At 41.5% G+C, this 70,926-nt stretch overlaps 6 protein-coding genes and 1 long non-coding RNA gene across 8 annotated transcripts; 2 read left to right on the top strand and 5 right to left on the bottom strand.

The window, feature by feature from the left end:
* The first annotated feature begins 6,795 nt into the window (after window positions 1-6,795).
* On the top strand, window positions 6,796-7,838 carry LOC102719835. Its single transcript, XM_040521143.1, has one exon. It carries the CDS (start codon window positions 6,943-6,945, stop codon window positions 7,447-7,449), a length of 507 nt encoding a protein of 168 aa, XP_040377077.1. The 5' UTR covers window positions 6,796-6,942; the 3' UTR covers window positions 7,450-7,838.
* Window positions 7,839-12,532: 4,694 nt separating this feature from the next.
* Window positions 12,533-13,763, bottom strand: LOC121053521. The gene is made up of 3 exons (XM_040520631.1): window positions 13,698-13,763; window positions 13,148-13,213; window positions 12,533-12,634 (listed from the first exon to the last, which is right to left on the bottom strand). Exons 1-3 carry the CDS (start codon window positions 13,761-13,763, stop codon window positions 12,533-12,535), a joined length of 234 nt encoding a protein of 77 aa, XP_040376565.1.
* A 10,689-nt stretch (window positions 13,764-24,452) lies between these two features.
* LOC102719556 (auxin response factor 8) lies at window positions 24,453-27,116 on the bottom strand. The gene is made up of 3 exons (XM_040520289.1): window positions 25,918-27,116; window positions 24,864-25,819; window positions 24,453-24,719 (listed from the first exon to the last, which is right to left on the bottom strand). Exons 1-3 carry the CDS (start codon window positions 26,977-26,979, stop codon window positions 24,650-24,652), a joined length of 2,088 nt encoding a protein of 695 aa, XP_040376223.1. The 5' UTR covers window positions 26,980-27,116; the 3' UTR covers window positions 24,453-24,649.
* Window positions 27,117-41,732: 14,616 nt separating this feature from the next.
* On the bottom strand, window positions 41,733-48,413 carry LOC102719079 (UDP-xylose transporter 1-like). Of its 2 annotated transcripts, none has more exons than XM_015834117.2 (8): window positions 48,095-48,413; window positions 44,052-44,204; window positions 43,681-43,865; window positions 43,543-43,610; window positions 43,181-43,313; window positions 42,862-43,023; window positions 42,501-42,773; window positions 41,733-42,244 (listed from the first exon to the last, which is right to left on the bottom strand). In XM_015834117.2, exons 1-8 carry the CDS (start codon window positions 48,165-48,167, stop codon window positions 42,155-42,157), a joined length of 1,137 nt encoding a protein of 378 aa, XP_015689603.2. In that variant the 5' UTR covers window positions 48,168-48,413; the 3' UTR covers window positions 41,733-42,154. The 2 variants fall into 2 exon arrangements, with proteins under 2 accessions (XP_015689603.2, XP_006647547.1); XM_006647484.3 differs by lacking the exon at window positions 48,095-48,413 and adding an exon at window positions 45,182-45,352 and having other exon boundaries at window positions 41,735-42,244.
* An 86-nt stretch (window positions 48,414-48,499) lies between these two features.
* On the top strand, window positions 48,500-51,450 carry LOC107303483. The gene is made up of 4 exons (XR_001549478.2): window positions 48,500-48,638; window positions 49,801-50,206; window positions 50,713-50,939; window positions 51,016-51,450. It is a non-coding gene; the product is annotated as an uncharacterized LOC107303483 (long non-coding RNA).
* LOC102718801 (probable cytokinin riboside 5'-monophosphate phosphoribohydrolase LOGL2) lies at window positions 48,996-53,033 on the bottom strand. The gene is made up of 7 exons (XM_006647483.3): window positions 52,714-53,033; window positions 52,020-52,117; window positions 51,804-51,834; window positions 50,726-50,825; window positions 50,272-50,342; window positions 50,036-50,179; window positions 48,996-49,442 (listed from the first exon to the last, which is right to left on the bottom strand). The coding sequence occupies exons 1-7, from the start codon at window positions 52,855-52,857 to the stop codon at window positions 49,296-49,298; spliced, it is 735 nt and encodes a 244-aa protein (XP_006647546.1). The 5' UTR covers window positions 52,858-53,033; the 3' UTR covers window positions 48,996-49,295.
* A 4,225-nt stretch (window positions 53,034-57,258) lies between these two features.
* LOC102718519 (protein CNGC15b) lies at window positions 57,259-60,220 on the bottom strand. The gene is made up of 7 exons (XM_040521116.1): window positions 60,159-60,220; window positions 59,348-59,888; window positions 59,047-59,259; window positions 58,674-58,963; window positions 58,459-58,570; window positions 58,105-58,341; window positions 57,259-58,009 (listed from the first exon to the last, which is right to left on the bottom strand). Exons 1-7 carry the CDS (start codon window positions 60,185-60,187, stop codon window positions 57,398-57,400), a joined length of 2,034 nt encoding a protein of 677 aa, XP_040377050.1. The 5' UTR covers window positions 60,188-60,220; the 3' UTR covers window positions 57,259-57,397.
* Between the last annotated feature and the right edge of the window lie 10,706 nt (window positions 60,221-70,926).

Raw genomic sequence — 70,926 nt, 5'->3', positions numbered from 1 at the left:
AAGGTAGGAAACACGTGTGGCATTTAAATTGCAGTAACTAAATTTGCAGTGATTTAAATAGAAAGGCACTCAAATAGTATCTCTAAAAAATTCACTAAAGGAATTTAAAGTGAGATTGATTAAAACAACGTGAAATGATTAGAAAACATATTAAAAAAACATCCATCCTCTCACAAGAGCATATCTTTTTGGAAAAAAAGGGGACGGTGACCACTACGCTAAGGTAGTATTTGTGATTAAACAATTACATATATTATACATATATGTATCAAACCGTGGTTCAATCGAAAAATTCCCGGGTGCGAGGGGCAAATTGCAAAATTAACACCGCGCCGTCATCGCCCGTCCCTGACTCCCTCCCCGCCGTCTGCCCGATCACCTTTTCGTCCTCTAGGAGGGCTGCAGGAGATTAGATTTGTAAATTTTAGAAAAAAATATAGTTTTATAAATTATTTATTAAATAAAATTAAAAATTAAAAAAATCAGCACTCCACCATGCTGCCTTGCTTGGGCTGGCCGCATGCGTGGGCCTCCTCTGCCTTCACGCGCTCTGGGAGGCTGCGGCCGCGCCGACCTGCCTCCTGCTCGCAGGCCACCCTCCATGCGCTGATAGGCCGCACCTCCTAGGCCGGGTGCCCTCAGCCGCCCTGCCGCTTCCCGCTCGTGCATGCGCGCGCCTGTGCCTCTGCAGTCTGCACAGGCCGAGCAGCTCCCTCCGATTGGGCCGGCGTCCATGCTCTGCATCGTGCCCGCCTGCTCCCCCAGCCACCTGGGCCTTCTGTCCTCTGCAGCCCGCGCGCGTTCCTCCCTTCCATAACCGGGCCGCCCGCGTGCCTGGCCACTTCATCGGCCCAGCCGTGCTCCTGCCCCTCCAGCCTGTGGGCTGTGGACCTCCCAGGCTCCCAGCGTTTGCCGGACCAAAACAGAGACAAGGATTCAGTTGTTTTTTTATTATTAATTTTATTTTTAAAAATATTTACAAAAATATACTTCCATCACAAAAAATTGCAAAAGTAACCTCACCATGCCCAATTGGTGGACACGATGTATAAAACTTCTTCTGGTTAGACGTGATAGATGACGGGTGGTGTGCGGGAGACAACCGTTGGGATGGGGGATTTTTTTTAGGCAGCCCCTTTAAAGCCCTATGGTAGGGCGTTTTATCGGTAGAAATGGTTCATATGCAAAAATACAATACGGTAATTTCGCAAGCAGACTCCATAAAGCTCTCTGGTAGAATGTTTTTATCAGTAATAAGGGGGCTGGCTGCAAAAAGATGGTACGGTAATTTTGCAAGCGTCTCCGATTGCCCATAAAACACCCTTACAAAGGACGGCAAGGAGGCCACATGCAAAATTCTTCTTTGCCTCTAACGGTCGTCTCCTCTGTACCACTTATCGTCTGCCACGTCATCTATCGAGCGCAACCATAGGATATTTTATACATCAAACCCACCAGTAGGGCGCGATGAGATTAGTTTGTAAATTTTAAAATAAAAATATATTTTTTAAATAGTTTTAAAAATAAAATCAATAATAAAAAAACTCGATTCAGTTACCCTCTCAGCCTCCCACTTCCTTCTCTCCCAGTCTTTCTTCTTCTTTTTTTCTCCCTTACCCTTCGCGAATGTGAGACTCACATACCTTCGCGAATGTGAGACTCACATACCTGCATGTGAAAGTCCTCCTCCTTACTATTACCTCTGTTCCATAATGTAGGATGTTTAAATTTTTTGGTTGTAATGTTTAATTATTCGTCTTATTTAAAAATTTAGTACAAATATAAAACATAAAAAAATCGTGCTTAAAGTTCTTTTTGATAATAAAATAAGTCACAAGCAAAACAAATGATATTTCTATAATTTTTTAAATAATAAAATGGTCAAACATTAAAAAAAATTATAAAACTGAGGGAGTATGTCCGTTCATTTGCGTGATGTTGAATCCAATCTCACCAACCAGCATCCGATTACTTCGGACCTCAAATTTCTTCTCTAGTTTGGTCCAGATCCACCAATGATAAAGGTTGACCTTCAACCCAGCACACAAATGAACACCAGAACAATATAAGTAAATCAATTCAACACACATAATAGCTAATTTTCCATTACAAATAATATAATCTAAGATTAAGAAATTAAAATTTTAATTTATAAGTATAAGAAAAAAAAAGATAGGGTGCCATATTTTCACGGCTCTGTGCACGGGTCCCAAACTCCCAATGGAAATTTCGAGTAATCGAGACACCGCCATGTACACGCACGCGCCCGTGTCGGCGTTCATCCTTTCCAGCGCAAACTGCACGAGCAGATAGATGGATACCCTGACTCGCCTGGCTAACCCGTGCCAATGCCAGCCACCAATTCGTCCCTGGATCGCCGCAAAACTGGATGCCAGCTCCAGCTCCTCGCTTTATTCTGCATGCATGCCTGCATGGCTGCCGGCGCAAGGCCAGATCGATACGTACGGGTACGTAGATTGAGAAAATCTTCGAAAGAAGTGGACACTTTAAATGTTTACCGAATGTTAGAAGAGGTTTTAGACATGAATGAAAAAACAAATTTTACGACTAGTCTGGAAACTGCGAGACGAATCTTTTGAGCCTAATTAATCTGTCATTAGCACATATTGGTTACTGTAGCACTTATGGCTAATTATAGACTAATTAGGCTCAAAAGATTCGTCTCAAAATTTCTTACATAACTGTACAATTAGTTTTTTAGTTCACCTATATTTAATACTTTATTTAAGTATCCAAAAATTTAATATAGTATTTTTGGAAAAAAAATTTGGAACTAACCAAAGGCCGTAGCTATCCGGCCGAGCTAATCCGCCTGCACCCCGCCGCGGATACACCCGCGAGGCGAGCCCACGTGGCCGCTCCGGCGGAGCCACTCCGGCGGCGAGACGTACGCCGACGCCCGCGTGGCGACTGGGTCTACTACGACGGTGCACGCTACCCCGCTCCCGAAAGCGAATGGCGAGCGGTGCAGTGCAGGCTGCAGCGACGAAGTTGCGGCCACCCGCGAGGTAGGCACGCCCAGCAGGCGCAGATAACGATCGATCCGTTCGATCGACAATGCACTGATAGACACAGACGGATGAACGGATGGACGATGCCCTACACGCCCCATCACCGACCCGGCGACGCGTGACCTTTGCCCCGCACACAATATTGACAACCTTAATTATATAATGTGATTATCTTATCCTGGGTAATTAATCAGATGGATAAACTTGGTTTATCGAGTCTCTCGGAATACTGGTGCAGTTGCTCTCTCTTCCTATTGGTGTTCATAAAAAAATGCATACGCCTAGTAGAGTACTACCGCTCGTCTGATCTATGGGCACATATCTCGCATGCGTCAATTCTGACTGAATATAATACCACTACATCCATATGGTTATAGATTTTTTTTTTTTTGAAAAAGGCCGTAGCCTAGCTTTTATAAAGCCAGAAACAGTTCGACCGGGATAGAGAAAGAGCAACAAGCTCAGAGACTATAGTCTAATGTTGCAGGACATTCTAAGACCACGAAACTCGCCATCACCGAAAGAGCAAAAACAGAACTAAGAAAGCCAAAAAAAGACACGAAGGGAACTGGAACTATAACAATTTTTTCATCCTATTCCTGATCTTGATCCCGCATACGTCGGACTTTACTCTGGATAGCGACGATCCATCTCTCCAGAAGATCAGCCTCTTCCACCTTCAATAGCTTTTTCCACTGTAACAAGAGACAAATAACCCGGAGTGGGATAAGTAGCAGTGAGTGAATAAACAAATCTCTAAAAATCATATCGTTTCTAACAGCCCATAACTGCCAACAACATGCAGCAAGGATGCAGAAACGAACTCTAGCATATTTACCTCTACAATTCCAAACAAAACAATTATCAAAATCTTCAAAGTTTTTTGGAATCGATCTCCAACCCAAAGCATCTCGACAGACACACCAAAGAAAGATAGCATTAGGGCAAGAAAAGAAAATATGAGTCGCATCCTCCCTCTCATTACACAGTTGACATAATTCTGAACCAACCCAACCCATTTTTTTCAGTTGAACAGCCGATTGGATCTTATTATGCCAAGCCAACCAAATGAAGTGTTTCAACTTCAAAGGTATGGGGACCCCCACAAATTTTGCATTTGAAGATCAACAACCCCTCTAAAAGTGATTAATCTATACATAGAGTTAGTAGTAAAAATACCCTTCCCATTAACAGCCCAAACTAAGGTATTCACTGAGTTCTTTCGAAACAAAGGCTGATGATCAGCCTAAATCTCACATAGATCAAGCCAATGACTGGCATCCTCGTTAGAAAAAGCTCTCCTGAAAGTCAAAGAATCAATGCATCTCTCATCCACTTGTTTAACAGTGATATCTTGTTGATTACAGATATCATAAAGGTAAGGAAAAATGTTTTCAAAGACACCTGTCCTACCCAAACATTATCCCAGAAAAAAATGTGATTACCATCTCCAATCGACCAGCTCATTCCTTTCTACACCCAACTCTTGCTTTTTTGCAAACCTTGCCAAAAAAAAGAGCCAGAAGGGTGAGAAGGTTTATACTAAAAGAAACCATTATTTCTCATGTATTTATTCCTAAAAACTCTGAGGCATAAACTCATACTATTAGATTCTAGTTTGAAAATCCATTTAGACAACAAAGCTATATTCATAGCTCTTGTATCAGTAAAGCCAAGACCTCCAAAATCCTTAGGAAAAGCTATATTACCCCATTTCACCATGTGATACCTCTTATTGTTTCCTATCCCTTCCAAATAAAACTTGCTTCTAATAGAATCCAGCTTAAGGTGAATAGCTTCAGGTAAGAAATACAACCCCATAGTATAAGATGGAATAGAGGAAAGGCAAGCATTTAAGAGGACAGCTCTCCCACTGTAGTACAGAGACCCAGCCTGCCAGGAATTTAAATGTTTTTCTAGCTTCTGGACAATGAAAGAGAAATCAGAAACTCTAAGTCTATCAGGACTCATAGGTAGGCCCAGGTATTTTAAGGGGAAAGATCTTGATTTGCAATTAAGCATGTTAGCTATTCTCTCTTCCTCTAACTCTGAGATACCAACAGAAAAAACCTCACTCTTATGGTAATTGATTTTCATGCCAGAAATCTCTTCAAAACAGTAAAGTAAAAACCTCCAGGAACTAAATCCACACAAGGAATAAAGATAATTGTGTCATCTGCATATTGAAGGTGAGTAAGACCTCCAGAAACTAAGTTAGGCACTAAACCAGAAAGGACCCCATTACTTCTAGCCAGCTCAAACATCCTGGCCAAAGCATCTCCCACTAGATTAAAAAGAAGAGGGGAAAGAGGGTCACCCTGCCTTAAACCTCTAGAAGTTTTAAAAAACTCAGACCTAATCCCATTAATGTTAATACAAACTTTGCCTCCAGTAACACACGCGCTAATCCACTTAATCCAAGCTGGGGGAAAATTTTTTCTTTCTAAGACTTCAAATAAAAAATCCCAGCTAACTCTATCGTACGCTTTCTCAAAATCTATCTTAAAAATAACCCCTGACATGTTTTTGGCTCTCAGTTCGTGGAGAACTTCACGGAGCACAATACCCTCTCCAGAATAAATCTCCTAGGAATAAAAGCAGTTTATGTATGAGAAATAATGTCAGCAGCTACTATAGACAATCTATTAGTAATCACTTTACTAATAATCTTAAAACAATCATTAAGCACACAAATAGGTCTGCAGTGTTTCATATGTTGCCATTGTCACATTTAGGAATCAAAGTAATAACTCCATAGTTTAATCTTTTTAAATCAAGCTCATTATGAAAAAGAAGAATCAACATCTCAAATAAGTCTTGTTTCACATGATCCCAAAAAATTTATAAAACTGAATAGAAAAACCATCTGGACCAGGGGCAGTATTGTTTTTGGCTTGTGACATCACTTTATCTAACTCTGCCATATCAAAGTGCTGACTAATAGACTCTCTAAGAGGGTTAGTAAGGATAGAATCACTCCAGAAATCATTTAACAAATGAATACTAGAGGCATTTTTAGCTCTAAAAAGGTTTTTATAATAACCCACTATATGCTCCTCCAACTCTTTAACTGATTATGAAAAATTCTCTCACCATCAATCAAAGAGTGAATCATAGTTTTCCTTTTCCTCCCATTAGCTATTTTATGAAAATAGGCAGTGTTCCTATCTCCTTTCAGCAACCAATTCTCTCCACTTCTCTTGTGCCAATAAAGCTCTTCCATCTCAAACCATATGGTTACAGATGATTGAAGAACCCAAGAAGATAGCTAGTTTTAATACGGAGTATACCACACGCGGTGAGCTGAGGTTTGTAGTTTGCCTGAAATGAAAAACTCTCCGTAACTGCTGGCCTGCGATGAAAAACAGCTACTACTATGTCAGTGCGCCGGGTACGGATAAGCCTCTATTTCCATCATCGATTAATCGTTGATGGACTCACTTATCCAAAACAAAAGGACACCGGGCCCACCACATTACCAGCAGCCAATAGCAGGGCTCCACCACGCGTTGCCTACAAAGCCCAGACGTACCCAGTACCCACAGCCTCAAAACCGTCCGGGTACGGAGGTCACGTACGTGACACGTCAGAACCCTCGCGGGACCCGTTCTGCCCCATGGGCCCCACCTGGCAGCGACACATATGTGGATATCGTCCACGTAGCAAATACACAGTGGACTAGACGTAAAATAGTCATTACATAGACGGCCTTATCCGCTCGTACCGCTTTCCGCTCTCGTCCCTCCGGCTCCTATAAAATCCCAACGAATCCACCGCCTCGCAGCCCCTTCTACTCTCCTCTTCTTTGCCTTCTGCACGGTCTCCCGCCACGACGCGATCTCTGCATCGATCTGCGCCTTCGTCTTCGTCCCGTTCTTCGCAGGAGGCGCGCGCATTCACGGCGGGAGCAATGGCGAGGAGCGCGCGGTCGGCGGCGACGGAGCGAGCATACAACCGGTTCGCGCCGCCGGCGTCGCGCGGTGGCGCCGGCGGCAACGGTGTCGATGAGTTCGACGAGTCGGACATATGGGGATCGTTCGAGCCGGCCGCCGACGTGGTCGAGCCCAGGGCGGCCGGCTCGCCCCGGGGACGTCACGTGCCGACCGCACGGCCCGGGCGTAAGCCGGCGCCGAAGAAGAAGCCCGCTGCGCACGGGTCCCTGCCGGTGAACATACCCGACTGGTCCAAGATCCTGGGCGACGAGTACAGGGGCCCCCACGCCGGCGGCGACTGGGAGTTGGACGACGACGAGGACATCGACGCGGCAGCGACGACGGCCACGTCCGTGGTGCCGCCGCACGAGCTGGCGTGGCGCCGCCGCGCCGCGTCCCTGTCGGTGCACGACGACGGGATGGGGATCGGCCGGACGCTCAAGGTCCGCGACGCGGTCTGGAAGAAGACCGGGTTCCAGGCCTGACTTGGAGCGGCACGTCGGCACCCTCCTCGAGCTAGCTGTTTTGTTTGAAGATTAGTAGATTAATTAATTAACTCTCGAGCGCTAGGTAAGGTAGTTGGTGTTCTTTTTTTAGCAGCACTTACTGCTTGCTCAAGTGCTTCGTGCTTGCCCTTCTCTCTTTTTTTCTGGGAGCTATTTTTTTCTTCTCAATTTCCACGGCAAATTCAGGAGATCAAGGTTCAGAAGAGGTAGTAGTTAATCGGCAGTATGAGCTGCTTGTTGTTGATTCATCGTGACATGTATTTTCTCGGGAGAACGCAGAAGTGATTACAATTAACTAATTTTGATGATATGCATGGCATTTTAATCTGTGTGTAGTATTATATTTTTTAACTTGGAGAAATTAAAGTCAGTCGTTACTGCTCGTTGTACGTCGGTAAAGCGATTTGTCACGGAGCGGGTTAATGGATGAATTCTCCATTCAAGCTGCTGAGTGCTTGTGCTTATCTGGATCAGCAGTTCAGAGCGCATATAATTGGTGGCCATGCAGTTTTTTTTCCCCTTTTGTGCCAACTGCAACATCTGGGGTCCAATTAATTCTACAGCGAAGGCATATGCCATAGTTTGTCGCTGGCATATGCGCCAACTGGTTTGGCTGAAACAACGTCCTAAAATAGTGTGATGGAACAGGAGTAGCAGGAGAGGTTGCAGGGCAACCACAACTGCGAAAGTCGCACCAAATGGTAAGAACGGAAAAGAAGATTAAGTAATCGCAAAATTTTAGTAAACAAATAAGATGAGAATATTAAGCGTACTATGGTTCAAGGCTACAAGCAATGCCGCGTCATTGCCCATTCACCAGTGGACCTTGTAATCCTTGTTATGGAGTACTTTCTTAGCCAAGATGACTCCATGGGTTGGAGTATCCAATCCATCTTGATATTACTGCTCCCTCCATATTCTTATATGACACCACTGTCTTACATTCGTCTTATTTAAAATTTATATCTAAATATGTAAAATTAAAAAACATACTTAAAGTTTCTATAATAATAAATAATATTATAACAAAATAACTAATAATTATATATTTTTTAAATAAGATGAATGATCAAATATAAATCTAAAAGTCAACAACAACATCATATAAAAAAATATAAAGTGAGCACTCGATGAACTGAAGGCTCCAATCCGCTTGGCCATATGGGTAATGCCACGTACCCGACTACCCACACATTGGAAAACTGAAAAACACTGGTTGGAGTAATACCTTAGTCTAAATAAACTTTATTTTTAGTTTATCGTTTATCCCATAATTTTTTATTTTTAATCATTATTGTACAAAGTTTGATAAATTAGAAAACAAATATATGAGGATTTAAAAAGTAAGGGGCAAATACATTGGGGTTTGACAAAATAAAAGATCTTTTAGTTTTTTTAGAGGTAGACTGAATATGAAGTTCTTTTTGGTAGCGAGGGAGTATCATGTATGGCCTGATGGAGCACAGCGAAAAGATAGAAAAAGGACAGGAAAAACACACTTTCTCCGGAATCCCGGCGAAGTTAACTATTTCATGTCTGCGTGTATGCAGCATCTGCACCAGCCGATTTGATATACAGCTAATGTTGTTATTGCAGCACTGCAGCAGTACACTGCACGGAATCCACGAGGTCGCTCGCCATTCACCAATCATTGGTGACCAATGATAGGTCGCTCACAATTCACCAATGATAGAACACCATAGGATTTTACTGGAGGACCACAAAGCCATGCGACGTGTACAATACACGCGAGACAATCCTATCGACACAGTCACCGGTGTAATTAAGCAAATGCTGCGTCATTCTCCATCTATCATCGGGCCGGCCTTGTGTTCATCCCGTCAAATGTCATTGTCATGGAGGACTGATTGGGTTGTGCCTTTTTTTTAATATAAAATGATTGTTTAATTTCCAGCACAAAATCTCAAATGAAAGCACAAGGCCAACATCCACAAGCTCAGTTAAGCCCTTTTCTTTCACTTTTTCTTTTGAGAGGAAACTGAGTTTTGTCTTTGATACTGTAGCGATGAAGATTTTGTCATGGTGTATGTGATAGCATGTGAGTTTGGTTTGGTCACTTCCTCAATTTTGTTGATGTTGATCAATGAGATGTCTTGGGTCTGCTTGTGGCTTCATAGATCAACATCGACAGCGAGCAACCATGGAGCATAGAGGAAAAGGTAATTGGCTTGAAATATGACGGAGTGGCTTAGCGCATTCACAGTCAAGGCCAAGAGTGGTATAAGATTGTCACCTAGATTAGAGATACGTACGGGTCTAAAATCTGTTTTTTCAACAATCCACGGTGGTCTCATGAGCGGTTTTAATTTTTCATTTCAACCTCTAATATTTTCTATTTTAGTCTCTGTATTATTGTAATTTATATGAAAATATAAAACTTTACACCAAACACCCATATTCTAGAAAATAATATAAAATTCATCGTCCCCTCCTCTCTCTCTCCCTCAACCCACAGTGCCCATTACTACTCTTCCTCCACCCACCACCGGCCTCCCCAGCTCGCCCGGTCCTCTCCTCTCCTCCTCAACGGGCGTTGCTCCTCTCCTCCATTACAAGACGTAGCCAAAACATTGCCCACATCTTCTCCACTAACCACATCCTCATCTACTCCTTCCCAGCCACCATCTTCTTACATTAGATCTAGGCCATCGGGTACTGATGATGATGGAGAACAGTGACGGATTTAGGAGAAGGATGGTCCGACCCAAATCTTTTTATAAACACAATAAATCTAACGATGTTAATATATACAATTCAAGTATAGATAATAGAATAGACAAAAAGTATATGATGATATATTATAAAGCATCTTAAAACATACAACATTAGTAATTAAGTAAAATTTTGACTCAAAGGAACTTATATAGCTATAAAATGTTTATAGAAGATTACGACACTACTTTTTCCTCTTTATCAGGTCTACGTCTTCTAATGGCCATGAAATTATTCATTATATCTTCTCCATCCACTCTAAAGAAACCATGTCGCTCAATGAATATGACTAGACAATCATATAAAAGGTCATCACCCATCTTATTTCCTAACTTATTCTTGATAAAATTCATAGCAAAAAATGTTCTTTTAGCACTTGTCATCAACCGATAGAATCAATACCAATTTAAGAAGCATCTAGACCAATCATAAACGATATGTCTTTTTGTTTGACGAAGCTTGACTAAGAGATCAACAAGATTATTTATGCCATTGAAACCATTGTCTTTTCTTATGTAATCAAAATAATTCTCAAGTTGCATATCAAGTCTTAATAATTCAAACCATGAAATACCATTAGGGTATAAATCAAAGTCGATGTTACTTGTGTGCATCAAAAGAAAAAAAATGAGTCAACGCTTAGCAGGATTCAAGGATGTCCTATAGTATATAGATCACATTGACAATTATATATTTATACATACCTTATGTCCATCAAAAGATGCAAATGAGTCAGCTGGATTCATGGCTGCCATATCGGAAAGCAACTCCATATTAACATCGTCAAAGTGATTGTCAAGCTCTTGGCTAATATGATCAATGAAACCAATATATACTTCTCTTCTAAAGTGTATTTGTTTAACTTCGAGCAAACCTTGGCAATCTTCCATAAGGAGCGTAAACACAATCCATTTTAGCAATTTCAACACCATGTTTATTGTAGAACAAAGTAACCATTTGAAGGAATGCAACCCACCCACCATACCTCAACTCTTGAATTCTACTCCTTGTCAAACGAATGAGTGTCACTGTATTAAGAATATCTTGCTCTCTTCTTTGTAAACACTAAGACAAATTATTTGTGTATCCAAGAATGAGAAGCATCAAGTGTGCACTGAAAATAAAATCAAATGACTAAGAAACGCCAACAATAGCATATATTTTTGGTCATTCAGTCCTTTGTGAAGTATCTCATCCAAGGTTTATAAGTACATCACGGATTGAAGGATACATAACAAATAATATTGACAATGGTTTATGTAGTGACACACCCATCGCGTCTCATCGGGCCTAGATAACCTAATCTCTTAATTTTGTCCGCTACCAGTTTCTAGTACACCATATTAAATTGCTTTGACAACATCTTAAAGTCTAGCATTTCGAAACATGGCATGTCGCTTACTAGAAACCCCAACAATATTTAGCAAAAAACCACACACAATCATCATTCCCCTTGGCAACACGAACAAGAACAAGTTTTCAACATCAGGACAACTGTAACTCTATAAGAAACACTCCTGGGAAAAATTCTGAAATGTGGGGTTAACTATTTAGTATCGAAGTCTAATCGATAGTATTCCCTCCGTTTCATATTAGAGTTTTACTCCCATCCTTCCTTTTGTACCGCGAGGTACCAGTACCTTGAGATACTAATATCCCTACTCGTGCTATCCGTCCACGATCAAGCTGGTACCTCGACGTACCATGTAATCGTCTACATGACCGTTGGATCTATCATCACCAACAGTTGGGATTTTAGTATCAACTTAATTGTGTGGTGGATAGCACGAGTGAGTATTTTAGTACCTCAAGGTATTAATACCTCACGGTACAAAAGAAAGAATGAGAGTAATATTTTTCATATTATAAGACTTTTTGGCTTTGCCTAGATTTATATGTGTGAATTTAGATAAATACAAAACATATACATTAATATAATATATATATATATAGATAAACCCAGAAAGTCTTATAATATGGAACAGCGAGAATACTAAGGGCTTGTTTAGATCCATTTGAAGTAGCAAATGGCAAATGACAAAAGTTTTGGCATTACATTTTTGCAACTTGGTATTTAGAGGCAGACAAAAGTTACCATTTTTTAGGTAAAAGTGAGAGGTGGTCCGCATTCCTATGCGCTTTTTGACGAAATTTGCTACTCTAGACTACCAAATGCCAAATGCAAAGTTGATATTTTTTTACCCTAGTGTTTAGATCCATTTTATCAAAAAGTGCTCCAAAATGATAAAACTTTTATCATTTTAAAGGATCTAAATATGGCCTAAATTGCATTGCACTCCTAAATCCAGTTGATCCCATCAGGGCAGCTTCAGTCGAGCTCCTTCAGAAACCCCCTGATGGTCTCCTCAAGCTCTTTGCGGTCCATTTTCTTAGACGAGCTCGCTGTGGTCGCCTTTTCCGTTTCAGAGTTCTGCAGGTAGCAAAAGCAGATAGCTGCTTAATCAGTTCCGAAATGAAATTTATGCTACACGACGTTGGACAGACTCTGCTTGTGCACATTGTAATGCTACAGAAAAAAGTGACAAATCAATATTTCCCGTTCACACTGAACCAGAATGGCTTTTGTTTTGGCTGAAGAAAGGAGCGACCATAAGAACGCCGCGTTCGGCACCTCCGATTATATATCAGATTCCCTTGATTTTTATTCGCACGTTTCTCGAACGGTTAAGCAACATGTTTTTTTAAAAAAATATTAAAAAGTTACTTTAAAAATCATATTAATCTCTTTTATATTTTTAAACTAAAAATTAATTAATCATGTACTAATTTATTATTATTTTTTCACACAGGTTAACTTAACCCCTTACCGAATGCGGCCGAAATACAGCTATATCATATATGCACGAGAAATACATAATTTTTACTCGTTTTGTCATAAAATAAGTTCATCTTTTTAATTCAAATTTTAAAACATATATAGTACCTTTGATCGCCTCTGCCTTTTCTTTGGTTCATTCTTTGGCTCCAGCTTTTCTATGAGCTGCCGGCTCTGCTTGGTGCACAGGGAGAAGGAAAAGAGTCAACGATTGATGCAAAAGTGCAGCAATGTCCATACTTACATCTCTAAGGTGGTGTTTAGATTGAGAAAATTTTTAGGTGAAGTGTCATGTCAAATGTTTGACCGGATGTCGAAAGGGGTTTTCGGACACGAATGAAAAAACGAATTTCACGGCTAGCCTAGAAACCGCGAGACGAATCTTTTGAGCCTAATTAATCCATCATTAACACATGTTGGTACTGTAGCATTTATGACTAATCATGAACTAATTAGGCTCAAAAGATTCGTCTCAAGATTTCTTACATAACTGTGCAATTAGTTTTGTGGTTCATCTATGTTTAATGCTTTATTTAGATGTCCAAAAATTCTTTGTGATGTTTTTAGAAAAAAATTTTAAACAAGGCCTAAGTATCTACTGCAGTCCAGCATCGCACATCGCAATTCGGCGATTGCCAGAGAAAAAACGGTAGCTTACCTGTTTAACAATCGCCATGTAGTCTTGACGGCACTTGGCTTGCCTCATCTCGACCTCGTCCGACATTAGAAATGGTGAGCTAATCTTACGATTCAACCTCTATTTCTGCTGCAAATTTGTAGGGTAAGTGGGGGTAACTACTATTCCTGCTCACAAGCGAAATAGCTATCCTTTGGGCCTTCTATAAAAGATTGTCGCTGCATCATTTCTTAACGAAACAGATAACGGACAGGCACAAACTTTTCTCAATTCTTAATGGCGATAATGCAATACTTAATTATTACACTTGATGAATTAGGTCGTCGTTGCACCTTCGGTCAGGGAAGGCAGGCACAGTTTCCTTGCAGCCGCAAGAACACGTCGCCGCATGAATTAAGTTTCGTCCATTATTCCAGATGTCCACCGCCCGTAGGACGAGTAAATCACTGCTCTTTTTTGCCAAGCTTTGTTTTGCTTTTGCGATTTGCCGGAGGAATGGCGGATTGGTCGGTTACAAAAGGAAGCATGTGGCAGCAAGATATGCCGGAGAAATTCAGACTTTTGACGGGTTTTCTCTCATCTTTTGTAAAGCTCATAATAGAAGCATGACCAGTGAGTTTATGCTTTGCAACTAAGAGATGACATGACAGAGGCTAGAGTTTATATTCTCATTATCAGGGAGAAAAACAGCTCGTACTAGTAGGGGACCGTTATTTAACGAACTCTCAGTTTATGGCAATGAGACTCATTTGAAGCTGTTTCAATCACAACCGTACACCTCCAAGTCATAATGCATGCGAAATTTCTGATGCGCAAATATTCGCGACGCAAAAATCACTACAAACATCCATTTCCTCTCTAAGGTTATACACGATGATACGCTTGTTTTTTTTGTTTCTTCCATTAATGTTTTTTTCCTTTCTAGAATTTTCAATCAGCAAAACTTTCTACTTGTAGACTTAATTTCAATCTAACTCTATAAAATTTTCTACTCATGGGCTCAAGTTATCACCTCAAACTTACAAAACATTTTTCCAAAATTTTGAAGCTGTCATCTAAAACCTAGGAGCTTCTATATTCAAAGCCATTTTGCCAGCTAGGAGGTAGGAGGCGCAGCTGGCTCATTGGCATGTTGCCAAAGAGAAGAAATAATGGAAGGATTGAATATTAGTAGGCTCATCACCGCGTCGAGACCCAAGAAAGGCAAAACATTAATCAATCAAAGACTTTAGTGCAAGCGGTTTTAATGGTACACTGCTCACTACTTGGCATGCTAGTAAATGTTTTCCAATTAGACTCTCGTTTAGCCATGTATTTGCTAGCAAATTATTGGCAGTAAGGATAAGGGCGCCCTGTCTTTCTGCTTCTATTTATACTTATAAGATAAAATTTAAATTTTTAATATTAAACTTGAAGTTGATTTTGAGGTTTTTTACCGAAGTTTTTTTTCAATCTTGTTTTTTTATATCACTAAGAATAAATATATAAAAAATAGTCATAAATTATTTTTTGTTTGTAAATATATCGTTTGGCAATTAAGATGAGTTGTTACAAGAGGCTGCACTATGGTGTCATCATGCAAGATTATAAATGTGAAAGCAACCACATAACACATAGAAGCAAAGGTAGTTGTTACTAAAGAGAGTGTGGCGTATATCTAATATCAACATTAGGTTAAAATATTGAAGGGGACGCTGATAGCGTGGTAACACTCTTTTTTTTACATATTTCTATTAAAGACAGTTCTTATTAATGGCCGAGAACCATTTACTGGAAAGCGTTTTTACCAGTAAGTGGATATCCACGTGTTTCTTGCATATTATCTAAATAGTTATTAATAATATAAAAAATAATAATATAGATTAATATGATTTATGTCATTCCATGACAAATTATAATTATAATAACAAATATAAATGTAAATGTGTGTATACTAGTTTCCATTTAATTTATATTTTTGTTACAACATGTAGATGTTAAATTTGAACTTACATATTTTTCGAGCGATATATCTCATATTTATCCATCTTATTAATTTGAACTTACATATAATTAATTTAAATTCACTGGTTTTAATATTTGAAGAAGACGATATAACAGGTTTCGCGGTTGTCGGAGTTCATTTAGACTAGGCTCGTAGTTGAGGGATGTAATATGGACCTTCTTTATTTCTGAATTATGATCCCTTCCTAGGCTCATTGATATATTTGAAGGCCCAAAATGCCTTAACGCCCATTTAGGCCCATTTCCGGACTTGCCCAATTAATTTTGAGGGGATTGGGCTAAGGTCTCCCAAGTAAGCCCAAAAATCCCATAAACCAGCCCCTTCCCATGTGGTCAACAACAGGACATGATCCAAATTCCCAATAATATAATCGCATTAAATACAGTTAAGTACTCCGTATGTTGATGATCCCGATATCTGCCTGTCAAGTTTTCTTTCTTCTTTTGCATCCTTTCTTGAACTGAAGTCTGAAGAACACCTCCACGATTTTTGACTTTGAACGAGGACATTACGCCGAGCACCGTTGAAACTTACAGGCTAACTTATGTCGAATGCAACCTACTGTTCATACAAAGCTTAGGGGTGATTATTTTTTTTTAAGAAAAAACCAAACGACATATTTACAAATTTGTAGATAAAACTATATATGTTCTTAGTGTTCTAAAAGCAAACACGAAAAAATAAACTATAATAAAAAATCTAAATTCAACTCTAAATTTAAAGTTAAAAATTTAATTTTAACTTATAAGCATAAAAAATTGATATATCCATCGCTACCTTCAAACTCTCGGTCCCCATGTCAGCCGCACCAAACACGCCTCCTGCAAACCTGGGATTCCACTTGGGATTAACCACCGGGAACCGCGACTCCCCATGGCAGCAGAGTACCGATGCCCAAGGACGTTCGTGCACACAGGAATAGACTTCTCCATTCCAAACCTCTCACAATAATTAGTCACCATCCAACCGAGGCAGCTTTGACCACAAGAAACACACAAAACCAAACCAGAGGGAAAAAAAAAAGTAAACACTGTGCTCCCATCTTCTTCTCCGGGGACACAAGACCCACAAAGCCGGCACCGGAGAAAGTGCCGGCGGCTTTCCCTGGCCGGAGCTTAATAAAAATTGGCTAGCTAGCGAGCTGGTCAAATGAACGTGAGTACGTGACGAGGCTAACCAAAGCCTAGCACCAGCGTGGGGAGTAAACAAATCACCACCTAACCTAAACAAACCCGGACACGAGTGACAGGCCGGCGTTGGGATCACTGGATCTGGTGCCTGTTTTTTGTTGCAGCTTGCTTGTGCTGGGCACTGAAAGCAATGCCCTCCGTCTCGCCTGATTTTTGTTTATTGGCCGGCGTGCGATGCGATTGTGTATGGATGAAGAATTATCTGTCACGTACTACACACCGGTAGGTTGCACGTTATTGTAGCTTGGATCTCCTAAGTTGTGCTGCTGGTGGGAGGGTCTTCTGTGCTCCCAGCGTAGTAGCTCCACTGTAGAATGATTTGTGCCTACAACACTGTCTTTTTTTTTATGGATAGGTATATGTTTATATATTAGTAGTATATTTTCAGGGTTTTCCTGTTCTCAAAGGTCTGGAGAAAATCATCTGAAGCTCCTGACTTCAGGATGGGCCAAGAAAACACGAGGATGAAAGTCACTTGTGGATGTAGGAGCATCTCGTACCGGTACATAAATTACGAAACGCGGCACTAGTACTACTGGAGATGGAAAGGATGGCAACCTTTCTCACTGTCGGAAAGTTGACATGTCAAAAGACGTGTGTGTCTTCTTTTCTTTTTCCAAAGAAAAAGACATGTCAAAAGGATGATCAGAGAAAGAAAAGAAAAAAAAAAGAGAGGGTGAAAGGCCACATCCACATATATGCATGGCACAAACGTGGCGTGCGGCGGGGCCCGGCGGTTCCCACAATGCGGCGGGACATTCGCCCTGGCGCTGTCGTCACGGCCGCATCACCCGCACGAGCAGGCGAGCAGCTACGCAGCTAACCAACCAACCCTCTCTCTCTCACACACACTCTCTCCCGTGCATTATTGGCCTTGGTTAGTTTCCAAAATTTTTTAAAAAAACATCACATTAAATTTTTGGACACTTAAATAAAACATTAAACATAGATAAACCAAAAAATTAATTGCACAGTTATATCAGAAATCTTGAGACGAACCTTTTAAGCCTAATTAGCCTATGATTAGCCATAAGTGCTACAGTAACTAACATGTGCTAATGACAGATTAATTAGGCTCAAAATATTTGTCTCGCGGTTTCTAGGCTAGCCATGAAATTTGTTTTTTTCATTCGTGTCCAAAAACCCTTACTGACATCCGATCAAACATTTGACGTGACACTTCCCCAAAAACTTTCTCAATTCTAGACACGAGATACCGATACGCAGAGCTAGGCAGGTGAGCGTACCCGGGCCCGGGGGGCAGGGCGGCATGTTGCAATGTGCCACGCCGTCCCCACCGCGCCGGGCGGTGCTGACCTGACCTGCCCATCTACTACTACTACACTTTACCTCGCTGACTTCTGCTGCTACTCCACGACACCTCTCGTAAAACAGAAACTCTACGTTTTTTTTTTCTTTACGGTTAGCGGTGCTGCCTTCCTCCTAATAATCTAATATAAGGCACCGTTTAGTCACATAAAATAATATTCATACGGTATCATTTAGGTCCTGTTAGTTTCCAAAATATTTTTCCAAAAACATCGCATCGAATCTTTGGACATCTAAATAAAACAATAAATATATATGAACATTAAAACTAATTACACAGTTATATGGAAAATCGTGAGACGAATCTTTTGAGCCTAATTAGGACGTGATTATTCATAAGTGTTACAGTAACCAACACGTGCTAATGACGTATTAATTAGACTCAAAATATTCGTCTCGTGGTTTCTAGGCAGAATCTGAAATTTGTTTTATAATTAGACTACGTTTAATACTTTAAATATGTATCCAAAAATTTGATGTGATATTTATGAAAAAAAATTGCAAACTAAACGCTGCCTTAATAACAATAAAAATACTAATTATAATTTTTTAAAATAAGACAGATGATTAAATGTAGAATATAAACAATGCAAAAAATTATATTTATTTTAGGACAGAAGGTCTATTATTTTACTAGTCGAATCTATCTAGATCATCGATTTATAAGGATATATTAGTATTTTTCAACTTAGTGATTGAAAATAATCTTATTAATTAGGGCATATTCAAAGGTAGAACCTGATATTGACTCTTCTCTCATCCACTCAGTAACACTAACTTATTTCATAAACGTATGTATAAAGGTAAAGTTGTATATGGTCTATTCATTAATATTACAAAATATATTTTTATTGTTCTTTTTTTCCTTAAATCTACCCATGCAACAAAATTTTCTTCAATAAATACGAAAAGTCGACTTTTAATTGTTGCCATGCATAACAATCATTTTTCTCTTTTATCACTTCTCTTTTTTTCATATCATCTTATTTACTCATGAGACATGAGACAATAAAGAGAGTCACGTAATAATTACAAGGTACATGCTCTTAGGATTTATCGATTATCAATTTTACATGAGAGGTTCATATCCATTCATGATCGGATCGGATCCCTGCTTACCGCGTACTCAGCGACGCACCTTCTATGTGCGGTAAAGTGTGATTTTACTCCTCCGTGTATATATTCTTATGAAAATTATATCCTTGATATTTCATCTATCGTCAAATGAGGTGGTAGTTAAAATACTCTATACGTCACAAATTAATTTTATTTTTCACACATCCCATTATATCAATAAAAAACAATAATTCTATAATATCATCAAATCTCCGTATAATTATTCTCTACTTTATCTATTTATTTTATTTTTTTCACAAATGATGCAATAATGCTAAAAACATAAACTTATCTTAGGACCAAGAAGATAAGGAAAATGATCTTACTTTTAAAAGAAGATTCTAGATGTAAATCCTCTAATAAAATTAAACCAACTGTTCATATTGGATAGTACAGCTTTCGCTCGCTACCACCGCCACCGCGGTAGCAGCAGGCAGCAGCTGCTGAAGTTTAGCCACGGCACGCGCCCCGGGAACGCCGGGCGCGCTGCGCCGCGATCGGTTTTTCACCTCCGTTTTCACGGTGGCGTCCCGTGCGCTTGGCAGGAACGCAGCCACGGCCGGGGCCCGCCCCTCGCCGAGGTGCAAAAAACACCCGCGCGGCAACGCACGCGCGGACGAGCCACTTTCCCAACCGCCACCGGTGCGATCGAGAAAAGGCGACGATGCTAACTTTGCGACGACCCATCGAGCAAAAGCAGAGAAACGCTGTGGCCTTTTGTGTGTCCCGTGGGGTTTTGGTTTCCCAGCGCTTTGGTGCAGCGGGCACTTGCCGGCAGCAGTGCCCAGCATACGAGCAACGCCATCCATGCACTTGGATGTGTAAACACATGTACTTGGAATTACTGCTGCTAGACTACTAGCCTTTCCCTAGCGACTTGACCCAGGGTTTGAAGTTTGTAATCTACCGACAGGACCCTGCAGAACTGCCTTTTAGCCAGAAAATCTTATTAATTTAGCGAAAAGTTTTCCAACATTCAGCAAAAACTCTCCATAATCTTGTTTGGTAATTTCGTTCCTCCTCATTATTCGTTCCAAAACAATGAAAAATAATCCTGATGGAACCTAAATTAACAGTTCAGTCAACCGCAAATTAAATGCCTGTCGGTAGGAAAATCTTTAAGCGAGGAAGACGATAAAATTTAGTAGTAGGATGGGATTTATCGGATGCTCGCTTCCATTCCTTTGCCGGAACAAAAAAAAAGGATAAAAAGATGAGGCGCAGGTTGATGGCTATGGGCCTATGGCATATCAACGCCGACAAGCAAGCACAATCATGATAATCTGAAACTAATTGTGAAAAAAAGCTAGGAAAAGTGATACCGGTCAGTTCATGCCCATGCGCTGATTGCCACATACATTTGCTCACAGCTTGTAAAGGCTCTGATTCCAAACAAGCCTGCAGATGGACAAATATTTCGCTCTGTAGCAGTGGAATTATGGAGCCATCAGCAATTTCTGAGGTCGAAATAATCCCATATACAATAAGGCGGACACAGTGCTAAGCGACTGTGTAGTGCTATTATCCAGACCCCATTAATTCCTAGTTAAAACTTCAATTCATCACATATCAGGATACGTAGAACACGTCGAAGAGATTGTCTAATTGATTGGTCATTCTAAGGTCATGTTCGTTTAATAACTCATATTCCCTCGTTTTCCACAAGAACACTTCTCAAACTGTTAAACGTATATTTTTTACAAAAATTTTATATAGGAAAGTTGATTTAAAATTAAATCATATAAATCTATTTTTTAAGTTTTTTATAGCTCATAATAATTAATCATATGTTAATCTGCTACTACGTTATCCACACCGGTTAACTAGGCCACAAACTACCATAAACCAACACGGTCTAAATTTTAGTAATTATATTAAAATATTATCCTTCAAAAGACTAGCTATTTAACTTGCAATATCATTCGAATGGCTAAGCATGGCTTTTTAATGGCTAAGTCTGGCAAGTCATCCTTCCACTCAGCACAATTGCTATTTATGGGTCCCACATGTTTGGGCTCACAAGTCATCGTACTGGCCATTAGAATTTAGAGAGCGGGAATACAGAATATGTTGGAATGCATTAATTTAGAGATAAATCTTTTAATATGAATGACTAAATTAAGATTTAGAGAGCCAAAATTTAGCCATTCTCCTAGAGATGCTAAGAGATTATCAAAAAATTGATTCCTAAAATTGCTATATTGGGAGTTGTCCTAAAAATAATTATCATCCTAAATATTTCCTAAGTCCAAATGTGCTTATATATTTAGATTTTTAAATTTAGTTAGTTTGCCATATAGGCAGAACTCCTACAAATTTTTCCACCTCCAACGGTGCCTGGATGGAGGCGGCGCCCTCGGTGCGCGGGCAGAGGCGACCGAAGTTGCTAGGAGGCAAAGGAGGAGCACAATAAAAGAAAAGTTGTGTGTCGAGAAAAAAATAAGGACGTGCGAAAGATGAATTTTTTATCAGTTGGAGTAATTGGGAGTACCAAAAACACTTTCAAATCTGATCTATTTTTATGCAAGTATTAGGATCCACGTAAAATTAAGAGTATGTATTGGAAGCCGTTGAGACAACTTTTTAGGTTAATTTCTCAAAAGTAAGTTTTAGAGCCCAAATTAGCCACGGTTGGAGATGTAACATTTGGGGAATCGGTGGAAATAGGATTTAAATTCTGGTGTCAACGAGATTTACACGAGATTTACGCATATATGGTTACGTTTTTTATGGAAGATTTTTTTGCTGGTCGACGTATATTAAAGAGCCGTGATCGTTGGTGTGAGAGTGTGGGTATGCATGCATATGTGTCTTCGGTGCGATCAGAAAGAAAGAATGAAAAAACTTTGGTTTAATATTAGAGCGAGTAATATGACTACGAGGGTACCAAACTTCCACGTTGGTTAGTTAGAAATAACTGGAAATATATGTATGTAGATAAAAAGATCTAAAGGTGACGATGTCGACTACTGTTACGACGAAACGGAAGGAAACAATTTTGTTCTCTCTCTTCTTTTATCCTTGTCAACAAAATGAGTGCTCGAATATATACTCTTGCAGCAGTACCGCTTTTAATTCAAGCTATAGATGCCCTCAGATCGAAATCACATCGTCCATTGAAAAAACAAGTTAAACTAATCACCCTGCAATGTCAGCAGGCAGGTTTTGACTATGCCAACATGCAAAGACAATTATGGCGGCATTTAGAAATAAGCAACCATGCATGACAACTTGCACTACACAATGGAGGGTGCTGGGATTTGTACTACACCTAATAAAACGGTGAAACATAAGATGATATGAAAATTCATATTTATATATATCCAACTTGTTGTAATAGAGTGGTAACATTTACCCATGTGGCCATGTCAAATCCCCCCCCCCAATTAATCATTATGAAAATTAAGTCATATTTAAAGGACTGTATATCTAACGTTGGAGAGAAAAATCCTCCAAAAAAATCCGTCAACGATAGCTACAGGCTGTGTTTTTATATAAAAATAAAATATTATCTTATTTTTAATAACTATTCATTTAATACTAACCGCTTAATAGTTTGAAAAGCATGCGCACAAAAACCGAGAAAAAAATCTTGAGAATAATCTAGGCAAAAGAACACAATCATACACCTTTTGTCCTAAAATATAAGCATATCTAGGATTTAAACTTTGTACCATAATATAAGCATTTATACATTGATTCTTATAATTTCAACCATTCCAACTATTCTATAGACAATCCGATGCTTAGAAATAGAATATAATCAATTTACAATTTAAAAATTAATGGCTGAAATGACTAAAAAGAAATCTTAGTCTCTACTAATCAATCTAGAAATGCTTATATTTTAGAATAAAGACAGTGATTATATATAATAATGTTCTCACCGTCTCAAAATAACCTCACATTGTTTGTAAAGTTATTTTAGGACAAAAATTATATAATAACAACATAACTTGAGTGTAAGTTACATGTAACTACATACAACTCACGTTTAGCTCATTGAGAAGGGGTACACATGTCACTCGAAGGCTCTCTCGATTAAGTACTACATCCATGGTTTGTCTTAATACCATCACGTACCCTAAGGAACGAACAAAAGCTCTCCACACCGTGCAGTACGTACTGCATCCATGGTTTTTGTTTGGGTACACCGTGCACGGCTCTATCCGAAAGTCGCCATAGCCCGTCGGTGTCGTATGTGGGTGAAAAAAAAAAGAAAGAAAGAAAAGAGAAAAGGTTTGCTAAGAGACAGCAACCTGTCCGGCAAAAGTGCGCCATCGCATACCTTGTCATCCGTGGCGTAAACATTCTCTCAGAGCGGCTGGCAGCGTCGCGCCGGACAACGCCCCGTGACGGCAAGCGATATCGCACACCACTACTACCCCGATCGTGGCCTCGTGTTAATATTGTAGCCGCGGGTAGTACTTTGACAAAGATAAGACCATGCATCTACAGCCCGAGTACTCCTTTGGCTAGGCGTTGCTTGAATCTTGTTGCTTTGCCTGAGAGGAAGCGTCCAAGGGTTGGCGAAATATCAGCGCAAGGCAACAAATGGACAGGCTTCAGGTAGAGACACACCACACGCACCGGCCATATCCGTGGACCAATGCGCGAGTGGCGACGCGCGCCTGCTGCTGCGAGATCGGCAGGTTGAAAGAGGCAGTCGCTTGGAGTTAGATGAGGTGTCGGCCTCAGGTCAAGCAAAGCGCAGGAGCAGAACAAATCGCAGTTAATTTCACACCCTGAGCAACAAGGACAGGGTGTGTGTGTGGGGAGTGGGTGTGGGGGTGTGTGACCCTGGACGCATTTATGCCCGAAACGCAGCACGATGCAGATCACAAATCTCATCATCATGGGTAAGCGAGCGAGCGAGCCTGCCTGCCAGCCAGGCAAAGCCAAGCTCAAGGCTAGCTTGCTGCCAAGGCAAGAGAACCAAGAGGGGATCGCCTGGAGGCCACCGGGGCGGTCAGAAATGGCGCAGCGCTGTCGTAATGATATCCCAGCAGCACACATTACGTTGTGGCCTGCGTCTGCATGCTGCGGCATGCGCTTGTCCCTTGGGCCAAGGGGCCGCGGCATTCAAGTCTCTGATGAGTGGTCACAGGATTTGCATCGTACACGGGAATCAAGAAGTACACGCAGCTGATCGTTGATGATGATGACGAACGAAGGATACAGAAGAACAGGATGCAGCAGATTGGGCTTTCTTGTTGAAAACCTCTGCTGCAGAGTTGGGGCATTACTGCTACTGCTAGTAGTTGATACAAAATCTCAATAGGCTCATTCAGCTGTACATACTACGGCGATGCTTCCGGTTGTCATCTTGCTCTCTAGCTCCCTAAGTTGTCGCTCCCGGCGTCGGTTAGTATGGTAAGCCTCCTCGCCAACTTAATGAACTCGCTGAAATGGCAGAGAAAAAGACTGTTTCATCAGTTCAAGGTTGCTACTGGAGCACATGATTCTTTACAACTGTAACACGAACGACGGCACATGACATGCGTCGATGCATGAATGCGTCATTATGTTTTTGATGTGATCTCTCACCTGAAGGGCTCGTCGCCGGCGTGCTTCACCTCGCCGGTGGCGCCACGGTAGAGCACGCGGCTCCTCAGCTCCCTGCTGTCGATGCAGAACATTTCGGACAGGCGGCCGTAGAGCTGCTCGAACGAGCTCACCGTCGAGAGGTCGAGATTGCGTCCGACCGTGTCGGACTCGATGAACACCTTGCACTGCCCGGGCTCCAGCCCGAGCTCGGAGACGTGGCTGTTCTCCCTGAACCATTGCAGCCTCTCCGACGACGTGTTGTCGGTGGGGCTGTTCTGGATGACCCCGGACCCCGAGCCCTCCGAGGCATTAGCGCCCTTCTCGGTGTTCCAGTTGAGAGAGCTGTTCCCGGCGGCCGCCGGCGAGGTGCCGCTGGCCGAGCCGCTAAGGCTCATCTGCTGCTGCTCGGTCAGGATTCTCTGCCCGAACAGCATTAGCCCAGGCGGCTTGGCGTCGTCGGGCTTCTTGGCGCCGATGGACAGAGCGCACGAGACGGTGTCGCGCGCCGGCGGCTGCGAGCCGCCCATTGTCAAGTCGGTGCTGATTCTTGGCGGGATGGGAGTTGGACCGACATGATCGGGGCGGCGGAGCCCCGGGTACATGAGGCTCGACTGCAGGTGGGTAAGGTGGAGATCTGATAAAGATGGACCAAATTGCGCATGCCTGGCTCCCTGTATGCCTGCAGGAGCAATAACGTCGGGGAATGGGAAGAAGGACGGGTGGTTGTGATGGTAATGGTGGTGGGGATGGTGGCCGTGTGCCAGCGGGTTCGGCGGGAACGCCGGGTTGAGGAGCTGCCCCTCGAAGGGGAACTCCGGGTACGCGGGAATCCGGGGCTTCTTGCGCGGCGGCGAGAAGGACGAGAGGTGGATCGCCGGCATGCTGGACACGAGCTCCACCAGCCACGGGCTCACCCGCTTCACGTTCTGGAGGAGGTCCGGCTCGTCCCAGGTCACCTGCGCGCGGGAGTCAATGCTTTCAGCAAGTGAGCAGGGCGCCGGTTGGGAGAGAAAGGAGCAAATTTTGGATTAGTGCGCGGTGGCTTAGCACGTACCTGGAGAAGCCGCCACGGCGACTGCGGCCAACGGATGGGGTCGGCGACCTGGACGCCGGCGACGGTGCCCATGAACCAGCTGATCCGGGAGGAGTCCTCGGTCTCGAACGCCATCTTGAACCGCATCCCGGGGCACCACTGCACCCGCATCGCCGCGCGGACCGCCGCCGCGCGAACGCAGAACTCCGGCGTGCTGGCGCGCGGGTAGTACACGACCTCGAACGCCTGCCCGCCGCTCGCTAGCCTTGCCGCCTCGACCACGTCCTCCGCGCGCACCTTGCCCCGCCCCTTGGCGGCGGCGCACGGGCTCGCATTGCCTCGCATCAGGCCGCCGTACTGGTCCCACCCGGGCAGGGATGCCTCCTCGGCTCCGCCACCGCCGGCGCAAAATCCGCGCTTCGCGCGCCGTATGCCGACGTGCAGCTCCCCTCCATCACCGCGGAGGAACACGATGGAGTCGCCGGCCACGAGCTTCTTCTGGTTGACGAACGTGCTCCACCCCGTGGTGAGCAGGTGCCGGCGCGGCGTGCCCCGGTAGATGTGGCGGAAGTTCCACGCCACCCCATGGACGTCCTTAGCGACGACGGTCTGCACGGGCGGGTCCGCGGCGTAGTCCAGGCGTGGGAAGATGGTCTCGGCGCAGTACCTGGGCACCGAGAACCCGCCCCCGTTGTTGGCATCCGACTGCGTCAGCGTCTTGGCGAACGACGCCGGCTTCTCGTGCTCCTCACCAGCCGCGGCGCCGTCGTCCTCGACGTCCCCATCCTCCGCGGCGCGGAACGGCACGAGGCGGATCCTGCCGAACACCTCGTCGGTGTCCGGGTCAGCCATGTACCGCACGGCCGCGACGCGGCAGGGCACGAGCGCCGGCACGCGCGCCGCGGAGAGCTCCGGCGCGGCGAGGCCGAGCGCATGCTCGGCGTGCCCCTGCGGGAAGTAGTAGACGCTGGCGCCCACCGGCGGCACGGTGCACATGCCCCCCGCGCAGGCCAGCCACAGCTGCCGGTCGACGCACCGCTCGGCGCCGGGCGCCGGCTCCGCCAGCTCCGCGAACGTGATCATCCTCCAGCCACCGCAGCGACGACAAACCGGCTCCGATCTTGCACAGCAGCGCTAGCGGTGTGGTGTTGCGCGAGTGCGAGTCGCGGCCTCGTGGTGGGGGGAGTAGGCGAAAGACGAGAGGTTTGGTGGTGGCTGCCCGTTCCCACGGTAACACGCGTGGTAACCCACCCGTTGGGCGAAGACTTATAACCGGCCGTTCGGCGGGCGCGCGCACCGCAACGCAACGCAACGCAACGCCAACGCAAGGGAAAGGGAAGGCGAGGCGAGGACCAGATCGAGCGAGGAGGGGGAGGGGGGAACCGCGCGGCGTGGAGGACCGTGAACTGGCAAAACCTGCGTGACTTCCAGTGTGCGTTACTACTAGTGGGTACTGTTCTGCTTGCCCCCGATGCTATGGGCTCGGTCGATGCAGTAAAATCATGTGACTGCGACGAGCCGGACACTGTTGCCGGCTTGGTCCGGGCAACAACAACAGCCTGCGAAATGTCCGCCTCCCCACTCCTAGGCCCTAGCATTCATTTTCTCCAATTTAGGAGCGTAATTCAAATCTTGTTTTTTTTGGAAGTGCAATAGCCAATAGTAGGTGTGGCAAAAAAAGCTTCTATTTTTTAAAATAATAATAATAATTTCGAACAAAAGTTGTTTTCATACCAACCGACTCAACACATTAAAAAAGTAGCTTCAACTCATAGAGAAAAAATATAACAAATCATACAAAGTTAAGTTCGAAGAAAGGGAAATAAAAATGTGACCAAACTTTGTTTAACCCCTCAACTATTCAATTAAGGTAGAGATTGTTAGGTTGAAACCATGCACGTAGGCTGGCCCTGGGCGGCTCTGGTGGAGCGAGAGTGCCAGATGGAAGAGATATCGTTAGGAGGCAAGTTTTTCATGTTGTTTCGGTTCATATGCATGTTAAGCCTGATCATTAAATTGACATGTAACGTGAGCATACTTAGGGTTTGTTTAGTTCTTTTTATAAAAAAGATCAAACAACTTTTTTGCAAACGAAAAATAGTTTATAAATAAAAATTTATATATTTATTCTTAGTTATTTAAAAGTAAGGCTGGAACAAAATTCGGTGAAAAAACCCCTAAAATCAACTTAAATTTAATTAAAATTTTAAAATTTAAAATTTGGAAGTATAAATAGAACTGAAAAGATGTCGGTTTACGCATATGCTTAGTCAGGTTTTCTGCATCTATCTAAATCGAGCGACGGAGGTTTTTCTTGGTTCAATGAAGCAGGCTCGTCTTCTAGATTGCACTTTTTCACGTTTACACAACATGATATTAAAGGCAATTAAATATTTTTTCTTAAGATAATGGGAAAACCTGGTTTTTGATTCAATAGAAGTTACAAGTGTGTTTTATCTTGTAGTTACCATACTTTTTTGTTTCACTTTCATATTAGAATAGAGCATTTCCAAGAGAACAGTCTAATCACACTAGACAAACGATCATTTTGCTAGCTATATAAGAAATCACTAAACATATCTGGTATGCACTCCAAATGGTTAGTCAAAATATGCACTAACTATTCTAATATCTTAGCTGGCCGCGTTCGGCACTCAATATAAGTTACCCAAATTCTCTCTTTTTCTGTGTACATGTTTGCTAAACTGCTTAAAGGTATGTTTTATAAAAATTTTATATAGAAAAATTGCTTTAAAAATCATATTAATCCATTTTATAATATTTTATAACTAGTAATTAATTAATCATGTACTAATTATTAATATGTTTCTACGCCGGATAACTAATATCCAACGGAACGCAGCCTAATCAGGTGGGCTTTCTAGCTAGCTAGACGGCTATTCTCTAGCAACTACACTTTTTGTGATGGTAGCTAAAATTGGATTGGTAGGGCCATCAATTTTAATCTTTAAACTTGAAATTAAATTAAAAATACTAAAATAAAAGTGCATACAACTTGTATTATTATTCTGAATTCTGTAATTCTTAATTTTTTTAGGAAAAAAGGGTAAAGAATTCATTATAGTGAAAACTGAAGAGTTCATGGTATTATAGTGACAAGTTTTATTCAACACGAATTCATACTATCATTTGTATAGAGAGTTTTTTCTACTCACGTAACTTAAGATAGAGCCTACGGTAGACTCTACCATTGAACATACCCTTATCCGCCTAACCAACATATATATGGAATATATCTCCCTAGTTAATGTCCATGTCCAAGCGATGGGGTTAGCTGGTTGCACAATATCTTTGGAAACACTCATACAACCTTGACACTTATGTATAAATAAAAAAAAGATAAATGAACTCACTTAAACGCATCCCTTCTTTCTATAGACCCAAAGCTTAATTGTTGTTGAGCCACGTCACTCGTAAATCTCAGCCATTAGATCTAATCTAGATGCTCAGTAACCACTAAGCGTAATTAATGCTAATTCTCTTCTCTCATGAAGCCACGTTATCTCAATTGTTTTTAGCCTCAGGATGATACATCAAGAGTGTAAATTGCATCTCTTCACATCACCTCAATTGTTTTTAGCCTCAGGATGACTCATCAAAAGTGTAAATTGCATCTATTCACCAAAAAGGCACACGATACAACCCAATCATTTATAACCTATGGATAATTGATAAAGACAAAATATATAAACACATGAAAAAATCATATAATAAGTAGAAAAAATCAAACTCATATCTACTATATTATCATCCAGTTCTACCGCAGAACCCGCAAGGTATCCATCTAGTATTAGTAATTAGGGACGGGCAGAAAACAACTGAACCGAAAAGTGCAAGACCAATCAATTCGGTCCTTGAAAGACCATATTATGTTCTCACGATTCGGTTAGTTTCCTAAGTTAACCGAAAAAACAAATTAAAAGGAAACAAGTACAACTTTCAGTTCACTAGATCTAATAGAATCAAACTCTAATCTTCATATCTCTATCCTCTTGTATTCCTCCTATGCATGCAACCCAATAAGAGTTTTCACTTGGATGTGCTTGTGATTTTTTATTTGTTTTCGCGTTATAAAATCATTAGAGAATTTCTATGGTTTATTTGCATATACGAAATTGATGTTGATTTTCGGTCGTGACCAAGACTTGGACCGAATTTTTTGGTTCTCATCTTTTCACAAGACCAATTAATTCCAAGTTTGTAATTACTGAAATTTAGTCACAGGTAGAAAACCGATATTTAATTAACCAAAATAACCACTCCTTCCGGTAATAATTAATTATGCATAGTGAATTTTTTGGTTCCGTCCCTGCATGAAAACATTCTTACACAATGTGCAGCTGTAACAATAAGATCCACCAAAACAATAGATCCTGATGAACGCGAATGCTATCTTCGAGTGTCTAAATAGTATAGACGTATTGATTTCCATCGAGAAGAGGACAGCTGCTTTACTCAAGGCATTTTCATTGCTCCGTTTTCACGATCATGAGCTTGATTGAAGGGGCCTAAAAAAATGATAAGTATGACGGGTTGATGCGGTCTTGGTTCAGTTTGACAATAACAAAATCCAGCACAGCCAAACAAAAGTAGTCAAAATGATCTTTAGAAATCCAGAAGAAATGGACTATGTGTATACGATAACGTTTGATTTTGGAACGTCATTTCATATAGTCTCCGGCCGGGCGTGTGCACGTACGCATGGAGAGCGACCGCTTGGATGTTTTTGAGATTGATCAATGCCCTAATCAGTTCATACGTCGATGGTGAGGCTGCGATGAGTCAGCTAATGAACGGAGAGACGTGTGGACGAGGATTTATTTACGTCAGCATGCGAACACTTCGATTAAAACCCGGATATGTTAATACTAAATCTTGTGCTGGAACCTACCGAGATATATATATTTCTCAGCCTTTGTACTTCTATATGCTCGTTGATTGGCCATTAAGGAATTAACGAACAGGTTAGCCCGCAAGTAACCATATAGTTGCATCCATCATGGGAATTTAGAAGGAATTGAAGCAATAAACAGTATGATAAAGTTTGCGTCCAATATGTTAGCTGCCTCGTCCGTCACGCGGTGGTTGACCGGCAAAAGTACTTGAGATTCATGTTGGAACTTTGTTCTCCATGGAGAGCGAGAGAGGCAGAGAGCTGTTGCTTTTACGTGCTTGGGGACGTTTGCTTTGCTTTGCTTTGCCGCTGAAAACTGTTGAAGGCGCACTCCGTTTCGGTCGACGCGAACACTGCTGCAGTTGTTTAAGCGACGGTACAGTGTAGTTTAGTTCACTAGTTAAGATGTTTTTTTTTTAGGCCCACTAGTTAAGATGTTGCATCACTCCGTTGACACCGTTACATGGAATGGGAGTACGTTAATGACGACAAGACGATTTACCACCGAATTTTAGCATGCACAACGCTGCATTGTCTATTCTCTGCAGTGCTACACTCGGCTTTTATTTGTCGTCGATATTTATGTTTAATAATTTATTTTTTAAAAAATATATAATTCCTAATTATTTTATTGTTATTTAACTTATTATTAAAAACTTTAAGAATGATATTTAGTTTTACATATTTAAAAAATATTAAATAATACGAATGATCAGATATAGATATTAAAGTTAACCATATTAAATGAAAAAAAATCAGAGGGAGTATGACAAAATTTGATATCTTCAAATTTGTTTATATAAAGAAAAAAACTCCGATTTTCTGAAAATCAAACATACGAATACTTGAGAAACAGGTGTTAGAAACATCTGTCGTCTACTGCAAACCGTTTGCTGACTTGATCGATCTTGCTACGTCCCTTTGACGATCCAAACAAGTCAAATCACGAACTCGAGTTCCCCTTTGACAACAGCTTCTCTCTATCAACTTAAATCTGCTCGTCCCAAGACGTTTAAAGCAGCAACAACGCGAGAAGCACTCCCCGAAGCACACACCCACGCACACATCAACACATGCGCGCGGTGCGCGGTGGCAAGTCAACGCGTTCCAGTCCCCACGTAACGGCGCCGTCGGGCCTCACGGCGGGTGCGCGAGGGCCGGGCCCAGAGGGCAGTGGGGGAAGAAAATTGTGAAGGTCTCTCCACGTTTAGAAAGAATTTGCTTATCTAGAGTCATATGTCCACGTAAATGTTATGGCTCTAACCAAGAAAGAGAAAGAGAGACAAGCGAAAATTTTAAACACTTAAACTAGAGGTAGAAGTTGGATGCTACATATTATATTTATTTCATATCGTAAAACTTTCTAGTTTTATCTAAATTCATTTATTAATAAATACATATGATTTATATATGTATATAGATTTATTAGCATCTATATGAATATAAGAAAATCTATTATATATATAATAATGGAAAAATGAGGCTCCACGTTGTCTCTCACGGGCTATAAATTCTTAGATTAATCGAAGAAAAATAAAAAAGAGAAAAATAAAATATTAATCGTATAAGGAAAAGATAAAAATAGAAGAGCAGGTCTTTTGGAATAAAGAAAAATCAATCGGACACTGTTTCTACAAGAGAAATAGTAGTAAAAGAGATCAATCGGTCACATCGATCCATCTGCTGGCCAGGTCGGAGGTGATCATATCGGTGTTAGTACGACTGAGTGGGTGGCGAAAACCAAATCTGTGCTGCTCGATGAAATTTGCTATAAAGATCAGGTTTCAGGTTTCTATAAGAGAAAAAATAAACAGAAAATGAGAAAAGAACGAGTCGGACAAGGAAAATAAAAAAAGATAATGTTTTTTGGAATAGGACAAGGAAAGAAAAGATCAATTAAAAATAAAAAAAATAATAAAAGACTCCATTTGTAATCAAGTTTAGAAAAATCCAAATCTCGGATATAAAGAAAACAATCCATGTGTAAATACACTTTAGAAAAATCTAAATCTTAGATTAAAAGTTTTAAAATAATTGATACTAAGGGAATAGTCCATCTATAAATACAATTAGGAAATATCTTATTTTAGTTAAAAATAGAAAAATTAAGAGAAAGGGTCAACATATGAATACAATTTAGAAGTATCTAAAATTTGAATTAAAAATTAATTATGCATAAAAGAGTTTAGGTAAAGTACAGTTTAGAATACAGGTAAATAGGGTTCTATGTAAAAATATAATTTAGAAAAATATAAATTAAAATAACAATTAAAAAGTAATTATTATCAAGATAAGAGATCCTATATAGATACAATTTATAACGATGCTAGCCAAGCATCATAATGAAACTCATATACAACCATAAATTATAAATAACTTTAGAATAAAAATATAATAACAAAAAATAATTTATATTAAGATCAAAGTCCATGTAGAAGTACAATTAGAAAAAAAACAAAACAAAAAAAATCATATTTTTTTAAAAAATATTATTATTGGGAGAAGTTCTATACATCTTAAAATTCAACAACATTTGAATTGTATAGACAAACGATTTATTATAATAATCTTATATCAAATATATAAAATCATATTGATCAAGTTACGTAGGAGTTTAAAATCATCGTTTTTAATTTTTTAAAGTAGTAGAACGTAAAAGTATATATAATTATATAAAAAATATATAATGCTAGCTGCGCAATTTGCGTGGACCACTTATAAACATGGTACATATGGATCGAGAGTTCCGTAAAGTGCGCATATGCACATATCAGACATACATACATCTATATATATATATATATATGCGCGCGCGTATCCCTTTCATGCATATCAGTGCTATATAATAACAGCTAGCCAATAGCCATGCATGTGTGCAGCCCAGATATATCTTGGAAAAAGGTGGATTATGCCATTTTTGTCAATTTCTCACATGTATGGATCAAAGCATATGAGATATTTTACGGTGCTTGCGAGGTACGTGTAGATCTATCTTGCAATGTCAGCCGTTGATCTAGTAAAGGGTAATGTATAAAACATTAGTGTAATTGATGGCAGAGATGTAATTACATAGATAATTAGTGATAATTATGTTTAGTCTCAATACCTTCGTCTAAAAGGTCTCCATTCGTTTCACGATGTAAGGCTGTATAGCCTTGCCTAGATATTTATATGGATGCTAATGAATCAAGACATTTATATGTATTCATCGATTGATAAATATAGATAAGATAAGAAAGTTTTATAATATGAAACGGAGATAGTATTATTAATTATGATTTTTTTCTTCGTACGAAAACCTCCAATTGGTTTGTCAGTCATCGACGTTGGGGAACTGGAGAGGGAGTCTCTCCCTAGTGCCAGAAACGGCGCCCAGGAATCTATGTTGCTGAGTACGAGACTACGAAATGACCACCCGGCCGGGAGTGATCTCTTCTTCCCGTGCATGGATGCTGGGTGTATCTGGAAAACACTCCGCAACAAGCTGCAGGTTACCGAGTGTGTTCAGGAGCTCGGTAACATTCTGACTGAGCCGTTCCATGGATCTTAACGGCAACAGGTAACAGGGAACGGTAGCTGAACGGAAATACCGATGATTGCGTAGTGCGCCAGAACACTCGGTTACGGAGCGCACGCGTGCCTGAAACATCAGGGTTTTTTTTTTCTATTTCCGGGTGGAATTGCAATCAAACATCCGGTAAAATTCAGTGTAAATACTCTGTAAGACTGTAACCCATCATGTTCTCGGGTGCCACGGTAAACTGAGCGTGCAAATTAATACCATATGCTAATTCATTTATTAGTTGCCCCAGAATATAGCAGCATCCAAATCACACATCCAGGTAATCACATCAACACAAAATACTTAACTATTTAATGGGAATTGTTTGTCCCAGTTCAAACAATTCCCATTCATCTATCAAAAACTTATCTTAGCATAAACAACAAGATGGGTTCATACAAAAATTGGGTGTCAGATCAAAAGAGGTAACTAACGTAGCAAATAGTGCCACAGTTTGGCATTATTGTATTTCACTATTGTTAGAAAGATGGCAGCAACATTCATAGCTAAACTTGAGCAATTACAATATCCATAGTAAAAATTGATTAATAGATATCCATCTCCTTGCTGACAAATCAAGCGTGTGAAACCTTACAGCATATATAGGTGAGTGGAATCTGATGGCACTGGTGCAAATCAACTCCCTCTAGCTGGTGGCAAAAAGAATAACTGCAGAAATGGTAAGGTCTGATTATATACACAAATCCTTTGGATATTATGAAGCATGCTTTTATTTAAAAATCATAGAACTAGGAGAACACAATCTTAATGTACCGTTATTTATTACATGTTCTACGTACTACAGAAAAGAAAGTATGCAACTTGTGAGAAGCATTTAACTCGGTGGGGAGGCATAACAGGGGCATATAAAGAAGAAATGGTAATTGTCCAAATAAAGAAACAAGAGCTTGCATATGATGGGGGCTGCAAGATGAGATTTTTCAGACTAAAGGACTACAACACTATGCAAATAGTGGATGCATGACAACACTAGCTGAACTCACATACATCCATTGCAATAGTCAATCTGGCCAAGATACTATGTGCAATACACATGGCACGTTTAAATGCATATATACATATATAGAGACAACAACTTAATCCTTTAAGCAAAACTGTAGCATGAATTGCTATTTACTCCTCACAGGCCCCGTTTAGGAGGGATGGGGTAAGTTAACTTAGCCAGCGTGGAAAACGGGGTAATAGATTAGTACATAATTAATTAATTAATTAATTATTAATTATTAAAAAAAATATGAAATAGATTAATATGATTTTTTAAAACAACTTTTCTATAGAATTTTTTTTAAAAAAAATACATTGTTTAGCAATTCGGAAAGTGATCGTGTGGAAAACGAGGAGATATATCAACTTAGCTACTCCCCCGAACGCGGCCACAATGGTTGTTTGTGGGCAGCTCACAAGAATGGTCTATCAAAGTGTAGGAGGCTAGGTAAGTCCACCAGAGTTAAATATCTATATTAAATGATCACATGTCTTTGGAATAAATAGTACAATATAATGGCAATTTACATAAATGGCATGTCAATGCTCTTGTCGTTCTCCTGTCAAGGGAAATAACAGTGAAAATGGGTGCATACCTAGCAATGTCAGGGGAGGCCAAGAAGACAAGAACTGTTAAGCAGCCATGACCTTAATAACTGAGGATAGATCTACAAAGGCAAAAGGAAAAAAATGATTAATGATTAGCCGTAAGCCAGACAGATTGGAAGTACCAAAATCTTCCATTTGTTTAACTGTAAAGAAGGGGAGTAGTACCAATTTAGAATTAAAGTCATCCATTTACATTTGGTTTGATAAGTAATTTAACTACCACTATGGGAATAAATAATATTTTGTTTTCAATAGTACTTGTATGTTCTGCTGTACAAAGGAATAATACTAAGGAGACCAATTAGTGAATTAAAGAAATAGCAGTCTGCCATTTTCGAACATGTCCAACATCCACAACTTCTCCCAGCAAAATCTCATACTACAGATCCATTCATTTCAGCAGGCTATAAGACGAAAGGTTAAACATAGACGTAAAAGTCAACGGTGTCATATAAAAAAATATGGAGGATTACATTTTTAAACTATAGCTTCTGCGTGGACTCTCTCTCTTAACATTATTTATTTTAACTCAAATCTAAATGTTTTAAATCATATTTCTACATGAATAATGCCTTACGCAATATATAAACTCATGAATAATAGGTCCATACACAAAAGCCAACACTCCCAATTATGTACCCCACAGATTTATGCCTGTTCTACGTTTAATGGCAACAGGAAACTTTTTTATAGCTATATTAAATGGTCAATTGACAGAAATTGTATTGAAGACAGGGGTGGACCTAGCCCAAGAATCGAGTGGGGTAGCTTATTAGAATTACTAGATGGATACCCCACGCATTGCTACGGGAGAACTGTGTGATTATACAAGAGATATGAATTCTAAAATTTTTTTCTTACCTACTATATGATTCTTTTCATATGTTTATATATTTTTGTGCCTTTATCAATTATGCATATGTTATAAATGGTTGGGTTGTATGGTTTGTCTTTTGGGGGAATAGATTTAATTTATACTCTTGATGAATCATTCAAAGGCTAAAAACAATTAAAGTGACATGAAGAGATGCAATTTACACCCTTATGTATTATCCTAAGACTAAAAACAATTAAGATGATATGGTTTAATTTATACCCTTGATATATCATCATAAGGCTAAAAATAATTAAGATAATGTGGCTTAATTTACATCCTTGATGTATCATACTAAGGGCTAAAAATAATTGAGGTCACGTGGTTTTAGGATAGAAGAGAGAATGACATTAACTTTATAGAAAATAGGAATTAGTATGCTCAAAACATTTTTACTTCATTATACATTAATAATACACTAAGTATTGATTTTGAGTGGGGTCCACTCAGCACAATGTGTGTATAAAATTCGAAATACAAGCATATAGAACAATGTTAAGTCCAACATTTTAAACTTCGAATATTAGTAACAAAAAATAAAAAAAATCAATCATGTAAAAATTATGTTACTAGATTTAGCATTAAACAAACTATTATAATATATAACTATTTTTATTTAAAATTATTTGTTATTATAAATTTTGTTAGTAGAATAGTGTCTCGAATACTGTGATAAAATCGAATAGTAGTTATATCTGGGCACGAAAGGAGTATAAATTTTCTTAACTATCACTCCATACCAAAATAATTCAAAATTTATAGTGCAACCATGCATTTACGCATTCTACTTTTAAATCCTTTTAAAAATCTAAAATCTTAAAATAAGATGTACCTCCTGAAATTTTAGAAGCAGAGGCTACTGATATGCTTTATTTTTCACGCTAACTTATCTTACCGTTAACAATTGTTATTAATTAATTAGTTGTAGACTTGTAGTCGATTGAACGATGTGGTTGGTGATCTTTTTATATCTAGGCTTTTATTGTTCATATATATATATATATATATTGCCCGTTCCCGCCAACCAAATGCATGAGCCGTGAGCGCCATCGTTCCTGCCAACGGAAAATGTTGGATGGAAAGAGATGGGGCCCATGTTCTCGGTAGAGCACCCGATAAACTAGTGATGTTAAGTAGTGTTTCGGTTGTGACACTCCATAATACAATTAGTTACGTAGACCCATTTTTATAAATTTAAATTTTCCCTTAAACTTACCTAGTGCCAAAAGAAACACTCACCAACTCCCTGCTGCACCCGGGAGAGACTCCCATCAGGAGGCAGGGGCGATCATTCTTCGTACACAAGATGTCCTGAATAGAAGACAAAGACACGAATAGGATGATTTTTTTTCCTTTCTTTTGTTACCATTTTATAAGTAAAGGACATCAGAACATATTTTAAAATTAAAATTAGGATAGATAAATGTTTATAAGATAAAATATTCTGGAGCTATTAAATCAAAAATTTTATATTATGAAACGGACATAGAGTCCACGACAAACCGAAAAACGGGGTCTTCTACATAATTTTCTTTTGGCGGTGGGGGCCGTGGACAGCAACCGGACAACCCGGGCCAGGTCGCACACAGTAGTAGGAGGGCCAAGGGGGGGGCGTCGACGTCGCTGACGCGGGGCCCGGGCGGGAGCCCGCGCGCGGCCCTGTGCCTCGTCACGCGCGCGAGGGTGGGGATTTTTGTCGCCGGCGATGCGTGCCCGTGCCATCGGCGTCGCCTTCTGCTGTCGCCGGGCCCAGGCCCCAATTGCGCCACACGCCTAACAGCAGCGGGGTAGTTGCGTTCACTGTTCACGAATTCCACACAAGTGGAGCACGCCACAAAGTTCACGGCTCGTATCAAATGCTTTTTTTTTTTTGCAGCCGGTTCATATTTATGTGTGTATATGTCTCATTGGGCTTAGCGAGTAATTAGGCAAAACTGCCAAAAACCCGTGTCAAGGGACGAGACAATCGTCATACGCTCGGAATACATGATATATAATATACACAGTGCGCGTCGGCATATCTCTCTGGGCGGGTAGAGTATTCAACAGTTTTGTGTGTTCTTGTGAAAGGGACATAACCTAATTAAGCGCAAGACGCCAACAAGATCACCGCCCGTTAGCGTCTTGATTAATTCGAGGGGACTTTAGAAAATCACTCCAACTGTTTCATGTGGGGGGAAAAAAGATAAAAGAAGTGGATAAACAAAAAGCCATTGGCTCTCCACATTGTTTAATGATCATTGGCCCAATCCTGCCCCTGATGTTTGTTAGTTGGCACTTCGCTCTCCATTTCCTCCTCGTTTTCTCTCTCTCTCTCTTCTTTTTTTTTCCCTTTCCTGAACCATTTACACACGATGTGTGTATGTAACAATTTCTGAAGACAAGGGGCGGATCAGCTTTCAGCTGAAAGCTAGATTAAAAAGGCACAGAGCATCTGTCAGATTGGCAGGCACTTTGGCGACGCTGTGGATTCGGACAGGCGAGTTTGCAGGGGCCAGTGCAAGGGGGCACAAACCGCGCAGTATACAGTTCAATTCTGTTTCCAATGCCTGGCTACATTTTTCCTGCACCGCACCACCTCCGGGTTTGTAGTCTTGCGCCTACACACAGTGCCCAGTCCGTCATCACCAGCCTCACTGCAACCGGCACAAACAGTTCGTGTGGCAAATGGTCGCGAGCATGGGCATGGCATAGTACTGTATGCTCAGCTGCCGTTTCGATCGTTTTTGATGGTGCCCTTGATCTTAGTGGTGATCTCAACGCAATTATACTTGACAGATCCCTGGAGTCACATATCTTTCCATGCATAAACTAAAATTTTTCGCGTGAAGAGTAAGTAAAAGATACTAGAGATTACAGCATCTCATGATCTCTTCAACGAACGTGTCTGTGTGTATGTGTGTGACCGAAGGTGGTGTCGATGAAACTTCAAGGAAGACGAGAGAGACAGGAGTAGCGGGCGAAGGAAGTGGAGGAGGAACAAGGAACATGGACATGAGTCCGTCTTCCTCTACCGGCCATGAACCACGGAGCAAAGACCGCCGCATCGGGATCACCCACGCCCCAGAAATAATGTAGTTTAACGTGCGAGAGTCGCCTCGTCCATCGTCCCCGATGGCCACCAGTTCGATCGAGCACCAAAAGTTTGACTTGCAGATACCCAGGCGCGCGAGAGCGCTTAGCTAGCCACAGCAACAGAGAAATAAGATATAGATAAAATAGAAATGGCCCACAAGCAGAGTGATGATCCAACGAGAGAGACTCATGCGCCATGACGACGGACGAACCCGGCCGACGACCCGATCGATTTTGATATTGGGATCGTTGGAGGAGGTGGACATATGATATGATACCGGAGTACGAGAACCGCAAGAGAGAGAGAGAGGGGGGGTGTTAATTGCGGTGGATCATGTCGGCCTCGGAAACAAAGATTCCCGGGCCGGGGGTTTGCAGGGGCATGGAAACGTGTATGCCGCCTGTCCCACGTGAGCGTCTCCCCCGGCACGAGGCCGCCCGCCCCGTCGCCGGCTCGCCGGCTGCGCCCACATGCCCGCCCCCCCCCCGTGCCGTGCCGTCTCCCCCGCGCGCTCGCTCGCCAGCCAGCCAACCCAGCCACAGCCACGACGGGATCCGAGCGACGAGCAAGCGTTTCCGTATGTGGTGGCGAATACTATATTGCGTGGGATCGAGGCCGTTAAAAGAGGGCGTTCCCGTTATGCGCTCGATGGACGGACTACACACCTCCCCCTCTCTTCGGAGACTGATGCACATGCCGGTGTTGGCGTGTGCTTCGGCACAGGTCAATGCTGCAACTGCAAAGAGAGAGAGTTGTAAGTAGTAGTAGTATTAGTAATAAGCGAGAGAGAGCGCCATGACGGTGAGTTCTGTAGGAGAGTAGCATGAAAACGCCATGTGCTTTTTTTATTGGGATGTTTTGTGGGCAGCTACGCCCACATGCGTCCTCCTGCGTACGCTAGCTGTCCATGTACGTCTGCGTAGTGAAGTACTGCTACTTGTATATATATGTCTTCAACTTCCCGTGTCGGTTCTATAAAAAGGAAATGCTTGTGTCCCAGCTTAGCAACAGTTTACTGCTATTATATTCTCTTGGAGAGGTCTGGTCTGGGACCGCACTCTACTGTTCTGTTTTCCCCTACTAACACCTTCCGTTTGCACATTGGCCCAGCAAGCCCATTAGATCGGCCTGTGACTTTGTAGATTGGGCCAAAGCCGAAGTGACGGCAGGTACATAGAACTAGTAACAAAGTTCAAACTATATCCCTCACCTATGGTCCGAGTCCGATTTACCCCCTCAATGCAAAGCCAAGTATATCGACTTCCCCTGTCTATTAAAACCGGCTCATTTTTTTCTAGTGATTTAAAGGACTGGTTTTATCCGCTTGACATATTGATTTGGCCTTCATCCGACATGACGATGACATGGCAATAGAAACAAAACATAAAAAAAGAACCTCAGTAAACCCACATGCCACTGACCTATTGTCTTCTTAGCCCTTGTTTAGTTGCAAATATTTATATACATAAGTTTATCGGAGTCGGACAAGCAAGCTTGACGGAGAAAGAGAGGACAGAAAAAAAAAGAGGGGGGCAATTGTAGCAGCTATTTAATGATGTAAACGATAAAATTAGTTACTATAAAATTAAAAAAAATCTATTTTTAAAAGATGAGATGATAAACTTATGTATATATATTTTTTGAAAAAAATAAACTGTTTAACTATTCAGGAAGCGTGCGCGTAAAAACCGAGAAAAAACTACAAATAATTGGGGAAAGAGAATGTAGGTATGCATAGCTTACCCATTTTGTTGTGCGTCCGGCTACAACCCTGGAGGAAGGGAAAAGAGAAGGAAGAATATAAGGTGATCATTTACATGTGAATCCCACTGTTTTATTTTGTTGATTGTACTTCCACACAGGTGTCATTTCGAATGAAGACATACGTAACATGTTACGTAGGTTGAAACCATCTAGAAGACAAAATAAACCGGTTCATTAGTTGAAGAAGTTGATTTATCTAGTCTTGCGATTAAAGGAGCTAAATCAAACTCAGCCTGCAGTTGAGTGAGGCAGAACGACCTTTTTCGAGCATTAGTATATATACGGAGTATATTTTCTTGTCCGCTTCTACAAAGAGAAAGAAATCGAGAAAATGGGAAGGAACGGGTTTCCCAGCCATTCAGAATTTCAAGATACGGGGGTAGGCTTATGTGCGCCGGTGCTACTACACAGCTAAAGCTGCGCTAATGCTAAAAAATAAACGAGATGAGTATTTCAACAGTCGTGCGTCACGCCGTTTGCCTTCTTGGTGTCACCGTTGACATCATTAGTCGCCATGAGCGGCTCGACCTCCTTCTCTGGCATCTGCAAAGAGCATCAGAACGCATCAGTTCTGAATCAAAACTGGCAGTAGCAGTAATCCTTCGAAACCCATTCCCACCTTTTTCGCTTGAATTTTCAAGCTTAAATTTAGAGTTGATTTTGGTTTTTTTTTATCAAAGTTTATATTTTCCAGTCTCAGCTTTTCGATCGAAATACGCATGTAAAAGTTTTATTCACAAATTATTTTTCGTATACGCCGCACCCCCGGTGTTTGATGTGCGTTGATTGTGAATCAAACCTGTGACACCGGAAGCGGGTCGCCTGCCGACTTCTTCTTGCTCTCCCGGACCGAGAAGTAGGAGTAGAGCGCCATCCCGAATATGGCGACGAGGATGCCCAGTATGTTCCTCATGGTGAAGGGATCATGCAGCAGGGTGTAGCCGAACGACAGGACCAGGCACGTCTTGAGGTGGCCCAGAACCTGGTACGTCACCGGCGACGTCGTCCCGATCACAAGGAACGTGCTGAAGTTCACAGACACGGCGATCAAGCAGGACAGGACAATAAATCCCTGCAAAGGAAGAGGCTTTGTGATCGGCACAGAATTTTTTTTTTGAAGGGGCATGTATGTACAGATTAGCCCTTTGATCAGTGCTTACCACGACTGGAGCGGAGTAATTATGGGCAAAGACGCTACGGTTGGTGAGGAGATGATCCACGAAGGGGCCGGTTGCAAAGAGAATTGCCGCTTGGTAGGGCGCGGATTGGTACAGGAGCTGTGTTGAAGAGACCTTTAATCTCTTCTGTATTGTATTGGTGAGCTTCATTCGAAGTTAGCAGGTCAAGGAGAAACCATGGCAATGATAGAATGCATTTGGCTGCTACAATAGCAGAATAAAGAAGCATGAATGGGTAGAGAAAAAAAATGCATATTGTGAAATATGGATGATAAATGAATGTATTTCAAATGCAGGATACAATTTGGCCGACACAAGTTGTGGCGATGGCGAGGCCAGAAAGGACTGACCCAAGAAGATTTAGCTTGAGGTCAGTAACAGAAGCAATGCCAACTCCTAGTAGCAGGATCAGCAGAGAAAACTTGATACTCTCACTGCACATTGTTTGTTAGATTTGTATCAGCATAATGCTAGAAGAACGGGAATGCCTGAGTCTCCTGAAAGTGACCATACATACTACAAATAATAAAATTGGTAAAAAAAATTAACATGATTTGATTGCACATGCATTTTAGGTCTCTAAGACATGATTCCTTTATGACTGAAGAGAGTAACGGTTGAACTATCAGATACATGATAGTACTCAGTAGTATGATTTGTAACCTGAATCTTTTCTTTAGGAAGATAGTCTCCAACATTACTGTGAACGGTATGATCGCCAGCTTTGTCATCTGCAGGGCATACTGAATTTTAGTATTTGACTCATAATTTCTAGAAATGACAACAGTAAGAAAAATTGACCTGGTAGAATCCGATGGAATTGAATCCTAAACTGAGGTTCAAAAGGCCAATTGATGTCCCATTCAGCAACCCAAATAGGATTACAGTTTGGCCATCAATCACTTTTGGCTCAAAAAAGCGCATACGTTGTGCGACATGAAGGGTGCAGAAGGTCACCATGAGATGCCAGCTTGTTAATGTAGTAGCTGCAACAACAATGAACGCATCATAATTCATAAGTGATAATAATGCCTGCCTTGTATTGAATTGGTATCAGTATGGTCAAGTGTCCATAATCCATACTTAGGGAGTAAGTTGAATGCTCATGATTTATGCAATGATGCCATTCAGGTTTTACCCATGATTGCAAAATACAGAGATGAGCTACGAACCAAATGGGAAGCCAAGAGTGCTGATGAGAGCTTTGTTGCAGATGACAATGGCAACCGATGATGCCACTGAGAGCGTCAGCGATCCGATCACACCAAGCTGGAAACCAGCAGTCATCTTGGCAAGTTGTCTCTCTTCGGGCCTGAAGACTGATCCTGCATGCTCATCGAGATACTGAGTTCAAATTCTATATGACAGCAGCTTGTTTACAGAGGAAGACTAAATGATCGGCCTAACTCCTAAAACGAGATAACGTTAGCTCCGTGCAAATGTCTGAAACAAAAAGACAATCATGGCAGTCTAAAAGATTCCGTTTTGAATAGTGTTTTTAGTGCTTTGCCAAATTCTTTTCTTATATGCCTTCGATGCCTGGAGAGCTGACCAAGCTCATATATTCTTCAATTGTTGGGAGTGCTGGTTTACAGCTCGCATGCATCACACGGCTGCATGTGGAACTAGTTCAAAAGCATTGGCTATCGGGTGAGTCCAAATGGACTGCTGGTTTTGCATGTTTCGCCGGCAGAAAGTGCATGTAGCAAAACTGCAAAACATGGGCAATGTATGCAGACGAGAATGCAGTAGTGCCATCCAGGTCAGAGTCAGACTTGGCCAGATTAGGTCCAGCGAGTTTGTACGGATCTATATATGAATTGAGAAAAATCTGGTGGGTAAGAAATTACGCATAGTTATCAAGATGCGTGTACTAGCTGTACATATCACATGGCTCTACCTGTTGGATCCAGAGATTCAGAAAACATTGCGGATGATCTTTGAACAGAAAATGGAAAAGAAAAGAAATGGAGAGCATGAACAGTAACGCTCCCTTACTGAACCGGGAGCACTGAAGCACCGCTTCAGTTTTCTCAGCTGTCTAAGATGGCTGCAATCCTCTTAAACCTAACTCTGCAATTCAATTCAACCACGAACACAAGCAAGAAAAGAATTCTATGTTTTCGCTATGCGGCCATGCGCTCTGTAATTTTCTATCTATCATGTCCAGTCCTGATCGAACCTTTTTCTGTGGGAATTTAAGCACACCAAACCAAAAGAAATAAGCTCGAAATTCAGGAACAGAGCCTGGAACACCCAAGGCAGAATGTAACCTCCTAATCACAGAACGAGTGATACTCACTTCAAAATCCTTCGAATGTACCTCCTCCTCCTCCTCCTCAACCTCAACCTACATAAGTATCTCTGCACAGCAATGAAAAAGCTACGATGTTTCTTTCCTCGATGGCACAATCAGTTCCAGGCAATGGCGCCCCTGAAGTGGCTGAAGGATGAAGAAGGGAGGGGAGATGGAGAGGCATTTTTATGTCCAGGTACCAGAGGGGCCGGGCCGAAGGCAAGGGGAAGGTGTTGGTGGCGTGTGTCCGTATGCATTTGGTGTGGGTCAGTTTGGTCCTTGCTCTGACGACTCCGGCGTCGTTCCATGTTCACCTTGATGCTGCCTGGCGTTGCTACAACAAACGTAGGAAAAGTGATAGAGAGAGAAGAAGAAGAAGAAAAAAAAAAAAGAACTGTGCGCTCGACGTACGCAACAACTTCCTCCATGACTAGCCACCAACTGCTGTACCGAGCCTACGCCGCCGCCGACAGCGAAAAGGACGATATGCTCCGGTGGTGGGTCTTCCAAGGCTTCAACTCGGTCCTCTCGCCGTTGCGATCAGCTGCACTGTTGCCGGTTGTTTTGTCTCTCTGTAGTTCTCTGAGCCAATGGGAGAATTTTTCTGTAGCTGGAGTTCTGAATTGCTTGCACATAGACGCATACCATCTTTTTCTCTAAGTACTTGTATAATGTATATGTAGTAGTACTGGCTAGAAGTATATTGTAAGACTACACATAACAAGGCGCCAGAGGCCAATCAGTGGCCTAGATGGGAGATACTGGTGCTTGCCGTACATGGTTTAATAGTAGACCAAATAGTGCCAAAATGTGGACACTGGACAATTTTGCCACCGTCCAAAAGGACGAGGTATTTCGCTCCATATGCAGCGACAATCGTCCAAGGTGACCAAAGAGTGGGTCATACACACAACAAAGTTGTACTGTATGCATAGTGCTGCATTTTGGTTGGATAGTGTAGATCAAAGAAATTAATTTAATGGAATATATAAGATCATCGCTGGCATGCATGAAGAATTGGTCCTATACTTATGCCATGTCTGAACCAATACACAGCGACAAGAGGCAGGGAGAAAAATAAATAACTAGAGGTAATTGGTAATTACCATCTCACTGCTATGTACTGTACCTCATAAGAAAAGGAGTGACATTGTTGATGCCAAGTGCTTGGTGCTGAATCTGCTTCACAAAAATCCAATCATATGGCTGTCACTAAGGCGAAAATCCTCCTCTTTCAAAAAAGGGCATAAACTATGTTGCGAATTCAAATTGAGGATCACCTAAGTGTAAAGCAATTTGGTTTTATAACTTTGTGGTTAAAGCACCACTTTTGTACAGCTCAAGAGGGTAAACTAGACTTATTCTTCTATTGAAAGACTACGTACGTTGTTTTCGTAATCCACATGCATTTCACTAGGTAAAGCTTAAGGGATGGGAGCCTGAGAAGCGCCCTTTGCTTTGGAACCTTTGATTCATTGGCTCTGAAGCTATTTTAGTACTTCAACAATTAATTGCTTTGGTCATTTTCACCAGTCACATTTGAATTCCTTCCTTTCATAAAGCATAGAGACCACAATGGTCTTAGTAATTTTGTGAATAATGTGTAAAGAGGATCCCTGATTTTCATTGACAGGACAAGAACTTCTGCTACACTCACTAATTAGGGGTTGCATATGTTTAATCATGCGGTGGCAAGAACAATATATAGTTAATGCTTTGGTTAGTTGACATACTAGGGATAGCATCATAAGCCGGGAAAGTTTTATATTCTCTTAGTATGAATGTCCTTTTGTAGTTTGCACCCCCTTTTGTTAGTAGGTAGGATTGAAATCATCACAGCTGAGGTGTCATGTTATTTTTATCATTATTGCTACAACATCAGAAATTCAGTGGGCATGCTTTACAGTTATCCAATCCTCGAAAGTCTAAAGTTGTTGCAACGAAGAAATCAGAATAAAACACACACATACACACAAACACACACAGTGGCATGCACTTCTACACATTTCTGTACATCTTCTGAGATCTGTTGTGCTTTTGACTGGTGTCATGTGCAAATTTTGGTCTTTCCAAAAAAAATGACAGGTGATTTTTTTTTTTGGCAGAAGCAGTAGCATCAGACATTCAGACTCTACTCAAAGCATGCATACAAATGCACCACTGAAACTACAACAATAGCTCAAATGTGGCATCTCTAAAGTTGACGCCTCAATCTGACAAAGGCGCATCCACTAATTAGATTAAATTAATAAAAGCAAAGGAACCGCCAAACTTTCATTAATCCAATAATTGTCCAGGGCAAAATTTTCTTTTGTCACTTGGAACACAAGGTTGGAAGGAGGCAGGTGGTTGTAGTAGTAAAGCACCTGCTTCCTGTCAATGCAAGCAAAGGTTATGGCCCAACAGCACGTCTAGCCTTAGCGCAACCAGCTCCATTATTTTGGCCGTTGGGTGAAACCTCACACTCTTATCTGTTTGTACCACTGAAATTTTGACCCCACAGCAGGGCCTAGGTAGTCAAATGTGGATCAAATCAAGCTTCAAAATCACGAGTTAAGCCTAACGAATTAATATTAGAGCACCTGCAAAGGCAAGCACCATTCTGGTGCAGTGCCTGCCTCTGGAGAGAGGAAAAAAATGCTCAGAAATAGTATGGCTAGAAAGGCTAGAAACAGTAGTGTGGATACTTTAAGCTTAAGATGATTCCATGTTAATGCTGCATTAGGTCAGTCCGTAATGGCGTGCAATTTGCAAGTACACTGGTGCCCACGCACCGACACACGTTTAGCTAGGTTTCGTTGTTGATGATGATGATCACACGGGCTAATGCATAAACCGATGCATCGCACATGAGTTAAAACTGATGTAGATTCGACTCTAGTTTTTAATTTTTTGGCGGGGGATGGAGATTGGAGTTACCCGATGTTGAGCACCAGCGCGTCGCGGCGCCATCTCTGCGACGGCGACTTGAAACGAGCCAGTCGCGCGGCATCGACCGCCGCCGCCTCCGCCGGTTCAGCGGAGCATCGAAAGGTTCCGCTGCCAGCCAATGAGGTTTCCGGTTGGCCCTACGCGCTCTGCGGTGCCTGCCGTCCTGGGCTTTTCGAGTTCGCGCCGACGAGCGATCCCCTCGCGACTCGCGGACACGGCGGCGACGGGCGGGGCGGGGCGAGGAGAGGCGATGTACCAGCCGCGGTTGTTTTTTTTCTTCTTTTGAACCATTGGATCAGATTTTCCGTGGTCTAGATCGACGACTTGCTGACCTTATGTGGTTTCGCGGATTCATTTCGGCCGTTGGATCATGTTCGGACGGCCTGGATTCATTTCGACCGCCATGGGCCATAGCTTGGGGGATTTGCGGTTAGGGATGCGGATTCGGGAGGCGGCGGACTCCGGCGAGGTGGCGACTGGTGGCGTGAGGATCACACCGTCCGGCGCCGTCCAAGAGACCGGCTGCATCCAGGTAGGCTACTCATTGGCCGGTGGCCGTGCTTGTTCCGCACTTCCGTTCCGTTTCCATGAGCGGCGGGGCCAGGCCATCGATCAGTACCGGCCTCTACTCGCCGCCGTGGTTTGAGGCGGACTTTTGCCGACAGGAGGTAGCGATGGTCTCGTGGGAGGAAGAGAGCCCATGGGGGTTCTACGGTGAGGAGGCTCCTCGTGTTTGCGTTTCTGGAGGCCCAAACTGACATTGTCCGTTCCTGTAATCTCACTGCTCACTGTTTCTTCAGACTGGAACTGATTCAGCTGTCGACTGACCCTTCTATTTGGGTTACTTTTTATCTTAGAATCCTAGTGAGATGATTATTCTAGTGCATAGGTTGCAAGTATCACTAATTTAGCTGTAGAGTAGTATACAGACAGGATGCAGTAGTTCTATGTGAAGGATGAAGCAAGGTTCAGTAGAAAACACCTTTCCACCAAAGTTACAGAAACCAAAAGACTCAAAGAAAGAGGGGTGAAAAAAGATCAATGAGACATACGTACTCCTTGCACGCGCACACTAGAGATTCTGATTATGCCAACATGCAATCTATATTACTTATCTCATATTAGTAACTTTTTTTGTTTTCGAAGAGTCATATTACCCCGCTTGCCTGCTTCCTTGTTGCACGGCGATTTACATCCATAACCTGCTCCCGTGTTGTGCTTCTATGATCACATTTCCCTCCTTTGGCATGGGGATATCGTAGTTCTGAGAGTAGCTCAGCTGTTCCATCTCCCATTTCATCTTCGACACGACTTTCTCGTGTTGAGGAGAGTACTCCTGCAAGATATATACAGGTTTTTTAGACTTTATGCCCTTCTTTGCCGACATTGTAGCCTACGGTTGTTTCAGTTAATAGGCTTCAGGTCCACAATATGCATTAGTGCAATAATGATTTAGTACTACACTGGGTACTGAATTTGTACTTTGATTGTTCTTGCAGTAATGAGGACCTTGACACTGGACCACTTATATGCATAATTGTGATGTCATCCTTATTGGCAGTTTTACCCAATTACTTTTGCCTTATCGTATAATTGTTACTCCAATAAGGCCAAAGTACAACTAAGAAGGACATATGCGTAATTGTGAGAGTAACACTTTGGCCTTGCAGCTAACTGTCACATTGTTTTTGCAGTGTCGTGGTGTTTAACAACAAAATTGGTTCTGATTGATCGAGAAGTTGAGCAGACCAACTCTGGCGAGTAGTAAACTTTGCTTAGAAGCTAAGCTTATCTTCAGTTCAGAATAGATCATGTTAGGACCATTACTCCAGAAAGATTTAATCATATACGAAATTTTGCAACACATGGATTTATTTGCCAGTTTGGACACAAGTGAACTGAACAAATGGTGAGGATGACACATGATACCTCCAGTTTTTCAATGAGTTCCTTAGGCGTTGGAGCCAAGACAATGATATGGCGGGCACTAGGTCTGATGAACCCTTCCTCCACAGCTTTGTCGATGAAAGACAACAATGGGTTGTAGTAACCGTCCACATTCAGCAGGCCAACCTGCAGAATTTCAACCACAAGTCTCATGTCAGTTCCAACACATTGTAGTTGAAATTTTAGGACCACTTTTATCATGTTAAACAGTATGGTACCGGTTTGTCATGAATGCCAAGTTGAGCCCATGCAATCACTTCTAGTAGCTCTTCAAGTGTTCCATATCCCCCTGCAAGTTGAAGCCAGCAGAAAATAAGGCCTTTTCAAGTCCTGAATTGATATATATTTTGAACTGAATCTATAATTTCAAGATTAGATAGACTCTGAATTTCCTGTTACAAGATAATGAATACGACCATTTTGCTCAACTTTTGTAGTTTAATTTTGAGCTGTCGCAGATGTAGCGCAGACTGCACAACAAATGTTTCACATGACACAGGGTCATATAGCATAGTCAGAGTCAAACCATACAACCTGAACTTTTGAACTTTCCAGTCAGAATTGCACTTCTAGTTAATCATAACAAGTTAGAGAAAGCGACGGCCAAATTTACCATTATAACTACTGCTCTTCACTGATTGATTGCTTTACTTACTCAGGTGACATACTCACCAGGCAATGCTATAAAGGCATCTGACTGCCTGGCCATCTCTGCCTTCCTCTGGTGCATATCGGCCACTGCTTTCACCTCCCCCACTGTCTCACCTGATATCTGCATGTACATACACCGTCGCACGCGCAACAAATACACACTATATATTACCAGAGGAGGAAGCTTTTTGCTTAACCAAAAGAGGACCAACTTTCTTCAGATGGAGAAAGAAAGGTAAGGTGACTTGACTGTTTCACAGCAGTATTTTTTAATCAGAGGCGCAAGTTCAGGAGAGGCAATCATGGTGCAGGTATAGGGGACAAGAGAAAATGTGATGGGCTTTTTCTTTGTTAAATCTAGCCAGCATCCCTGCTTGAGAGATTGCAGTCAAGATCAGTGAGATTTCATCTATCATGGGGGAACCAGATTTCAGTGAGCATTTCTCCTGATCCTTCATCATAAGTTTGCTTTCTTCTTTCCCACTAGCAAAAAAAGACAAAGGAACAAGATCTACAGATAGTATCATTTTTCTATCGTTACAATACTTAAGTGCAGTAATAGTATACTATATCTGAAGATAAACATGATGAGATGACTATGCACTTAAAGATAAGCATTAAGAAGATTCCCACAAATATAATTTTAGTTAAAAGATTGGTCATATATCATTGAAATTTTGACTAGTGATTTTATCCTCCTAGTGGCAAATCTGAACATTAGTTTCATCGTAATGACATCACTTTACTTTTCACTTCCTCTGGTTCCATAATACTTGTCGTTTTGGACAAGGACATGGTCTCCAAAAAACAACTTTAACCACTATTTTACAACACATAAAAATATCAACAAACATATGATTTTTTGAAAGTACATGTCAAGATTAATCTATATATAAAGTCTCAGTGGTTGTAAAGTAAATATTTTAAAAGTTGTTCATAGTCAAAGTTATAGAAGTGTAACCATAGTCTTTTCCAAAATGACAAGTATTATGGAACCGGAGGGAGTACTTGTTAGTTGGAAATAGTAATGTTACATTCAAGGAAACCATGGCATAGAGAACACTGATAGGGATATTGGAGAGTAGAGAGAACATGGTACCTCTCTAGGCATGAGAGTCTTGGGAATTACCCTGCATAGGGACAATATCATGACAAAACAAAAGTTTTAGAACATGATGAGGATCACACAAAGTCTTAACTTCTTATCATGAAGCTATATCAACAGTTTCTAAGACATTCTTTCATTTTTCCTGTATTATTTTTCAACTCTTGCAAATGAAAGTGTGCTAAGGAATGAGATTAGCATGTTACATACCCAATAACATGCCTTCCTCCACTGTGTACTGCTTGAGACACCAAGCCCATCAACCCTGCACTCCCTCCTCCATATACTAGATCAATGTTTCTTGTCACCTGAAAAGACAATATTAGACTATTCAAACACAAGAAAACTAGAAAGTTTTTAAGCACGGGACACTGTCTTTTATGTACATAGGCAGTAGTTTTTTTTTTTTTGGACGTTCATAGGCAGTAGTACCGTTAAATAGGGAATAATGAGAAGGAAAAACTGGCAAACTTTCCAGCCAATATAATACATGCAGTAATGCTTTGTTTCTCTATGTATTATGTACAGATGAGGAATGGCTGAACATTTGAGTACGATAGCTTAAGCTGCATGCAACCATGCAGATAATATAAGGCGTACACTCTTAAGTCTCTTAATTAGATTGCTCAATAAATGTAAGATAATTTATGAAATCCATAAAAAAAGAGTTGCATTTGTTTACTTCAGAGAAAAGTTGCACAACTGATCATAACCATGCCAACCATGGCTGGACTCTGGTGATCAAACACGAGGTTATTACTTCAACAGAAGACGACGAACGTTATATATGTAACTACAATAACTAGCTATCTCCAACGACCATCTAATTTAACAGAAGTTACATGCATGCATTAATGCAAGTCCATATTGAAAAGAAAAAGAAAAGGAAAGAGACAGAATTTACCAGCTCTTTCCCAAGATCAACGGCAGCGTCCTGGTAGCTCTTCTTCTTGCCATGGCTGCTCCCACAGAACACACATATCCTCCTGAACCGCAACTGCACCACCACGGCCACCTCTGCCGCTGTCTCCTCGTCCTTGATTTCCATTGCTTCTTGCTCTCCTCTTTTCAGGTTCTGATCTATGCGTGTTTGTTTCCTCCTTCTGCTTGGATGCTTGCAGTCTAGCAGCCGTGTGTATGCTTGTTGTATAGTGGTGACACGCACAATGGAGATTGGAGAGGCATATATATTCCACTACAACAAAAGACTTGGCCCGGTTGGTTGTACTCGAGTGCACACCACCACTTGGGGAGTTGAGGTTGTATACATACATTGCATATAGGAGTATATAAGTACGCATATTTGATTTGGTTAATTTTTGTCCCATTGAACTAGCCCTGTATAGCACATTATTTAAAAGAGCAAGAAGATTCAGCCCCCTAGATGTCCATTTGAACAGTTGAGATTCCTGCATGGCATTTGAAAGTAGTCCCCTTTGAAGATTGTTTAAGTTTTATTTGGGTTAAACATTCATGTTTGATTCAATTTTAGTCATTAATAACTTCTCGGTGGTAGCGTGTTAAACTCATGATGTGAGCGATACCTGGTCAAAATGAGTTTAACATAACGAAAATGTTATGTAGCATGCCACAGATAATACAAGTATGCAGTTTTAGAACATCTCCTGGTCAAGATTCAGTCATTCCTGTGAGATCTAACTATAGATTGAAAGAACATACGAAGTCTATTCTTAATGGTTTTGATTAATTAAGCTCATATCCCCTTCGGCATTTCTCCTAGCTCTACCTAAGAAAGTGCAGACCAGACCTGTGAAGTGTTCAGTCTTATAGGCTAGCGTGTGGCTACGCCACTGAGATGATATGGCGATCGCCTTCAAACAAGGTTCAATTCGGTTATCTCTCTCTCACTTTTTTATTTCATACAACACCTGGCCATCTAGTCCTTAAAATACAAGCATGATGCCCTTCATACGAGAAGAAAAAAAGTGACAAGGCGTTTTGATTGACTGGAAATGATTGAGAAAAAAGAAGGTATGAATAGTTGGATCCTCGCGAGATTTCAACTGAACGAGCAGCCTTGCTCCATCCAAGATCTAGATAAGAATTATTGTGTCCCAAAGAAATGCATATATTGTGGTTCGCAAAAGTATAAAAAGATAACAAATGGCCTATATCCAACCAATGTGCTTTAAGCATATCAACCACTCTATTTGATAGCATGGCGTTTTTTGTAATTTGCTCCACTACAACGTTTTACAAAGAGAGATCAAATCCCACACCTTGGAGGTTGGAACACACGAGTTTTACATGATTTTTGCATAATTGGGCCCAATTCCTCTTATCATACTTTGAAGTTCCTTCGTTCCAAAGAAAACATACATGTAAACTCATAAGATGTATGGTTGGTATGGGTAACTTAACATTCATGAAAATTACGAGGTACCATTTTTAGGGTAAAACATAGAGATACCTAGAGATACATGATAGTTAGAGACATTAAAATTTTACACTATAAATTTGATACCTTATAATACTTTACCGTAAAATTTCCCGTTAGTGCAAATATACATTATATACGTACCATGATTGTTCCCGGATATTCTTTTAGAACACAGAGATATGCCCACAGTAGTGCATACTGGGATGATCATGGTTATAATAAACCTGCGCCCCTACACGATGGTCGTCCTGCCGTAAGGGCAGTAGACAGTGCATGTCCCGGTGAACTTTCTCTCCAGTCTCCGGTGCTCATGAGACCAGGCATGCTCCATGCTCATCATTCTCCCCGTATCCCCATGGCAGGCGTCTCTGCTGCTCTCCCTACCTTACCCAAGTGGCCAGGTCGAACCATGAATGACACTGTGGTCTGAGCCAGGGCCCTGGCCACCGCCGTATGCAACACTAGATATTATAGTCTCTTAGGCACCGGCCAGTTGCATAGAGCAGTAGAGGATATGAGCATAATTCTTGATTACCATGCTTGATCCTGGTTCTAATGGGGACCAGATCGATCAGCCATACAAACTAGAGAGGTAACCAAAATGCTCTCACAAACTAGAGAGGTAACCAAAATGCTCTCACCATCACAATGGGCTCGTTCGCAATCCACTATTGACTTCAAATTCCATCTCTTTTTTCATATGCATGCTTTCCAAACTACTAAACGGTATATTTTTTCTAAAAAAGTTTATATAAAAGTTGTTTTAAAAAAATTATATTAATCCATTTTTCAAATTTATAATAACTAATACTTAATTAATTATACGCTAATAGATGTTCTTGTTCTGCGTGCGTTGATTTGATGGCTTTGAAGCCCTCTTGCGAAGGAGCCCATATACTACATCTTTCAGCACCACGGCGACATTACTTTCGAGCAGCCATCATCATTTTTTTTTTGTCTTCGAGAGAATAGTAGCCGTACAGTTTAGCCCATTAGTAATACACAACCATGATTTCATTTTTATAACTTCTTACCTTGTTTTTTCTCTACCTAAATCAAACTCAATGACCATGTATTTTTGCGTATCTACGCAAAATGATCTAGGAGTCATATAGATTAATATGTACTTGTCATTTGTTGCAAGATTTTGTAGACTTACTATCAGCCTGAAACACCCTCTTTTTTTTATCTTACCCTTCCCGATTACCTCCAAAGTAGTGGATAATTTATGGCTGTCTCAAAAATAAAACTTAGTTTATTTATTTAAACTAAAGCCGGACACAAATTATCCGTAGCCGACCTATGTCCATCCCTACCTGGAGCTCCTCTCGGCTAATTGTCTCCAATCTCTCGTCCCTTCTCTAATACTGGCAGCGCTGTCCTTCGTATCTCTTGTTTTCTCCGACGCTGGCATTGCCAACCATGATGTCAACTATGTTGGGATGTCACTGCCCGTCTGTCCCTTGTTCCTCTCCCCTCTCAATCCAGCTCCACCTCCTACTAGGGCCACATTCATTTGCCACCATAAGTAACCCATATTACTCTCGTTTTTCGTCTGTACGCTTTCAAACTACTAAACGGTGTGTTTTTTGTGAAAATTTTCTACAGAAAAGTTGCTTTATAGATTCAAATTAATCTATTTTTCTATTTTTTATAATCAACAATTAATTAATCATATACTAATCTATTACCACATTTTCCGTGTCGGTTAACAAACACCACGCCAAACGCAGCCTACATCTGGCTGCAACCCCCTTGTTCGAGGGGGTTGTGCTAACGACTTGTAAGGTGAGCTCTCCTTTACTCCCTGCCCCGTGGTCCGTGGAGCGGAGGAGCTCGCCGGCAGCATATCTAGTCTTGTCTCTGGCTAGTAGGCCCTCCTTTCCCTTCATGTCTCGTTTCTCTTCCTTCCTCTGTCCCATGGACCACACACATGATACATTGATTGTGCAATACACTGAGGCCTTGTTTGGGGAGCTTTAGATTCTAAGAATCAGATGTTTGGTAGCTATCTTCTAAGAATCTGGAAAAGTTCCTAAACCCAGCTTCTTTAGCTTTTAAATTATTAGTTTATTTTCCAGAATCTGTAACTATAGATTCTCAGAAGCTATAAACCGTTTGAGATAGCTTCTGGCAGAAGCAGCTTTTGGAAAAAGCTACAGCTAGGAGAAGCTCCCCCAAACGAGCCCTAACACAGTCGTGAGCCACAGCTCATATAAGGTAGTTCGCGTTCAGGTGTATTTAGTTATCTGGGACAGAAAACATAATAATAGATTAATACATGATTAATTAATTTATAAAAATTAAAAAATAGATTTTTAAAAGTGATTTTCCTATAAAAAATTTTCAAAAAACATACCATTTAACAGTTCAGGAAGACGAAGAAATCTGGGTTAGGAGGAAGAAGAGAAGTACGTTGTATGTCTTAAGAGGACAGAATCAGGACATGCTTACCAATTTTCCGTTTTCCAAATCATTCGCACTTGCCCACGCTACAACGGAATCGGTTACGTCTAACGGGCTTAAAGTGTTACTCATCTCAATCGAGCCTAGATTATGACCCGTCACAGATGACTCAATCCAAAATAAATAAATTTTATCATATGTATGCCTTTGGTTAGGCTTTGCCAGCCCTTACTCGTGTGCCACCCATCTAGAAATTGTTCTAGGCCAAACCTACTTAACCTCATAGTCCCTTTGAAGATTGTTTTCAAGAAAGAAATTATAATTTATTAGTATTAGTATTCTATTAATTCTATTAACCCCTAGAATGTCACATCATAACATCCTCAATTCATATACATTCATTCACAAATAGAACCATCAATATATTTAACACAACCACGTTCATACGAATTTTACTTTGGTATTTTTCTATATAACATCTTTTTGAACAATTTGAATTTGAATTTAAAATTATGACAACTTCTATCAATATTTTTTAAATACTAAATGATTTCAACTGAAAAAATCATTACCAACAAAGTTGTATAACTCATCAGTATATATAACTTTTATTTTATTCATTTTTCTATATAACATGTTTTTGAACAATTTGAATTTGAATATGAGGAGCACTTCATGTTCATACGGCAGGTCAACTTATACACCCACCAAAGCAAAAGTACATCACAAATTCCGAACATCACAAGCTAGCTGAACAGAAAACACAGTCTGATCGATCGGATCAGTCCTCTTCCTCGACAGTAAAATCGGGTTCCATGGGCTTCTTGATGAGCGCTTTGCCGTCGCAGCTGTGCCGACGGCACCTCACACTCCCTCCCGACCGCGCCTCCCCGCCCTCCCGCATCCTGAGCTCCATGGACGCTCGGCGCCGCTTGTTCCGGCGCCAGGCGGCCTGGATGAAGCACGCCGCCCACGTGCGCCACTGGTGGGAGTAGAAGCGGAACCTGTGGCGGATGCGCGCGCTGTGCAGGCGCCGGAACTGCGACGCCACGAACCGGAGGTCGTCGGCGACGAGCGCGAACGCCTCGACCTCGGACACGGCCCGCACGGTGCGCGTGGACAGCGGCAGCGACGCGGCGGGGCGCGGGTCGAGCGCCCACGGCAGGAGCTCCTCCCCGCAGAACTCCCCCGCCCCGATGCGGCACGAGTTGAAGAACCCCGACCGGCCGCCCTGCGTCGTGTACGAGTCGAGGTAGCCCCGGATGATGAAGAGCATGGAGTCCACCGGGTCCAGCTCCCGGACCAGCCGCGTGCCCCTCGTGTACAGCGCCGGCCGCAGCCGCTCGCAGATCGCCTCCAGCATCCGCTCGTCCATCTCGTCGAACAGCGGCACCTGCAAAGCACGCGTTCCATCCGTCAGCTTCGCTCAAGCTCCATGCACGCGAGCACCGAGCCCGACCGGCCGGCCATGCATGATGAGGCGCCTACTCTGCGGACGAGGTCGAGGCAGAGGTGGCGCTTGATGTCGCGGCGGATGTCCATGGGGAGGTCCTCGAGCAGTGCCTCCTCGTCGACGCCGCGGGTGGCCACCCACTTGTACTGGTGGTACCTCCTCACGCACTGCTTCAGCGGCTGCGGTATCTGCCGGTGGTTCATCCACCGCTCCATGTCCGTCCTCTTCGTCCGCCACTCCTCCAGCCGGACCATCGTCGCCTGCAGGTAAGACTGTCGCCGCCGGCGCCGGAGACGGAGCGCGACATGCAGTCGTGTCAGGGACATGAGCTTGCGCTCTAGTGTTCGTCACGTACAAATCTTTACCATAGTAAAGAAGAGGGAAATTACTTGCATATTGCCGATGAGCAGAGCAAACAGCACAAGCCCAAGAACGCCAATGACGGTCGCAAATATTATTTCTCCTATGAACAGGCTCGTCGAGAGATTCTGTCCCAAGCAGCTGCCCAACATTTTTTCGAAGCAACTAGATCAGAAAGCTGAAACGCAATTAAGTTTCAGTTCACGTATAGATCGATTCATCGATCGATCTACCAGTTGATCACCTCAGGTTCTTCATCCCCCACCAGAAGCAGTAGAAGTACTTCTGCGTGAAGGTCGACGACGTGAGCTTGGTCTCCAGCGCCTCCCCGTAGATCCCAAACGGGTAGAAGCCATTGCTGGGCGTGCACAAGCTCGTTATGTTGCTCAGCTGGTACCAGATGGTCCTGTTGCTGCTAACGGTCTTGCAGTCGAAGAAGAGAGTCTGGCACGACGGGCCCTCGACATGGCACGCCTCTCGCCAGCACGCCTCCTGCCTCTGCACCGAGAAGAGATACCACAGCGCTCCCAGCACCTGCACACCACATCACATCACATCTTCAAACAAGTTTCAGTGACATCAGCTAGTACTATAATGCAAGCGACGTGGCGGCGTACGTGGCTGGCGAGCATGTAGAGTATGAGGTTGTAGGCGGCGCCGGCCCACGCGGTCTCCGTCATGACGCCGGTCGCCGTGACGATCTGCCTCGACAGCGGGAAGATCTGGAAGAGGCGCGGCAGGTACTGGAAGATGATGCTGAAGCGGAGGACGTTCTTCCTGTTGGCCGTCGCGGATCCCTTCAGCTTTGGTATCACGATCCAGACCACGAACTGCAGGCAACGCCAACGCCAAGAAACAGCCACTGTTCAAGCAAAGGATGTTCAGGCAAAGCAACGTTGATTGATTTCTTCGTGTTACCTGCGGTATGGGTAAGGCCGTGACGAGGTCGAACCAGAAGGTCCCGGCGAGGTACCTCCTGGCGATCTTGCAGGGCTGGATGACGAGCTCCCCTCGGCCGAACACCCTGGACGAGGGGGCGATGAAGGCGGTGCGGAAGCGGAAGAAGATGTGCGCGGCGTAGAAGAGGTCGAGCAGGGAGCGGATCATGGAGAGCGTGAACGCCAGCGAGTACTTGAACTCGATGCACATGTTCTGCCTGGTGCCCGTCAGGTAGAGGAAGAGCGGGTCGACGAAGAGGGAGGCGAGGCAGGTGGCGAGGAAGACCTTGCTCCACAGGTGGATCAGGCGCCCGCGCGGGTCGAAGAAGAGGTGGCTCCCGGAGCCCATCAGCGAGTCCAGCTCCTCCGAGAAGGCGCGCGACAGCACCCGGTCCTTGAGGCTGCCGCCGCCTCGCCGGCATTTCCGCGGGTCGTGCTGCTGGCGAGCCTTGCCGTTCTTCGCCCTGCTCTCCGGTGCGCTTGCTATTTTCCGGTGAGGGAGCTCCATGTCATTATGAAACCTAAAGAAAGATCGTTTTTTTTTTACACATTCTGGTATACCAAGAACACAATTCGCTCAACTTTAACTTGTTGTGAAATCGACCAAGCTCAAATGTATGTTCTAATTCATCTACCATGTTCTAATTCAGACACATGAAAATAGCCAGTTAATAATTGTTCTGAAGTTGCGAAGTTTTGTGCTGACGAAATGTTTATCCTTGAAACACCAGACTAGCAGCAGTAACCTGGCACGCGAGGTAAGTAAGACTGATTGGCACAAGCTGTCTCACCTGACGGCTCGTGAGCCACTGCATGCCATGGTGAATTGTTGATAGATCTCCGGCAGCTTCTGGTCAAAATCCCACTGAGGCATATATAAATACACACGGTTACAACTTTATATAAGCAAGAGTGGTGCTATACTGGGATGTGGAATCAGGAACACCGTATAAACCTATAAGGTCAGCTATGGAGAAGAAAATGACTGCAACACAGTCCTCAGCCATAAGAACGAAAGGCCATCTACAACCAATTTCTTCAGGGATCTCGTGACTACACTTAAAGTGAAAACCTCAGTCCAGTGTCCACCATTTTTCTAGGTTGCAGCCTGAACGCTTCGTGCAGATGTACGTACCGACGAAAAAAATTATATTGCTGCGTGTAGCTAAAACTTAAAACTTCTGTAACAACTGCGATTCTGGGAAAGGGAACATAATTTAGTAGTGTGATGATACAGTAGAACCATGATCATTTTTTAGGACAAACAAAGATGAGAGGTTTATATTAAACCAAGAAATTAATTGGCGGATGTGTTCTACATTTTGTTTTCCGGAGTTCGCTGAATCATGTGACTTGCATTTAAAAAGTAAAAGGGAAAAACAAGATGTGACCTAACAGGATGTACTTCTTTCATGCTTAACAAATTGACAGAAGTTCCGAAGGCGACTCTTGTCCAATTTTGCATTCTTCCCTAGCGCATGTTGTGTGTTACTCCTAATGCGTGAAGGTTCGCGCTCATGGTACACGGGCGAATGCGGAGTCCATGTGTGTTACTCCCAATGGTTGGATTCAGCCAAGTCGTCGCATATCTTCTTTTCCTCTTCCCAAGCACATAAACTTCGTACAGGAAAAATAAACTTTGTATATGAATAGTAAAATTTTATATGCTCAAATTTTGTACAGGACGAGTAAACTAAGTACACATAACTTTCCACTCGGTAATATTCTACATAATATAAAAATACTTTATAATTAAATCATATTATATAACATATTAATTAGAATTGAAAATGTATTGTAAAATAGATAACATAATCAAGAAGAGATAAAATGGACACTAGCTAGTGTCTATCTATACGGCCCGGCTCATGTGATCATTGCATCCAACCATTGGGTTTTCACGAGGCCCATAGCGCACGCGGCACAAGCGTACAATACAAATATGAAAAGTCTAACTGAAAAATGCCTACGTGTCCACTAACCCGTGCAAACACAACTGAGTATGTAGAAACTTTACACACACATATTTTTATATTCAAACTTCACATATATAATTCTTAGTGTATAATATTTATATATACTACCTCCGTCCCTAAATATTTTACGTCATTAACTATTTTATACACGTTTAATCATTCGTCTTAATCAAAAAATTTACATAATTATTAATTATTTTTATATTATTTTATTTATTGTTAAGTATACTTTCATGCATATATATAACTTTACATATTTTAAAAAAATTTAAGAAGACGAATGGTCAAACGTGTATAAAAAAGTCAATGGGTCAAATATTTTGGGACCGAGGGAGTACATCTTTAGTCCCTCAACTATAATATTGTTTACTTAGGCCTCTAAAATCTCATAACAGTTTACTTTTGGTTCTTCGGGTTAAACCACAAGGTTTTCGATGACATGGCGTCATATGTTGACATATATTGATATATAGGCCGCGTTCGTTGAGGAGGAGATAAGTTAACTTATCCTGATGTGGAAAACGTAGTAATAGATTAGTACGTTATTAATTAATTATTAATTATTAAAAAAATATAAAATGGATTAATATGGTTTTTTAAAATAACTTTTCTATAGATTTTTTTGCAAAAAATACACCATTTATTAGTTCGGAAAGCGTGCGCGTGGAAAACGAGAGAGGTAAGTTAGCTTGTGGGGTGGGAAGAACGCGGCCATAGTATGTGTAGCATTTCTCACACACAGAATCCACATAAAGCGCTACATCATTGAAACCACATTGGTTTAATATCAACTAAGGTGGTGTTTGGTTCAATAACGTTAACGTAAACGTAATTGGGAATGCTTCCACCGAAAACTGATTACAATGTAACTGATTACAAGCTTTGTTTGGATAGTTGCTGTAATGGATACTGATTCATTCCCGTTATTTGGTTAGGTAGCCATGTAACAGACTAACAGGTGCAAGCAAAACTGATTACAATGCAGTTAACAAGCACAACACTGTCAAGTATATTTGGATGCAAATTTTGACGGCAAGAATTCAAGACAAGAGATAATATTTTACGAAATATAATCAATGACACCTTCAAAATCAATCAAAGGATTAGATAAAAAATTAACATGAATGAAACTACCAGATTTGTTAACAAATAAACTACCAGATCCAGTCTCCATAGAGTTCTTCCCGTCAAGATCCAATCGCAGTGGTGGAGGGCACAAGACGGAAAGTAGCGGATCATGCTAGGGAGAGGGTGGCGCCGGCGATGGGCGCGGGGCGAGGGGACGACGCCGGCGACAGGCGCGGAGGGAGGGGTCAGCGCCGGCGCCGGGGACGGGCGTGGGGCGAGGGGACGACGCCGGTGAAGGGCGCGGAGGGAGGGAGCAGTGCCGACGCCGGGGACGGACGCGGGGTGAGGCGACGACGTCGGCGACGGGCGCGGAGGGAGGGGGCAGCGCCGGCGCGGGGCACGTGGCGCGGGGCGAGAGGACGACGCCGGCGATGAGCGTGCCGGCGTCGAGCGTGGAGGAAGAGAGCAGCGTCGACGATGCGAGCAGGCCGTGGGGGTGGCGAGGGTGCTGCAACTGAGAGGGAGACGACGATGACGTGTGCGCTGTGAGGGAGAAGACTACGACGTCGTGCGCGGTGCATTCTCTTCTTCGTATTGGTATCGCATTCCACCCCTTCTAGGAGCGTAAACAAGGATGCATTGGGCCGAAATTCGTTTGCGGACTATCCGATTACAGACTATCTAAAACAAACAAGTGTAACGTGATCTATTCACGGTGGGAACTGATACGGGCCAAAAATGACCCAACCAAACAGCTCCTAAAAGTAAACGGTTTCATAGTTGAGCGACTAAAATTGGACCAGAGCAATAGTTAGAGGAACAAAAGTGAACTTTGATCATAGGGAAAAAAGAAGAAGAAAGGAACAAACTCACCTGGGCCTTCACGTAACAACTGGGCTGTAAAACTGAAGCACATATGCTACCCTGAGCCCATCGATAATAACCAGGCCTTGAACATATGAGTTAGGGTTTATGCATACACTAGAAAAGGTCATATGTGGGTCATCAAATCTTGATATGATGTGTGGAAAAGAATCAAACGAAATAAAAGGAAGAAAAAAAACCCACCTAGCCGCAGACCCGCAGTCCCTTGTATTCCTTGCTTGGAATTGTATATCATTTCTTCGTTTGCACCTATGAGAGAGGCTCACACATGTGCACACTACCACACATACACAAGTGGATTGATGATTTGCATATCTTTATATTATGAATTTGATAATTTACTATCATGGTTCACACATCACTAATTTGTTTGGTCCCACGTATCATTGTCATGGGTGATTTGAATTTACTATCATCTTGACGAGGGCTACGAATAGATCTTGTTGGTGGTGTTGAAGTTGTTTTGGAAGTAAGAATCCACCAAAATTCAAATCATTCATGTTTACCATTTTTCCCTAAAACTTTAACTAAAGTTCGCCTACCACTATGCCATTTTGGCTGACTCGTTTGGGTGACGAAAGGATGGCCTTCGGATCTGGGCACAACAACAACAGAAGGATGGCCTTCGGCCTGATCTGAATGTTGGGGATGGTTTCGGCATGGCCCATGGGATGTTTTGTTCGGTGATCACCCGGCGTGGTGGTGATGTTTCTCCGAATATTTGACAGCGATCCAAGAAGCCTCCACCGCCACCTACCCTTACCATGACGGCCGACACCCTATTGTGGCGGCGTTCCAAGTGGACTATGTCACCGTGGCTAATCAGCGCACGTAAAATGAAGAAAACTATTAACACATGATTAATTAAGTATTAGTTTTTATAAACTTGAAAATGGATTAATCTGATTTTTTTTAAACAACTTTCATATAAAACTTTTTTCCAAAAAATACACCGTTTATCAATCCTCATGAGCGTTGCCACTGCCCTGTTGTGCAGTGGTGGCCAGATGGGGTGGTGGTAAGGTCATTTTCTGTTTTTGGTCACTGCTGGTACCAAGATGATCATGGAGGCACCGTAGCCATTTTAGAATGGATATTGATGACACTGGTGGGTGTCACACATCTTCTATAAAACAATCTCATGAAACCTAATCTCTTTGGGTGAAAACCTAGTGACAATGACAAAATAAAATATCGTGACTTCGTTGAATCTATCGTATTGGAGATACTTGCGATGATGTCCCTATGTATTAGATTCAGTGGTAATGACAGTGATATCATCTGAACAAATAACTGAACTACAACTCAATTTTTCATCAATATTATCTTCTGTTTTAGTTCAATGACAGTCACTCTAGAATTTTGACATTATGATCCTTTTAAAAAACTTATTTTACAAATAGATACTTAAAAAAATTATTGCATAAATAAACCTTTTTGATCACGCCAACGTCATTGGCGTTGTTGTTATATAGGACGACGCCGTCCTCCAAATCATTATGACATGTGACCGGAGGACGGCGCCATGACGTTGGCACGGTAAAAAAGATTCATTCATGCAACAAGTTTTTTATTGGTCTATTTGTAAAATAAGTTTTTTAAAAAAACTAAAATGTCAAAATTACAGGCCAGTCACTAGTGAGGATGTGAGCGGAATTAGATCGACATAGAATTAGACCGTCGCATTCGGATACCGTTTTTTACTAGTTTGAGGAATACGATGACTGCACACAATTTTAAGTAGCTTTAATTTCTAGTTTGAATCATTCTATTAATTTGTTCTGTAATATCATAACTTTTATAAAGATCAGAATGAATGAATTCTATTATCTAAAGAAACATTGTACTACGTAGTAGTTGATATTTGTACACTGTCTGCCTTTTGCTATAGGCCGTGCTAGCTCGAACCGATCAGATAGACAGTAGCATCCATTTTTCTTTGCATGCTTAACGTGGAGGGGTACAGATAGATTACGATGTCCTAAAACTCGACTGATATGTAAGCTGCTGGTCGGCCAAAAACTTATCTTTTGAAAAATCTTCCATCTAAAAGGAAGAGCAAGGACATGAATTTAGGCCACTTCTGTGATACTGTCTCCTGAGCAGTCAGTCAGTTGATCTGTCTCTGACCATGCCTATTTGGGCCCTGCCACTCCAATCAAACTGTTGATTTAGATGGTTCGGGATGCATTATTGCTTCCATTTTGACAACATTATATAGTGCCCTAATAGTGAACCCCAATGAAAGAGCATGACCATACATATATATACTTATCTGTAGGGCATCACAAATCACTCCATGAGTGGGCTATGCGTGCTTGTTGCTACAAGTCATCTACTGTCTCTGTTGTCAAATATATCATGGTTAATTTTTTGGATATTGTTTTGACCATTCATTTCTAAACTCGTTTCAAAGAAGGCAGATTCCTTCAAAATTAAGTATCGGACGGTGATAAGTGGTGAGTTTGTCTCCACAAACTCCCTTTTTTGGAAATAATAATAATAATAATAATAATAATAATAATAATAATAATAATAATAATAATAATAATAATAATAATATAAAAGAGGCATCACGTGTTAACTACCCCACCAATTCTCTACTTTTTTAAAAAAAGAAAAAAGAAATAACAAATATATACATCAATTAAGAGATGATATATAAAAAGGTTGAGGTAATAATAGGTAATTGGTTTTTGCCTTTAATTAAAATGTCATTACAAAGTACATGCAATATACCAATTTTATTAAAAAATATTTTGTTGTGACTTGTTTTATCATTAAATACACACTAAGTAGGTCTTATAAATCCTTATAGATACATTAATTATGCCTTATACTATTTTTTTCATATTTACGCTAAATTTTTTAATAAAACAAATAACCAGATATGATATCCAGATGTCAACTAAAAACAAAGAGAGCATGTGCTTGTTTGGATTGAACCTAGGTTTTTTTGCCCAACCAAACTTTCTATAACTTTAATAGTACCATATTTACATTTGAATTGTTACCAATTTAGCCGTACAAATGGTACACTATCAAATCTAGCAATGCCAAAACTTATACCAGGTTTTGGCGCTACCAATATTTTGGTATAGCGAAAATTATCATCAACCCAAACGTCTTCTATATTTAATTGGTTATTCATGATTTTCTTCATAGATGTGCCATACGGCCCATACCGTTCAGTGCGCCAAACGTCATGAACCGCAGCCGCGCGTTCGACTATTCCACCAACCGTCCCATCCGGCATCTCCCGATGCGCAAGATTTGCAAAGCCAGATGACGATAGGACAGGGCCCAGGATGAGCATCCTCCAGGCCCACGGAAGCAATGAACGGGAGAGCGCTAGTGTGCTCGTCGCCCCGGGGAGCCGGCACCATGCCCCCCCGCCGCGGTGATTTGCCGTCCGTGTCTGTGCGCAGAGGTGTTCCCGGTCATCTAGTTGGAGGCCTGAGAGTAGAGATGATAATCGCACCTGTTTACCCGTTTATTCATAGATAAAAATCTTATTAGGATCAAATTTATTCTCTATTTAATACACTGAGCTTTTATTGAGTCAAAACCACTGCTAAGGAGTAAACAAACGCTAACATGAGTACATTAGGCACTACCCATATCCGTTTCACATATTTACCCGTTAACCGATACTAATAATTGAAGCCAAATATCAACATATAAAATATTGATTCTAGTGTTTCTACATCCTCAGACCAACCCTCTACTCCGCCCGTCTCCACACTCATCGCCGCTGCCGCGCCTATCCCCTCCCCCACCCGACACCAGCACACCGCCGCTCACCCACTCCACTCCTCCACCCACGCCATTGGCGCCCCCATCCGCAGCCCACGTCCTTGTGCCCCTTCCCTAGCCGCCGCCCTCAGAGGGCGGCGTCGCTAACGCCAAAGCTCCCGTCCCCAATGTCGACACTCCCATCCGCCACCACCCGACGTTGGCGCTCTTGTCCCCGACGTTGAAGCATTTGTCCCCAACGTCGGTGCCTCCATCCTCAACGCCGGCCTCCCTATGTAGGCAGTGCCTGACTTCCTGTCATCCTGTTAGCCCCCATCCCTCATAATCTCCTCTATTGTTGGCAGGTATACGGCGTCCACGGATAGTGGGTTTGAACAAATTTTTTATCCGTGACAAAGCAACGGATTTACCTGTGGATATAAAATTTTCTAATGGATATGGATATGGATAAGCAATCCCCGTGTCTGCAGTACCCCATTGCCATCCCTATGTCAGGGAGTGCGAAAACTTCGAAGGTACGACGGATCGAGGGCAGCAAATGGTGTGCCCTGTCGATGCGTGACCGTCTGAGACGCAAACGCAAGGCAGAGGCGTACGTCCGGGTGGTGGTTGCTCGAGCTGCGATTTGTGCGCAGCAAGCGTGCATCGCGCTTATATGCGGAGTTTGGTGGAACGTGTGGGGGATGTAAGGGCCGATGCGGCCGGCGCTTACCGTCCAATCAAGCTACGTTTTCAGACGTCGCCATGGCACGATGGCACTATCTTGCCATTATGTCACGAAGTACGTAATAGTACCTCTGATTTATAACATAAGATATTTGACTTTTAAATTGTAATGTTTGACTATTCGTCTTATTTAAAAATTTAATATAAATATTAAAAAAATGACAAGTCGTGATTAATGTTTTTTACGATAAAGTAAGTCACATGCAATTTCATAATTTTTTGGATAAGACAAATGGTCAAACATTGCAACCAGAAAAGTCAAACATCTTACATTATGAAATAGTGGGAATAGTATTTTTTGTCCCATATCAAATGTCATATAGACATGCTTCACGGCCAGTTTGGGAGAGCTTCTGATAGCTGCAAGTTCTCATGAATCTTCAGAAGTTATAAGCTCTCTTAAACAGTACTCAGCTTCTGAGAATCAAGAAGCTGTAGAATCTAGAAAATGAACTAGTAGCCAGAAGCTGGGAAACCTAATTTTTCTAGATTATGAGAAGTTGGCTTCTCACCGACTGCTTCCTAGAATCTTAAGCTCTTCCAAACAGGCCCTCAATCACAGTATGTTGCGACCAATAGGGCGTGCCTACTCCATCCTGGACAAAATAAATCTAACTTGTGCACTTGAATTTTATTATGAGGTAAATGGGTGATTGGAAAAACCAAACGATATATTTTACAAACGAAAAATAATTTGTGAATAAAATTTCTATATACATATTCTTAGCGATATAAAAGCACAAGTTAAAAAATAAACTATAATAAAAACCCCAAAATTAATTCTAAATTAAAAATAAGAAATTTAGCTTATAAGTATGAATAAAAACTAAAAGATATGGTGAAACTGAAAACTAAAAGATACGGTGAAACTAATTTCTATCTCTTACCTACCATCAACACACATATAAAAAAGTATTCTTTTTTATACCCTTCACCTACTTACTCACCAACACTACTTATGTTAATAAAGAGTATTTCGGTCTTTTGGTCCTATTATTAACTTTCTCTTGGGAATCTAGGAGTTTGTTTTTTATTGGACAAGATGAGTAGTTGTTTTGCATACTGCTCATACAGTCGTCGTCTCCTCTCCTTGTTAGCTCCCTTGTTTAGCTGAAGTTTAAAATTTTGAAATTCAGTTTTCTATACTTGATTTTAATGTTTTTTTATCAAATCTATTTTTCAATATTAACTTCTAAGCCATGAATAATAAAAGATAAAAGTTTTATTTATAGATTATTATTGGTTCCCACGTCAACTTCTTTTCTGAAATGTACTTTTTTTAAAAAAAACTTTTGCATATATGTAGTTTATAAAAGAGATACTTTGCTCAGGTTAACTACAGAGTTTGGCAAAGCTACCGTGTCGATTGAAGACTTTACCATGGACTCCCAAATTTTTATAATTCTCGTTATTCTGAATAATTTTATAGTTAAACTTTTAAAATTTTGACTATTAATATTTTTTAAATATTTAGTTTAAAAATACTATGAGAATGTGTGTATATAATATGACTCCTAAAAAGAAATAAATATTTATTAATTTTTATATATTTTACTAAAAATATAGTCAAACATAGATTTAGAATAACATATTGTTATCCAAAGTATCGCATCGCACTATCATGTGCTGCCTCACGGGATTCTAACTATTCACTTATAACTTTTGACCATTCGTCTTACTAAAAGTTTTAGTGTAAATATAAAAATTTATAAGTGATACTTAAACTATTTTTAATAATAAAAAAATAATAAACAAAATAAATAATACTTTAAAAATTTTTGAATATGACGAGTAGTCAAAAAAGATCGTAAATAGAATGCCACTATTTTACGGTTGTTGGGACCGATTGATCAGTTGTACACTATTCGGAATTTCCAACCGTTGATATCTGCGGTTTGGTGAGGAAAGAAACACACCTCCATCGGGATACTTGGCTCGAACCAAGTCGAATGTAATTTTTTTCTTCTGCTTATAACTATGAGTCATAATTTAAATTTTAAATTTTAAATTAGAGTTGAATCTATGGTTTTTCATTATAGTTATATTTCAATATTTGCTTTTAGATAGTCAAGAACACATTTATAAAACTTTTATCTATAAATTATTTTTTTACGAATATATTCTTTCGTTTTTTTTTCCTCCGGACTGCCTAAAGACCACAATAATCCCAAAAGTGAATCAAGTAGCATCATTAAAAAGGAATAAATAGAGGGTCACCTACTACAAATGTGTGGTCAATAGTTGATCAGATCGGTGAAGTTCGCACTGAGACAGTCACCCATACCTACCATCAGGGCTAGCTTTTCTTCAGCTGTCCATTCTTCTTATTGTACTGTAGGAGTATGTACTTAGCCACTTGACGGACAAATGACACGTGAGTGTTCAATGTGTATTACTGTTACACCCTTTTGAAACGTGAATCGGTGAGTGTGAACAATGTTCTTCAGACTTTGAATAGTCGCGTTAGTGAGAGCTTCTGTCGTCAGAGTTATAGCAAAAAAACAAAGGAAATATGTCAAACCAGTATATAGATAAGTTTTTGGATCACTGATATTTATCAGTGATATTTCTTGGATTCTCTAATTAAAACAATGTTTACTAACCTTGAATTTAGGTGTGAATTACCCGCCCCATCTCAAAATTATATTAATATGATTGAAATTTGTCTCGTAACGTGTCTATTTTTCACCAACCTTCTCATCTCAGCCTATCATAATCCTCTGTATTTGTTTTTTACCTACTTTATCATAGGCTGCCCTTGCAAAAAAAAAAAAAAATCAGAGGCTGCCAGGGAGGGAGATCTAGCCACGGGAAGTACATAAAGTAGGTAGGGGCGTTTAGTTCCCAAAAACTTTTTTAAAAACATCATATTGAATTTTTTAACATCTAAATGAAACATTAAATATATATAAACATTAAAACTAATTACACAGTTATGGAGGAAATAGTGAGACGAATCTTTTAAGCCTAATTAGAACGTGATTAGCCATAAGTGCTACAATAACCCAACATATGCTAATGACGGATTAATTAGACTTCAAAGATTCGTCTCACAGTTTCCAGACGGAATCTGAAATTTATTTTATATTAGACTACGTTTAATACTTCAAATATGTGTTTAAAGTTTTGATGCGATGTTTTTGCAAAA

This window comes from Oryza brachyantha, chromosome 2 (genome assembly GCF_000231095.2).
Source record: "Oryza brachyantha chromosome 2, ObraRS2, whole genome shotgun sequence".
Classification (NCBI taxonomy): domain Eukaryota; kingdom Viridiplantae; phylum Streptophyta; class Magnoliopsida; order Poales; family Poaceae; genus Oryza; species Oryza brachyantha.
This window is presented reverse-complemented; position numbering and strand designations above follow the sequence as displayed.

Bases quoted from the DNA above. Each gene is read 5' to 3' on its own strand.
- LOC102719556 (XM_040520289.1), bottom strand. From the start codon at position 26,979: ATGATCACGTTCGCGGAGCTGGCGGAGCCGGCGCCCGGCGCCGAGCGG. The intron at 25,820-25,917 runs GTACGTGCTAAG...TCCCGCGCGCAG, and splicing joins CGCCGTGGCGGCTTCTCCAG to GTGACCTGGGACGAGCCGGA. The intron at 24,720-24,863 runs GTGAGAGATCAC...CTGCCATTTCAG, and splicing joins GCCGGCGACGAGCCCTTCAG to CGAGTTCATTAAGTTGGCGA.
- LOC102718801 (XM_006647483.3), bottom strand. From the start codon at position 52,857: ATGGAAATCAAGGACGAGGAGACAGCGGCAGAGGTGGCCGTGGTGGTG. The intron at 51,835-52,019 runs GTATGTAACATG...GTCCCTATGCAG, and splicing joins GGAGGAAGGCATGTTATTGG to GGTAATTCCCAAGACTCTCA. The intron at 50,826-51,803 runs GTACCATGTTCT...ATGTACATGCAG, and splicing joins AGACTCTCATGCCTAGAGAG to ATATCAGGTGAGACAGTGGG.
- LOC102719835 (XM_040521143.1), top strand. From the start codon at position 6,943: ATGGCGAGGAGCGCGCGGTCGGCGGCGACGGAGCGAGCATACAACCGG.
- LOC102719079 (XM_015834117.2), bottom strand. From the start codon at position 48,167: ATGCCGCGCGACTGGCTCGTTTCAAGTCGCCGTCGCAGAGATGGCGCC. The intron at 44,205-48,094 runs GTAACTCCAATC...ATGAGCATGCAG, and splicing joins GCGCTGGTGCTCAACATCGG to GATCAGTCTTCAGGCCCGAA. The intron at 43,024-43,180 runs GTATCCTGCATT...CTTCGAATGAAG, and splicing joins CAACTTGTGTCGGCCAAATT to CTCACCAATACAATACAGAA.
- LOC121053521 (XM_040520631.1), bottom strand. From the start codon at position 13,763: ATGTCGGACGAGGTCGAGATGAGGCAAGCCAAGTGCCGTCAAGACTAC. The intron at 13,214-13,697 runs GTAAGCTACCGT...TGCACCAAGCAG, and splicing joins ACATGGCGATTGTTAAACAG to AGCCGGCAGCTCATAGAAAA. The intron at 12,635-13,147 runs GTACTATATATG...TGCTACCTGCAG, and splicing joins AAAGGCAGAGGCGATCAAAG to AACTCTGAAACGGAAAAGGC.
- LOC102718519 (XM_040521116.1), bottom strand. From the start codon at position 60,187: ATGGCATGCAGTGGCTCACGAGCCGTCAG. The intron at 59,260-59,347 runs GTAACACGAAGA...CGTTGCCTGCAG, and splicing joins CGGCCTTACCCATACCGCAG to TTCGTGGTCTGGATCGTGAT. The intron at 58,010-58,104 runs GTAGGCGCCTCA...CGTGCTTTGCAG, and splicing joins GCCTCGACCTCGTCCGCAGA to GTGCCGCTGTTCGACGAGAT.